Source organism: Dendropsophus ebraccatus, chromosome 5 (assembly GCF_027789765.1).
Source record: "Dendropsophus ebraccatus isolate aDenEbr1 chromosome 5, aDenEbr1.pat, whole genome shotgun sequence".
Classification (NCBI taxonomy): Eukaryota; Metazoa; Chordata; class Amphibia; order Anura; family Hylidae; genus Dendropsophus; species Dendropsophus ebraccatus.
The window spans coordinates 80552207-80624295 of record NC_091458.1 but is presented as its reverse complement, the minus strand read 5'-3'; positions in this window follow the sequence as shown (position 1 = coordinate 80624295).

Here is a 72089-nt window from a genome sequence, read left to right as displayed (position 1 = left end):
GTTGCACTGAGGATGATGGCTAGCGAGATGGAAGGATTCATTCAGTGCGCAGTCTGCCGCATGTACGCACAACTGGAGCAGGTGTTCCAGGGTGAGTACCGCTGTGACAGATGTGAGCATGTTGCCCATCTAGAAGCTCGAGTTAGAGATCTGGAGAAGCATATTGCAACACTGAGAGAACTTGGCCACCTTGAGAGGGAACTTTGGCTCACTGAGCAGGAAGTTAGTGGGTTAGAGATGGAGGGTGGTGATATAGATCAGGAGGCCCAAGTAAGTAGCTGGGTTAATGTAGTTAGAGGGACCAGTAAGGGATTCAAAAAAAGGAAGGCCACTTCTCCTACTATATGCCCAAGCAAAATTGCCAAGTTAGGTGATGATGCAAGGGCATCCGTGTCAGAAATGGCAGCTCTAGTGGAACCTGTTCTCCCTAACAGCCGGGGGAACAGTCCAACTAGTAGTGGGCGGGATGGTATTGTAGGTGGGCCTAGACAGTTAGTGGTTGTAGGGGATTCTATAATCAGGAAGACGGATAGAATAATTTGTCGCCAAGACCGCCTCAACCGAATGGTTTGCTGTCTCCCTGGTGCCAGGGTTCGGTATGTGGTGGAAAGGGTGGATAAATTAATTAGGGGGGCTGGGGATGACCCAGCTGTCGTGGTCCATGTGGGAACCAATGACAGGATACAAGGTAGGTGGAGGTCTATTAAAAATAATTTTAGAGAACTAGGTGCTAAGTTGAAGGGAAGGACCTCCAAGGTGGTATTCTCTGGAATACTGCCTGTGCCGTGCGCATCGCAGGAAAGACAGCGGGAGCTTAGGGAGTTAAATGCATGGCTCAAGTCATGGTGTAGAGGAGAAGGGTTTGGGTTTTTAGAGCACTGGGCTGACTTTTCATTGGGGTACAATCTGTTTTCCGCAGATAATTTGCACCTTAATGGAAGGGGGTCCACTGTGCTGGGGGAGAGAATCCTAGAAGGGGTGGAGGGGTTTTTAAACTAGGGATGTGGAGGGAGGACAATGTAGTATGTAATGTAGTGGCAGATAGGTTAGAGAGGGGACAGAACAATGAGGAGGGAGGAGAAGGGTCCTGTGGGAGGAGGATAAGAGCAGTGCATAGGGAGATCCATATGTTGCGGATGAACAGTGAGGATGATTGTAGCCACAGCACAGTAATAAATCCCATTTCTTATAATGAAGCGGTTAAACTCGATGGTAATATAAAGTGTATGGTTACTAATGCCAGAAGTCTAGCCAGCAAGATGGGGGAGCTAGAGGCCTTGGTTCTGGAGGAGTCCATTGATGTGGTTGGTGTGACTGAGACATGGCTGGACTCCTCACATGACTGGGCTGTCAATATTCAGGGATTTACGTTGTTCAGAAGGGGACCGGGTGGGCAGAAGGGGAGGAGGAGTATGTCTGTATGTCAGAAATGATATTAAAGTGAGTGTAAAAGATGCAATAGTGGGCGATGACTGTGATGATGTGGAAGCATTGTGGGTAGAACTACAGAAGGAGGAAAAGAGGGAAAAAATTATTCTTGGTGTAATCTATAGACCCCCCAACATTACTGAGGAGGTAGATGGCCAGTTGAATAGACAAATAGAGCGGGCTGCCCGGGAGGGAACAGTAGTGATAATGGGGGACCTCAACTACCCAGATATAGATTGGGGTCACGGTTCAACTAAAACCACAAAGGGGAGGGAATTTCTTAACCTACTGCAGGATAATTTTCTGGGCCAGTTTGTGGAGGAGCCAACTAGAAGTGATGCCTTGTTGGATCTGGTTATTTCTAACAACGCTGAGCTGGTTGGGGATGTCACTGTCCATGAACACCTGGGTAATAGTGACCACAATATAGTGACTTTTAGCTTAAAGTGTAGAAAAGAAAAACATGTTGGGAGGGCAAAAACTCTTAATTTTAAAAGGGCCAATTTTCCTGGGTTAAGGGCAGAACTTCAGGGCATAGACTGGGAGCGGCTGCTGTCACATACGGATACAGCTAATAAATGGGAAATCTTCAAATCCACATTAAATAACTGTACTGCCAAATATATTCCTATGGGTAACAAATATAAACGGTTAAAATCCAATCCCACATGGCTTACAACCGAGGTAAGAAGGGCTATAAATGAGAAAAAAGGGGCATTCAAAAAATATAAATCAGAGGGGTCAGATGTAGCATTTAAACATTACAAAGAAGTCAACAAAACCTGTAAAAATGTAATAAAAGCAGCAAAAATTCACAATGAAAGGCAGGTAGCTATAGAAAGCAAAAGAAACCCCCAAAAATTCTTCAAATATATTAATGCAAAAAAACCAAGGTCAGAGCATGTAGGACCCCTAAATAATGGTGAAGGGGAATTAATAACTGGGGATCAGGAGAAAGCTGAGTTACTTAATGGGTTCTTCAGTTCTGTATACACAAAAGAGGATGGAGCTGTGGTGGGTGGGGCCAGTACTGAGGTGGGTGGGGCCAGTGCTGCTAACACATGTAATGTACTGAACTGGTTTACTATAGATATGGTCCAAGATAAATTAAACAAACTCAATGTAACCAAAGCTCCAGGGCCTGATGGATTGCACCACAGAGTTCTTAGGGAACTCAGTTCTGTAATTTTTCTACCCTTGTATGAAATATTCCGTGATTCTTTGCTTACTGGTATTGTGCCGAGGGACTGGCGTAAGGCAAATGTAATGCCGATCTTCAAAAAGGGCTCTCGAACTTCCCCAGGTAACTATAGACCCGTAAGCTTAACGTCCATTGTGGGGAAACTATTTGAGGGGCTTATAAGGGACTACATCCAGGAATATGTAGTGGCTAATAGTATTATAAGTGATAACCAGCATGGTTTTACTAAGGACAGAAGCTGTCAAACCAACCTAATATGTTTCTATGAAGAGGTAAGTAGAAGCCTGGATGGCGGCGCGGCTGTGGATATCGTGTACCTGGATTTTGCAAAAGCGTTTGACACAGTTCCTCATGGACGTCTGATGGGTAAGTTAAAGTCTATCGGTTTGGAAAATTTAATGTGTAACTGGATTGAAAACTGGCTTAATAATCGTACCCAGAGAGTGGTGGTCAATGATTCCTACTCCGAATGGTCCCCGGTAATAAGTGGTGTACCCCAAGGGTCAGTACTGGGCCCTCTTCTGTTTAACTTGTTTATTAATGATATTGAGAATGGAATTAATAGAAATGTTTCTATCTTTGAAGATGACACCAAGCTTTGTAGTACAGTACAGTCTATAGAGGATGTGCAGATGTTACAGGATGACTTAGACACACTGAGTGTTTGGGCGTCCACTTGGCAAATGAGGTTCAATATGGATAAATGTAAAGTTATGCACCTGGGTACTAATAACCCGCATGCATCATATGCCCTGGGGGGAGTTACTCTGGGAGAGTCGCTGATAGAGAAGGATCTGGGTGTACTTGTAGATAATAGACTACAGAACAGCACACAATGTCAGTCAGCTGCTTCTAAGGCCTGCAGGATATTGTCATGCATTAAAACAGGCATGGACTCACGGGACAGGGATATAATATTACCGCTTTATAAAGCTTTGGTGCGGCCCCATCTGGAGTATGCCGTCCAGTTTTGGAACCCGATTCATAAAAAGGATGTTCTAGAGTTGGAGAGGGTACAAAGACGGGCAACTAAACTAATAAGGGGAATGGAGCATCTTAGTTATGAGGAGAGATTAAAAGAATTACATTTGTTTAGTCTGGAGAAGAGACGTTTAAGGGGAGATATGATTAACTTATTTAAATATATAAATGGCCCCTACAAGAGATATGGGGAAAAGATGTTCCAGGTAAAACCCCCTCAAAGGACAAGAGGGCACTGCCTCCGCCTGGAGAAAAAAAGGTTCAATCTCCGGAGGCGACAAGCCTTCTTTACCATGAGAACTGTGAATCTGTGGAACAGTCTACCACAGGATCTGGTCACAGCAAAAACAGTAGAGGGCTTCAAAACCGGCCTAGACAAGTTCTTAGAGCAAAATAATATAAATGCATATGTATAGAACCTATCACCCCTCCCCCTTCCCTGTATCCATCCCCTCCTTGGTTGAACTTGATGGACATGTGTCTTTTTTCAACCGTATTAACTATGTAACTATGTAACTATGTAACAAAGAAAATGTGTTTTATTAATTTTATATATTAACTATTAGAGGCATCGGCATTCGGCATCATTGCCGGCTATTTTTGAAGTACTCCGTATGGACCGCCTGTCAATCCACGGCCGCATTTCCAGCCGCAAACAATGGTCTTGTTCATTTTTTACGGGTCCGTTTAGGATAGGGCCGTAGATTCATACATAGTGTGCACTGTGCAGCCGTATATCGTATACTTTCCAGCGTACGCATGAACCACCAAAAATACCACCGCACAATTACAGCCGCAAATACAGCCGCACAGTTACATAGTGTGAACCTAGCCTAGCTAAGAGTGTATTTACTCATTGAGGGAATTTCTACACCTATCGGGGGAGGAACCAAGCCCACACGGCATGGAACGTCGGCAGCTGAAACACCAAGGGGTTTCGTACTTGGACTCACAACTGCCCCTAAAAGTTACATACCCTGTGTGGTTCTGGGCCAAAAAACTAGACATCTGGCTACAACTGGCAGAGTTTTTTCTGTCCGTGCTGTCATTGCCAGCAAGCAGAGTAGCATCCAAGAGGGTGTGTAGTGCAAAGGGGGCCATTTTAACACCACGAAGGACAAGGCTGTCATGTGGAGAGGCTGACATTCATCAAAATGAATCAAGCCTGGATAGCACTGGATTTTAACATGCCTGTGTCTGATGTAAATGACTAATTCACCACCCAGCAATCAGGCACATAACAGACAGTGTATATCCAAGTCCTCATTACCATATTCGGCAACCATAAGTAATCTTTTTTAAAGATTTAAAGTAATGTTCCCTCTTAGACCCCAAATAATCTAATAATAACGTAAAAAATTCCCAAAGTCGATTCAGAAACGTGTAAATCAACAACCCTAGCATCAAATAAATTTCCCATTGGTGTGGCCAAATTACACTATCTACAACACAGGCATATATATCCACATCAGCCGTGGGGTTCCATCACTGGTACTTGTGTCAAGGAATATTACCATTCATATCCAATTTTTCCGGACATGCATGGTGAGTGGCTGATAACTGTTCTTGGGCTTTTAAAGATATCGTGAGGGTAGTTAGAAGTCGCACAATGGTTGACAATAAGGTTATTGTTGTGTGAGGTTTTAACCTCTCTTGTTGTTTCTTGAGTGGTTTCACGATATAGGAAGTATTCTTGATATATGGGTATATATCACTAAGGATGCTGTCCTCTAAGGGTATGCCCACACTATGGAAATTAAGCAGATAACTTGCAGCAAATTCCTTTGTTTGTTCCCCCACGCTTTGCTCAAAGTTCTGTCAGTCCCATAGACTCCATTCTATGGTCAGGCGGATTCCACTGTCTGCCTGAAGAATGAACCTGTTCATTCTTTGGGTGGACAGCGGAATCTGCCTGACCATAGAATGGAATCTATGGGATGGGCAGAGAATGAAGCGGGAGCTTGGGGACGAGCAGCGGAATCTGTGGCAAGTTATATTTTCCTTTCTCCAACTCTGAATCTATTTAAACTGAGACAGGACAGCAGTGGACGAACTTCGAACTTCACGGTAAAGTTTGGTGGAGCAAATGAACCGAACTTTTCAAAAGTCCGCTTGTCTCAGAAACAACACAATAAAAATATTACTTTACTGAAAGAGTAATAAAAAAGGAAATGCTAAAAGGGCAGACTAGATGGACCATGTGGTCTTTTTCTGCCGACAGTCTTCTATGTTTTGTGTTTTAGAATGTGTATATGGTTAGAATTACACCTGTAGTAATGAAATATATATATATGTGAAATATATATATATATATATATATACTGTGTATATATATATATATATTCTATTAAATACTGACAAATCGGGCTGACAACTTCCCACTATCGCCACCTACCTGACCTGAACTAAAATACTCCTCAGTGCCTCTTACTGTACATATTTTTTTAACCTATGACAATGCCTTCATGTTTCCACATGGCAGGTATGCTGCAATATTTTGGACAAAGTAGGAAACGCCTGTCAAACTAAAGTATGACTTATCCAAGTCTGGAGCCATACACAAGAAACTTAAATGACATATTTTAATCCTGCTGGAGGCAAACATAACTGCACATTCTAAGCCAAATGTTCTAAATGTCCCGGAGATAAGTCACAAATGACAGTTCACATCATTTGAACAGAAATGTCAACATTTATACATTAGCAATGACGAAAACAGCACTATTTCTGATCATAACCGGTTCAGGTATACAAGTTAATCAAGTTTTAGGTAGCATGTATGGTCTATGGAAGGTGTGTCTGACTGTTCTCTGTTTTTACAGCTTTACTAGACAACGACAATGTATTTTGCCTAAGGTGAGTTTTGGTGGAATTATTGATAAGTCACATGTAAGATAGTATTAATGGTAATTCTGTTATGCAATTACTGTTTAATGCAAGTTTTTTCTAGTCCCACATCCTTTTCTTACATATATCCTCCATACAATCATTTTATGGGCTTTTTAGTGCCACTGAAACCATATTAAAGGAAACTTTAAATCTCACTTAGACAAACTAAGAAGCATGTAGAAAGCTTTAGAAAGCCTGGGCTTATAGCTGGATTATTCAGGGTCTCTTTGGTGCTACAGGTGATACACATTTGTTATATTCCCACAGCGGGATACTATTAAGATCTTCATTTTAAATAGGTAGAAACTATTTGACAGTTAGGCCTATGACAATAGACATTTAAAGTGAATTGTAACAAAAATAACCATGGGAGGTCTCAATGAAAGAGTTATGATGTCCCAGTCTTCACATAAAAAAAACACAGAGACTTATTCTGGATCTAGCCCAGGATAATAAAATCTGACATCAGTATTTTGTGCTCTGTGTGAATATATTTTTATGTAAGTTATTTTTAATTTATTACAATCACGGAATCTTCAGGAAAAGGATTATTGTATATTTTGGAAACATTGAATATTTACAGAAATGTTATCAGGTCTAAAGTTATGAACTAACATTTTTATTTTAGTAAAGGTAACCTAGTCTTCCAAAGCGAGAACTAATTCATGACAGTGGTTCTCAGGTGCTCTCACTAATGCAAGGGGGGGCCCACGTAAGTCGTGTACATATGGTCTATTAGGGTATGGAGACGCAAGTTTTCCAAAGGATTGTTAAGCTTTGTAGAACTGGGCTTAAAGTGTCACTAACATAAGTTATAGCTGCGGCATTATTGATCCACTCGTACAAATAGGGATAAAAAGTGAAAAGTTTATGAACTTCTCAAATTTAACAAATGCTTTCTAGCTATAACATCTGGCTACAAAAGATTCCACTGACAGCTGCAATTACTGTTTTAAATATTCTTTTGGGATTTTCAGTTTAAACTGCTGTAGACCTGGCTTAGACATGTTTTTGCTTATAAAAGAGATTGTTGTTTGCTACTATTTGCAAGACATAACATCTATTTCCCATAAGGAATTCAAGTAAAATATTACTGTCACCATTTATGCACTACTAACATTCTCGCAGTAAAATGAGTATGAAAAAAAAAATCTCTTGTACAGTTGAAAATAATGGCTTGCGAGTTTATAGCCTCAAAAGTAAGGGAATTGAGTGGGATCAGGGTATAAGACAGAAATGAATGTGGGTGATTATTTCTTGTTATTTATGTATTTATTTTATACATATACACTGTAGGAAATACTATACGAGTTCTGTGATCCATGTGTCTTCTGTGTTCAGTAGCATTAAAAAAAATTAAGGAAAGCAAATGTGCATTGGGACAGTGGCTACTAGGGCTCTACATAGTAGGTGCTGTAGCATCTTTTTTGGATATGTCAAAGGGTCTTATTGCTGAAACCCCCACGATCAAGAGAACAAGTGGGGAGAAGCGTATGGCAGTATATTTCTGTCTCGCAGGGATGTCCATCCAATGGTTCTATTGTAAGTCTATGAGGCCACTGGACGATGATGATTGACAGCAAGGAAATGAAGTCCACTTCTTCTTGCTCATTCTCAGCAGTAAGACTCTGACTGTTCAAAAGTGATGTACCCTATTTTACAGTGTACATTTGGAAAACAATTACACTTTTGAGAATGCATAAGACATAGTAGTGCTGTACTCAAATGGCCAGTTTCATGAATTTACTTTACTCTGGTGGAGCATAGTGCCACTGGCTCTCTGCTCAGCTATGGACTCTCATAGGCCATAGGCATTTAATGCCTGCACCTAGGAGACTTGACACAGTCAACACAATGCTCTGACGTCATTGCAGCTATGAAGTGGACTTTGAAGTGAACAGTACTGACGCTGGCTAGATAGGAATTTAAAAATGAGCAGCACCGTTTGTACACTTTGTGTATGTAGGAGGTACTATGGAGGCATTCTGTGCGCATGGGATCCACTATAGGGCAGGCATCATGCCACCTTCATAGAGCCATGTACAACATGAAGAGGACTTAGCTGCTTTTCTGAATGCAATGTGACTAAAAGTCACAAAGCTTTTTTTTTTGCACTTACACCGTTTACCATGCAAGATCAGGAATGCGATAATTTATAGTTCAGACGAATTTCCACGCAGTAATAGCAATTATGTTTATCTTTTGTTATATATTTATTTTAACAGTCTATGGTTGTATCCATTTGTAGTCCCTAGCGCTGCATATAACTTCTTTAGCCACCAGTATTCAAATGCCCAACGATTGCTCATCTCTAACTACAGTATCTGTACTTTTGTTGCTGTGATCATATGAGATACTAGCCAACATAGCTGGTATACTGATCAGGAGACACAGACTGAATGTCTCCACAATAAGCTATATATACCCCTTAGCAACCCATGACGTACCTGGTACGTCATGGCGCCACTAGAGGGTACATAGAGGACTCACTGCTAGCAGCCAGGGACCGCTGTCAAACTAAAAGTGGAATATAAATCCAGTTAAAAAGACCTCTTTTATAGTCTAACTGAGTTTTCAGCTAGTCATGATTAACTAGTCATGCGATTATGAGAAGCCAATACCTCATTCTTACTAGGCCGGGCCTCAGTACCATAATGACACTGGTCCTTGGCATTTGATAACTAGCAGTTTCAGCAGACCTTAGTAATCAAACAAAGATAATATTGATCAATGAAGCACATATGTACTGCATTTATCCCTATGAGCAATTATGATATTGCTCCTAAGAGTCCCCTAGGGGGGCTACAAATTACTGTGTAAAAAAATTATTAATAAAATATCCCATCCCATGATAAAAGTTTAAATCACCCCCTTTTCCCATTTTAAAAATAAAACTTTTTTTTGTGATCACGGCAAAATCGCCCAATATTCCTGATCTCGCAGGCTAAACGGTGTAAGCATAAAAACCTACCAAAAGTGAAAAAAATTTTGTGACATTACATCCAGAAAAAAATTGAATAAACAAGTAAGATACCAATAAAAAGTACAGATCATGACACAAAAATGCCCCATAGACCAAAAAGTAAAAAGCCTTATAAGGATCAGAATAGGGCAATTTTAAATAAATGTTTTTTTGTTTTTTTTTAAAGTTTACATTAAAAAAAAAAAGTCAAATAAGATAAAAGTTACATAAATTTCAAACTGATTGAAGGGGTTGCAGTGCTCATGTAAGTGCCTTCCTACCAGACACAGCTTTATACATTTGGTAGTGGATTTCCTGGGTATAGCAGCTATTCCATAGTACAGTATTGTAAGCTCCCCCCCCCCCTTCTTGTACGCATTATCAGAAAGTCTTGACAGATTACCGGACCCAAAGGCTTACATTAGTCATGGACACCCTTCAGGATTTTTGCTGAAGGGTGCCTGTTCCGGAAAATAGATCAGGATTTTATAGATCCTGTCCTATTTTTGTGGAAGTCTATGGGAGCGCCGGAATCCCAGACACTTTTCTGATGCACTTCAGGAAAGCGTTCAGAATTTTGGATTGGTTAACAGCCTTGTGCACCCATTACCACCAGCAGTAATACCTGCACACTCACCCCCTCCCCTCAGACATCATTGGACCTCAGCACCACCAACAACCATTACCCCCGCTCTGCAGAACCTCTGCCGTGCTGCCTGCCACACCACCTTAGACCCTGGCAGTACTGCCCAGCGCACCGCACGCCCTTATGCCCCTCACAGCCTCAGCTGTACTGGTCCCTGCATCTTCCTGCCCCAACCTCAGTGCAGCTGCCACCATGCCCCAAGCTTCCCCACAACCTTAGAAGTGCTGGCCGCAACCTACCTCATTTGAGTGGCTGTGTAAGACTTGTGACTCCACCAGAGGACTCATATCCTCCATTTATGACACCATCTCTCGACCACCTGACAGGGACTCGGCCAAGCTACCCTATATGGTTAAATGGGAGGAATACCTCGGTAGAGAGCTACCACCCGAAATCTGGCAGATAGTGTGGTCCCAGGCATCGAAGACTTCTACATGTGTTAACTACAAGGAAAACCAGTACAAAATAATGATGCACTGGTACCACACTCCTGCCTTATTACATAAGCTGTTCCCACAGGTCTCAGAACTATGTTGGCGATGTAACTCACGGGTGGGTACTATCCCCCACATCTTCTGGGACTGTGATAACTTGATACAATTCTGGAGGGAAGTGAAACTTCTGATACGCTCAGTGCTGGGAGTGGTGGTTCCATTAGATGCTTCCACGTACTTACTGAATATTCCCCCTAAGAATCTTCGCAAACATGGAGCGCGCCTCCTCCTACACATCCTCACAGCCGCTAAATGTACTATAGCAGCGGCATGGAAATCCACTGACACTCCTTCTAGTCAGGCGCTGATCAGCAAGCTTAGAGATATCAGGAGGATGGAGTACCTCTCTGCTTTGAATACCAATACGGTTGAAAAATTTGGCTTGGTCTGGGACCCCTGGGATGCCCGTTACCCGCCAGCCTTCCCCTCCTAATGTACTATCCCTTAGTCTCATGTCTGTTTTTGTCTTTCTGTTTTGGTCCATGTTATTTGTTATATGTAGTTTCTATGTTACACAGGAGTTTCCGTTGCTTTGCCTCAGGTTACTATTTCTTTTATTTTGTGTTTTGTTCCTGCTCCTTATACGGGATACTTCAGCTTAAGGTCGTACATTTTGACATCTATATTACTTCTTGGCCTGATAGATCTTATACATAGTATTCTTCCATCATGGGGTGACATTACACCCACGTGAAATTGCTTCTCCTGTATGACCACCACTGCTCAAAGCTAACTGTATCCTTGTAATGTTTGTTTTATAAAATGGAAATTTTGTAATAAATAAACAGTTTATTAAAAAAAAAGAAGTGCTGGCCGCTGTAATCTCCCCACACCAGATACCCCTGAACTCCGTAATGCTGCCCACCACAAGCACCCAACCTTCACCCCTATTCCCCTGGCTAGCAGCGCTGGCTGCTGCATGAGTTCCCTGACTCTCCCCTCCCTGGACACCCAAGGTGCTGCCGGCCACAACCCCCCTCCCAGACATCAGGGGTGCTGTCCACCGCACCCCAGGACCTGAATACTGCTGCCAGCCACAGGGACTTCCGCAGAGGAATGCATGCATCAGAGGACTGAGGAGGCCAGAGCAGGAGCCACGACAGGTGGGATTACCCCCATTGAGGCCCCCTTCACAGATCCTGTCAGTTTTTACTGTCAGGAAATCCTGATCAGGAGGCCACAAAAGGCTTCAGGAAAGCATCAGGAAAGTATTAGGATTTCCTGACAGTTATCAGTTTTTACCTCAAGGAAACCATCAGGAAAGCATCAAGAAATGCTTTCAGGATTTCCTGATCAGGAAAAAAGTTTTTCAATATGGCCAACATACATTCCATATACATCACATTTACCCACATAGCCCCTACTGTCCCGTGCCACCATTCCCCCCTAGTGTACCATGCCACCATCTTCCCCTTGTGTACAGTGCCACTGTTTCCCATCATGAACTGTCAGCAGGGCATGATGGGAGTTGTAGTTCTTTAACCTGGATGCCCACAGGCTGCAAAACAACAATTCCCATCTTGAACTGTAAGCAGGGCATGATAGGAGTCGTAGTTCTGCAACCTGGATGCCCACAGGCTGCAAAACTACAACTCCTACCATGAAATGTCAGCAGGGCATGATGGTAGTTGTAGTTCTAGGGGGTAATCTCACCTGTCCTGGCTCCTTCTCCAGCGGTTCTTGTCCACATTGTCCCTTCTCCTTTCTTCCAGGCAGCCATTGCTGGTGAGGTCCGGGGGTGTAGGGTGATGGTGGGGGTGCTGGTTTAGATGCCGGTGAGATGGAGGGGGGGTTGTTTAAGCTTTTTGCCGAGACCTGGGGGGTGAGGCAACAGGCCCTTCAGCGCCGATGAGGTCTGGGCAGGAGGGATTGAGTGCTGCCAAGGTGCAGACTTTAGTGCTGCCCAGGTCCCGGCGGTGGGGGGAGATGAACATATCAGACGACAGGCCAGGCAGCAGCGCTGAGGTCCCGGGGGTGGTGTAGGTAGCTTCAGTGCTGATTGGGGCGATAAGCGTAGCGTCGCATGCTGGGATGCCTGTCACTCTCAACCAATCTGGAATTCCAGACGCTTTCCTGATGTGCCTTTAGGAAAGCGTCCAGTTTTCCGGCACTCCTATAGAGTTCTATTGGGGGCGTCCGTGCCATAATTCCATGTGAAAATAGGAAAGGTTTTAAGAAATCCTGACCTATTTCCCGGAACGCACCCCCTTCAGGAGAAATCCGAAGTCTTGAAATCTGTCAGAATTTCCTGATGAGAAATCCGGCAGATTTTCCAGACGTGTGAAGAACTAATAAGAGCTACAGAATGAGGTACAATCATTACTGAATGTGTAGAGGTATTGGGTAACCATTTTAAAGAAAAGCCATCTACATAAAAATCCCTAAACCCCTTAAATTTTAGAACAGAACTTTTCAGTATAGATGAGAAAATATGTGAGAAAATGATGAGAGAGACACATTTGTAGGAAATTTTACCTTTACTTATCAGTAATAACTACGATATGTGACTGTGTGGGCACAAGCAGCTGGAAACACCTTAGAAACATAGTCATATGTTTTACATAGCATGATACGTGGGCAACACAAAATGTCAGAAGGGGATAATAAATTCATATATCGCTGGAAAGAGCTCCTGCACAACATGTTTTACTGCATCTGTGTTATTCCCTCTGGTCAACAATATCTGCATAGGTTGCTTGATCACATCTGTTTGTTCTCTGTTACAGTCCCACTGCTGTCGGAAACTTATCAAGTATTACAAAACATTACAGTTATAACCAAGTCACCTAAAAATGTCATTATTACAGTTCCACAACTTAATACAGAAAATATTAAGGGCTATAGTGAATTAAGGTTATATATTGGTTAGAAATAGTGATGAGAGAGTAGTGTTTGATCGAATAGCTATTCGATCGAATACTACACTATTTGAACTATTTGTTTTTTATTGAGTATTCGATTGAAAACACAGTAAAATACAATTGGCTTTAAGGTAAAGTTAGGTAGGAAGGGACCCCCAAAAACCCTTGTTAGGGCTAAAAGTATATAAAGCAGAGATTTAGAAGAAGGCAGAGCAGTGTGAGCAATAGGCTGTAGTGTATTTACTGTGGGGATAGGGTATACAGCTGTATACTGCCATAACAAAAAAACAAGTTTGGTACTACTGATTTGCGCCTTTTTCTGTTCAGTATTCAAAAAAAAATTATATATCTGGTATACGGCTGTATACTGTGAGTGTGCCATAAAAAGTACTGATTTGCGCACTGTGCAACCTCTAAAGAATTTGAACGCCTTTTTCTGTTTGCCATTCTAAAAAAAATGACATCACACACACACATACACAATGACAATTAGCAGTGGTTGTTGTTTAATTTCCCCCTTGCCTATGCCATCTGTGATTGTCATGGGCAATGGGATTTAAAGGGGTGCAAGATGCATTTGTTCCACCGAGCCAGCATCAGATCCCATCCACAGCTTGTGGTTCCAAAGGCAAAAGAAGGAGAGGTGCAGTGTCAGCTAGTCACCAGACTGTTGTTGTTCAGGATGGCACAGACTCTCGAGAGGATACCGCAAGGCACCGGTGGAGCTCAAGAAAAATCTAGCCTTCTACAAAGAAGAATGCCTCTGTAAGGGTATGTCTACACTACGTAATCCTGGCAGATCGTTAACCACAGATTCTGCCGTCTGCCTGAAGAATGAACCTGCTCATTCTTTGGGCGGACGGCGGAATCTGCTAAAACATAGAATGAAGCCTATGGGACCAGCGGAGCTGCGCGGGGGTTAGCTGCAGTGAGCTTCAGTGAGCTTCAGCGGATTGCCCTCCTATCTTCTCCTCCATTTTTAAAATAGGCGGTAATTCGCTTTGTAGAATGAATCGAATTTGCAATGCATTCTGATTTGCCGGATCCTTTTCACTCATCTCTATTTGTAAGAACAGAGAAAAGACTGCCAGAGACATATTGTACAATCAGACTCGCTAAGACTGCCAACTAGAAGCATTAAGACTATACGTGTTACAGTACATTTTATAGCTATTACACTCTAGGCCATGCCAATTTGACAAAGGGCTTCAAGTTTAAAAGTTGTTTTTTTTCAGGACAATTACTACAATACCTGCCAAACGGACCCCAGGACAGATCTTGGATTAAAAGCAGCTACAAGTGGTTGGGGGGGTTGGGTGGTTGGGGCAGATTGTGGGTAAAGAGTCGCTTTAAAAAAGGAAGATGAGGGCAGTAGTCCCTCAGGCAAAGGGGGTGCCTTGTAGAAACGTTTTGGGGCATCTGCACAATTGTAGAAAGTCGTTGACCCCAGCGTACACTTGGGTGAGATGTCTGGGGGTGGTGGCTGTGAGGGTCTGTGCAATACAGTCCAGACCCATACATAACTTGCAAATAGGGGTAAACTTGCTTTAGTCCACAGTACACAAAAGACTATATACTTCTTACAGCATAAGGTAAAAAAGTTTGTCAAAAGTAGTAAAATATATATATTTTTTTTCAAAGTGTAAGGGTGCATTTACACATACAAGATCTGCAGCAGATTTGCTTTCAATCTGCAACTTTCAATCTGCGCCATCAAATCTGCTGTGGATCCCTAAAAGTAAAAAAAAAGATATGTTTGGTATTAGCGCTCTGGAATTAAGAACACTTTATAAATAAATAATAATAAATCCTAATAATAATACAGTAATTGCCCTAACTGTATCTACAAAATGAAGTGAGTTTGTCACATATATAGCAAAGGTAGCACTAAAAAACAAAACCCTAAACATTGCAAAATTGCTGTTTAACAATATCACTATACAACTGACAATAATACCAGTAACCAAGGAATACACATTATCATCCCCTAGAGATTTGATAAAACAATCATATTGTTCCTGAATAATTCCACTGTACACAAACCAATCATCATTCTACAGAATCAGACAGAAAATCTTCTGAGGCTTAACATTCTTTCAACACCCATCCAAAATTTCGCTAACTGTAGCCTCCCAAATGGTATGTTCACTTCATTAGACAAGTAGACAAGTAGTTCCCTCATTAGACACATACTGTAGTTTCCCTATTAGCCAGGTATGTCTCTCTAGTAGGCAGGCAACCCCCCTTCCAAGGCAACTGGAAAGTAGTTCCCCCATTAGTAAGGTACTTCCCCTACTAAGCAGGTATGTCATTCATTAGGCAGGTAGTTCCTCCATTAGCCAGCCGCCCCCACCTAATTTCGCTACTGGATCTAGGACAGTGATCTTTATTTGCGCTCAGTTCCTGCAAAACAAATTGAACCCCCAATTCTTCCAATGGAGCACCTGAAGCAAAGCTTTGCCAGAAATGTGAACATAGTGTTAGGTTCATATAGTGCATAATTTAAAGAAAAAATTGTGGAAGGAAACATTTTTATTTTTTGTAGTGTTCTCTTTGCTGTATAAGGGTATGTGCACACTACGGAATCGCAATGGAAAACCCGTCGCAGATTCCGCAGCTCGCACCCGCTCGTGGACCCTGGCAGCCACATGTCTCCGCCCATGTCGTAGACTCCATTCTATGCACAGGTGGATTCCCACCTGTTCACCTCTGGACGGATGGCAGAATCCTCCTGTGCATAGATGCGCGTGGCCGCCAGGGTCTGCGAGTGGGTGCGAGCTGCGTAATCTACAATGGGTTTTCTGTAGCGATTCTGTAGTGTGCATGTACCCCGAGTGATGAACTCACCTCATTCTGTAGATACAGTTAGGGCAATACCAGACATACCTTTTTTATATATTTTTACAATTTTTTATTATTTTACTGCTTTAGAAATATCTTTTTTAAATATTTTTACAAATTTTTATTATTTTACTACTTTTTTACAATAAAAACATTTAAAAATTACAACTTATCACCCAAACTGCTGCAAGGCTGGCACATAAAGCCGCCTTCCACAAACCAAAACTGACATTCAACATTTGGATACAAAGCATGTACAAATATGTGCATATTAAAGATCAATAGTAGAGATGAGTGAATCACTTGGAAATTCCTTTCATGAAGTTCGCGAATATTTGTGAATCACATACAAAGGAATCTCATTAAAACAGGCAAACTAATGTATTGTATAGTAGCTACAATAGTGGGACTATTACAAAGTAGTGATTCTTTTCAACAGCTGTTGCTGTGACAGTGTAAAAAATTGGAAAATGACAAATTTTTTTAAATGTCAATCAGCCTGGCAATCAATCAATTTCCACCATAGACAGTAGCAGATGGTGGATCAGAGGCGTAATATGAGTTTTCTCCTAGGACAGCAGTGGTCATTGATAAATGAGCACCCAGGGAGTTATTAAGATGGACACTGTGTTCACTGTGACTTCCTATAATGCACACTTGGTATACTGGACAATGGTTTCACTGCTCCCACAGAAAACCTTGCTCTAACTGCCTGCTGCAACCTACTCTCCACTATACATGGCCGACTGCCTACATCACAGTGGGGTTTGCAGCTTATGGATAATCCCTTGCTCCTACCAAAAGACAGTACTGTTAGCTAACATGTGCAGCCGCCATATTCAGCGAATTTGTTTAACATATCACTGTGAATTTACTTTGCTGAACTTAGCGAAGTGACAGCACAATTTGCAGCAAATCTTGCCCTTGCCAGATCTTATCAATAATATATAAAAAAAATAATACAAATAGAATAAGCAATATATATAAATGATTAACAACATGCCTGCAATCATTGTTTTACCATAGTTTACCAATCACATGTTTTGCCATACAAGGAAAGAGTGGTCCAGGCACCTAACCCTGCTCTGCCTGTTCCATTAGCCGAATGCTAATTTCCTCAGGTGTACACTCCCGGAACAAATGGGACTGGTATAGGTTACTTATCATTGTTTTACTCCCATTGGGTATTTTTGTATACAGCATTATTTAAAATGTTTGAGTCCAATAAATGTTGATGCATTTTATGCAAAGATCATATAGGGATGTGAATTTTATTCAAAATCCCAGGCTTTTCTTGTCTTTATTTAGACACTGAGGTATGTGACAGGTGAGAGCAGTAGCGATAGATAGGCAGTGTCAGTAGATATCAGTAGGGGCAGTGAAAGGTAGATGGGTAGTAAGGACAATGAGGCAATGGCAAGAGGGGGCACTAAGGACAGTAAGACAGTGACAAGAGGAGGTGCAGTAAGACAGTGAAGCAGTGACAGGAGGGAGAAATAGGGACAGAAAAGCAGTGCCAGGAGGGATCAGTAGATACAGAGAGGCAGTGACAGGAGGGTTACTAGTAGTGAAAGTGGGGTAGGGGCAGGAGGGGGGTGTAGGAACAGTTAGACAGTAAAAGAAGGGGAGGCAGTAGGGGCAGTGAGGCAGTTACAGGGTGTGCAGGAAAAGTAAGGGTAGACAGGAAATGACAGAAGGGGCAGTAAAGACAGTGAGGCAGTGACAGAAGAGAGCAGCAGGGATATTGAGGCAGTGAAACAAATGGAGGAAGTAGGGTAAGTGAGTCAGTGACAGAAGGGTAGGCAGTTCAGACAGAGAGGCACTGGCAGGAGGGAGCAGTAAAGACAGTGAGGCAGTGTCAGGAGGGGGGCAGTAGGGGAAGTCAGGTATGTGACAAGAGGGGGCAGTACAACAGGGAAGGAGTAACAGGAGGGAGCAGTGAGGCAATGGCAGAGGGGGAGACAGTACAGACAGTGAGGCAATGACCTGGGGGGGAACAGTAAGAACAGTATGGCAGTGACAGGAGGGGGCAGTTGGAACAGTAAGGTATGTGATTTGAGGGGGATGGTAGGGACTGTGAAGCAGTGACTGGTGGATGCACTAGTAACGGTAAGGTTTGACAAGGAAAGGGCAGTAGGGACAATGGGACAGTGACAGGAGGGAACTGAGAGGCAGTGACAAGAGGGTGGTCAGTAGGGATAATGAGGCAATGACAGCAGGGAGCAGTAAGGAAAGTGAGGCAGTGACAGATGAAAGATGTGGTAGGGACAGTGAGGCAGTGACAGGATGGAGCAGTAAGGACAGTGTGGTAATGACAGAAGGGGGCAATATGAACAGTAAGGCATGGGACTAAGGAGGGGCAGTAGAGACAGTGAGGCAGTGACAGGACAGTAAGGTACAGGCAGCAGGGGGCAGTAGGGACAGCATGAGAGTGACAGGAGAGAACTGTCAGGTGGTGACAGAAGGGTGGGTAGTAGGGAAAATAAGGCAGTGACAGGAGAGAGCAGTAGAGACAGTAAACTCCCAATGACAGAAGATTGCTAAGTTCATAGGGGACCACTGTCAAGTTAGCTGTGCCATATGACATCACTATACAACTAGTAATCGCAGTTAGTCTACAACTAAAACATTCACCATTATCATTCCAATTGATGTTGATTGCCTTCAGTTTATTACTGACTGTCAACAATGCTTTGGTGTACTAAGGATGCAAAAGCTAAACCAATGTTTTAAAAAGTTAAGAAAAGTATTTACAGTTAAATAAATAAATAAAACAGCTTTTTTTTCTCCTGTTTTTACTTTGCTGTTTTGAAAGACACACATAAATAGCATAACCTCTATCATAACAACTTACACAGACATTACATAAATGCTCACATAAGTGTCTAAGACGATAACTCTTTAAAGCTATAATGTTATTGTGCATACTGTATATTGTAGCTAGCAAAAGCTCGAATTATACAGTAAATTCATAAAGTGTTCAGAGAGCCAAATGCGAGTGTGTACTTGCTACTGTGTATTATAGATTAAGCCCCCTTCCGGGTGAATATCACATTAGTGATGCAAATTGTATCAGGCAATGCTTGCTCACTATATATTTACTTGATATGATTTTCTCATGAGATTATATTTTCCTTAAAAAAGTTTCCTTTTTTTTTTGCAGTCTACCTTCATTTAAGCAAGCCCTGACTGATAATAGAAAGATTGGTATACAGTAATTATAAGATATATTGTTGCTTTCACACTAAAATGTAGGTCATGGGTAGATGTTCCATAGCACACTTTTCACAAATGTGTCAAATTCTCAGATATCATTTTATCACATTTCTTTCTGCCACCGAGGGTTCATCAAGAGATGACATACACTCGGCATCAATATATGGATGTAAGCACCATCAGATATGTAACCATAGCCAGAATGCAAGCATGGGATAATAAAGAAATGGTAATTTGGCTACATTTAGAGCCACTTACCGCACCCCATGTCCAGACAAAGAAGAAGGGCTATGTTCACACACAGTATGTTGTTTAGTCAAAACCAGGAGTGAAATTGACAGAGAAATACTTGGAAATATTTTTACACTTTGTGTAGTTTTGACCCAACCTAAACATGTTTATTAAATACAGTGCATTTTACAGATTTTTCACCTGTTCACACGTGGTTTTATTTTGCAGCACTAAACTTTTCTAAAATAATTAGATTCTCAATTAAATAGATAAGCCAAAGACAACTGGCTTATTGACAAGAAGACAGGAGTAGGGCTTATTTGAATAAAGCAAAGTAAAGAAAGTACTGTAATTTTTAGTAGAATAAATAATCACCTTATTTAAAGCGACTGTGTACCCATAATCTGCCCCCTCCTAATCGCTTGTACCTTCTTATAGCTGCTTTTAATCCAAGATCTGTCCTGGGGTCCGTTTGGCAGGTGATGCAGTTATTGTCCTAAAAAACAACTTTTAAACTTGCAGCCCTGTGTCACATTGACATGGCCTAGAGTATATGTGCATTAGGCTGGCACAACCTCACCATCCCTCCTCCCCCGCCCTCTTCATTATTAGGAATGCCCCATGGCAGTTTTTTTTCTATTCATCCTTTATCAGAACACTGCACGATCCAGCTCATGTGCAGTGTTCACACAGGTGATTAACAGTAAAAATGCTGCCAGGGGCATTCCTTATGGTGTGGGGAGGAGGGATGGAGAGGCAGTGCAAGTCTAATGTACAGATACTCTAGGCAAGTTTAAAAGTTGTTTTTTAAAGACAATAACTGCATCACCGGCCGATTGGACCCCAGCTCAGATCTTGGATTAAAAGCAGCTATAAGAAGGTACAAGCGATTTGTGGGGGTCAGAGTGTGGGTACAGAGTCACTTTGAGAGTTATGGTATACTGTATAATATGAACGAAAAAACTGTGTGTGAACCCTAATTGTACTTCATACTATCCTAGGCTCTCTTAATTGATTTATGCATTTATGTAATTTATATATTTGTACAAATATTTGGTTACAGCTTTCACAATATTGTATAAAAATAACATATAAATTGCATATACTGTACATTTTGTACATAATATGCTGACTAATTATGGCAGAAGATGGTAATGAGATAGGACTTGGAGGCTCTTTAATTTCCAGGATTAAGTGAACTATAAATGGTTGCTGAGCATTTCCTCTTCCTGTTTCTAGTCGAAGAGGAGTGTTTATTAATTTACTTTGCTATTCTGCAAAATAAATGACAAGGTCTAGGTGCAAATACATTGTTCACTCTCCCTCAAAGCATCATCTAATTGTGACTGCGTTAGTGACCTTTGTGAAATATGTAATTTTTCAAGATTTACTTCTTTTTATACATCAATTGCCATAAGAAATATGTTTGTAATAAAACCTGATTTACGGTATTCAAGATCTAAGATCTTTTTAATCCCACATTTTGATGTTTGTGTTGTCTGCTGAGTATTGTAATTCAGTTTACAGAATATAGCCTTAATATATCAGTAAAAAAAAAAAAAAAAACTGTAATTCCCATGATTCAGTCTTAGTAATTCCCATTATTCAGTGCTGCTTTCATTGTTATTAAGACCTTTGCAGGGACAGAGGTCTTTTATTTATCAAACCTCAAGGAACAAAACATCTGACCCTGTTTCAAACAGTATGCTAAATAATATTCCACTTACACATCAAAAGTTATCAGTATTCATCATGTTTTACAGAATAATACTTTGGTATCTTCCAAGAATACATTTGTTTATTTTCTAGCAATAAGTTCATTGAGTTAACTGAATATAGTACATAATGAAAACGTATGTGTTTCTAACTTTACCACAGGTCCCGGGGCGTTCACCGAGCCTGGGCCCCCCACCACACTGTAACCATGGCAGCACTAGCCTGGTGTTCAAAGTACGGGATTGATAATGTCATATTTACCAAGTACCTGTAAAGTTTTATGAAATATTATCAGGCAGCACTGTGCTCCGTTTTCATTTTCTAAATTACTTCCATTTTGAATTTGGTGCCTAAATACCTTGACAGAGGTGCCATTGTCTCCACTCCCTGCTGTCTGTACCTGTGAATTAGGAGGCAGAGTCTCCTAGTCCATCTCCAGCATGAGCTCCAGTGTAATGTTATTCTATGGCACAAGGCTGGAGATGGATGTCATCAAGGGGTTGACATATAAAATAATGTACTACCCCTCTCCTTCCCAATTCAATTCCCAACATTATCACAGCCCTCAACCAGACCCTTAAATACAAACACTGGACCGCAAAATTAATTCAGACCCAAAATTACACAAAAATACCCCCTTTCCTTACTGCACACTGCTCCCATGACCCTACTCTCTTGTGTCCCTACCCTCACCCTAGACTAGTCTCCCTGTGTCCTTCAGTCCCCACCTTAGACTGGTCACCCTATCTCCTCCTGTTGCCACCCCAGACTGGTCACCCCATATCCCCCTGCCCCAACCCCAGACTGGTCACCCCGTATCCCCCTGCCCCTACCTCAGACTAGTAATCCTTTATGCTCCTCTCTTCAATTATTGTCTTCTCTGTCCCTTTTCCACATACCTTTAGCTTTAGCTTTCCTCCTTCATAGTGCAGACTGTAAAGGAACTGTGGTGACATCATTGCCACTTGTTAAGGTCCTTCAGTATGTATCTAATGTTAACGAATTGTCCCCTGGCTGCTGTTTTGCCATAATTAATGCAAAATCACTGTAAAAATGCATAGTTTTTTTTGCAAATGATGACAAAGTCTTTTTGGGTGGCTCTGGGCCCCGGGCTACCACCTGAAACAGATTATATTATAATTAATTTATAATTATATTATAATCCAGTACTGAAGGTAAGATAACAAGCTCTACCAGGCTAGCTAAAAAGAAAAAACCCTATAAGTCCACTAGGAGGACATACACTACGAATAATAAGTTATAGTCACAATAACAAAGAGACATTGCAGAAAATATTTCCCTAATATGTGAAAATCCAAACATTTCTTTTCCTTTTCAGGGCACAATAAAAGAAATATAAAGACATACATTTTAACCAGATGTAGAACTGGAGAACACATATATGAAATAGAATGGTTAATTTCTCATTTAGTCCTCATAGCAGAACACAAATAGATCATTTAGACAGAGCAGCAAAAAGAAGTCATTAGTCGCTGTGTGTTTATTGCAAGACAGAACAGGGTATATAGCATCTGAACACCCCTACGTTCCCCTCATAGCCCCCCATTTTTTACATTTTTCACTAGTCCACTTTGGGGCCTGCATACAAAACCAGGGTAAAAATCAGAATTGATGCCACTACTCCTACCATAAATGAAAACCTTTTTGGTTTGCTTACTGACTGTGATATGAGTAAATGTAGTCACCTACAGTTCTGCATACTGATTTGTTTCTGTTGCTTATGTACAAAGGAAGCACAGCCTCAGGCCCCATCCCTAGATTACTAAGCTGGAAAAGAAGGAAGAAGCACGAAGTGGAGTTAGGGGAACTTGTGGAATGTTGTTTAATCAACAGGCAATCAACAGGAGAGTGGGTCCCCTTTGTCCTGGGCCATCTAAACAAAATAGTTTGCCTTTATGCCACGAATGAACATTTAACATGTTCCTATAGTCACGTGTTCTAGGAAATATACTTTAGTATATTTTAGTAAATAGGCTCAGTCAAAACCGTTCAGTTTGTCAGAGAGAGATCAAAAGTTTTTTATTGGTCAGAGTCTCCTGACTGATTAGAAGAACAAGCCGGGAGAAGGCTGAATGCAGCGCAATCACTCCCAACTTCCTGTCATGTAACCTATCAGACTTTCAATGGAAGTTTATGGCTGTGGTGGGACAGCTGCTGGGGCTGTCATCCCCAAAACAGGCCCGTCTCAGAAGTGGAGGCAGGACCGTCTCCAGGGAACACTGGACACCCGTAGGACAACACTGGGGGAGCATGGAGAGGTAAGCATAGCTTCTTTATTGTTTTCTATATCCTTGTAAATATACATATAGACCCAGATTTATCAAAGAGTGTAAAGTATACACTGATGTAAACTGACCACAGCGACCAATCACAGCTCCTTTTAAATTTTACCAGATCTAAAGGCTGTGCTGTGATTGGTTGCTGTGAGCAGTTTACACCAGTCTATATTTTACACCCTTTGATAAATTTTCCCCATAATGTTTCCCCTAGCCAAATAACCCTTTTAAGCTTTGACCTTTGACATGCAAATACTTGAATTGTTTTTGACTACTGTCCAAATTTACCTCTCTGTTGCTGGGCTTACCTTCCTGCTACTGAACTTCTTGCAAAAAGTCAGTTTGCTCCTATTTTACAAGTTTGCTTATCTGACTGCTGTTCTGAGTTGATATTAGCTGCCATTGCCAACCAAACTGACGTTGACAACCAATTCCATCCTCACCATCAACCACTTGATGATTGCTATTTTACCTGGATTCCTATCAATTTACTTGCTGCAGAGTTTCAACCTTATTGCACACATAAGCAATGACTATATCAGCATTTCTACATATTGGGGTTTTGAGGTGGGGTTTGATATTTTTCCTTATTTGCAGCAATAACTATTTTGGCATTTTTTTTATTAAACTGCAACTAGAGAGTGAATTTTTTTTCCTGCAACACATATGAAACACCGTAACCCACAAGGACACAATTCTGCATTTGAGGCCTTGTGCTGACTGTCACTATTTCTTTTTAAGGTTTTCCTACATCACTGTATATTCAGATACCCATTTTTTTTTTACAAATGTACCAGGCCATTTGGGGGTATAATATCAAACAATATTGTTATGAGATATCCTAGTCGGAAACTAGAAACTGCCAAATTTCATTTCTAAGCACAGTTATTCAGCGCATTTCAGAACACAGCTATTGAATGTTTGCAACATGAGCCTGTTCCCATTCTTTTACTATGAATGTACTGATTAATTTGTTTGTCAGCAAATAATATTACCAATTGCTTCTTTCATTCTTTAGATATCATGTTTCTGTATTTGAATTTTCAACTACATTAGCCCTTGGATGACAACATACATTACTGTCCTAACTAAACACTGCATGACTTCAGATTTGCATTTGTCTATAGGCATATGTCTGTTATATTTGGATACATGATGTGATTTTTTTTAGACCAGTTTTATCTTTGCTCAATTAAATTCTCATGGCGACTTGTGTCCTTATTAGGGGTCATTTAAGGTGTGTTCACACAGTCAGGTTTGTAATAGCAATTATTAAAGATTATTATATGAAGGACAGGTCATAAAGGAAAGACACTCCTGGCTTTGTTTTTATTAATTGTAGTTAAAAACCTAATTTGTTGACTATAGCACTACATAGGGCCATTTTTGGCCATTATTACTCCATCAGTTGACAAAGCAGCAGTAGCTCATCCGCCAGCTGATCGCGGGTATCCTGCTTATTGGAAAATCATTGTTAGTTGGCTGCACATGTTTCAATGAAATCAAGGGATTGTGGTGAACTATAGTGTAACTGAGGGACTGCACAAATGATCCAGAGATCATTTGTGTGACCCTGCCTACATGATAGTTCAGCCATATGAAGACTTTTTAAAGGGGCACCAATCCATTAGAGCTTTCAACAGCCAAATTTTGATCCAGAGCTGCAAGGTAAAATCTAATTCCTTGGGTGTCCTTTAAGTCCACAGAGAAACTCTGAATCACTTGTGCATTCTAGTTGTACTTTGTCTGTGAAGTGGAGAATACAGACTGCAGTGTAAAAGTCTGCTTAGCTTTAGCATCGGACTGTATATTCAAGAAATGCAAATAATGCTATTTGAGCCCAGGTATGTACTGTTGTGTTTTCATTGTTGTGCCTTTTTGAAAATCACTGTTATATTTCATAAATGTTTTCATATGTAATGTATACTATCGTAATCTGAATTGTAATTATTTGATTGCCTCATTCTTTTCATATTAGATTTTGGTTAAAGCTTACGTTCCATACCATTCTATGAAAACTAAGATGTACAAAGGTTTTTCAATGAACCTTAATGTCTAAAAGGTTAGATGGAAGCAATACAAATAAACAGAAAAGTGTACTTATGTTTTTATATCACTTGGAAGATTAAGGTGATGAAAGCAATTCTAAATTGGGATTTATACATAATCAGATCTAATTTAGGAACATATTCAACTGCCAGAGCCCAGCACAAAGCTTACTTCTAAGTCACAAAAATCTTTTGTTTCTGAAGGTTAAGCTGACGAAAGTTTAATTTCACTGAAGCATGTTTTGCTTTGGGTGTTATTATTTAGTTTGGCCTGTGCTGGTGGTGTTGCAGGGAAGTGCCTAGTGACTACTTTTTCTTGAATTTTCTTTCATTTTGCTATTAAAGCTAAATCTTAAAAACCTAAAAACCTATGAGTGGAGTTAAGTAGCTTTTAATTTTAGTTAATGCTGACCTGAAGCCAATGCCCTAAAATAGATTTTAATATCATTAAATAGCTTGAGGTGCCCTGATTAAACATCTTTTTACAGTTTCTTGATCTGCTCTTCTGTTCCCAAGATGTGGGTTTATAGTTTGTCTGACAATTCAGGAAAAGATCAGATGGGCATGGACTTATTTTAATAATGGGAGAAACTGTTAGATGATTATGGGGTGATTATACCAGTCAGGGGTAGAACTGTTTTACAATGAGGGGCATGCATGATCACACCCATTACCTGATATTCACTTCCCTTATCGAAATTAAAGGGAATCTGTCTGCTATGATTAACATTCCAAACTGATGACACTGTTAGGTCAGGTCAAGGAGACACATGGTACCTTTCATATATCCAGCTGTTCTTCTATAATGTAGAAAATGCTTTTATTACCGGGTACAAAGAGTCAAAGATGCTTTTCCAAGCCCCTGGATAGCTACAAGACGAAATGTCTCATCCCCCCCTCCTGCTTGATTGACTCCTGGAAGCTGAGTCCCAAGTAAGATCAGGTATGAAAGGGGGGAGTAAAGAGGTGTTACAGCTTTCTACACTTCACAAGCCTGGGAAAGCCTCTTTGACTCTTTGTACTTTAGAAGAAAAGCATATTCCAACATGGAACCACATAGCATATTCCAACATGGAACCACATAGCACATTCCAACATTAAACCACATAAGGATATATAAAAAGATACTATGTGTTTGACATATGAATTGCAGCTTTCTGATTTCCTTTAAGTTCATGCTCATCACACAGTAATCTGACCTGTCAAAGAAACTATGAACCCACTTATCTCGGCAACAAAAAGAAGCTTAAAACATAATGTAAATATAATTTAATAAAAAAAAACAGCAAGATCGTATCAAATTAGCCCTTCAGAATGATGATCAGGTGATGATGCCGTTAAAGAGACCCTGAGAGACCCCTCCATGGTGAAGACTGGCTGATGAATTATACAATCCACTACTATAAATGACATATAGAGGAGAAGGGGTTACTGATGGTCTGGGTTTTCAGTGCTTAGTGCTACATAAGCAGCATTAAAATAAACAACAGCAGTATTACATCCAGCACTGAACCCTAAGCACTGAGTAGACTCAGGGCCGTCTTAACAGCATTTTGGGCCCCTGGGCAGAGGTGCGAATTGGGCCCCCCCCCCCAACCGCCACCATTAAATCTCCCCCATCTTTGCATATAGTGCACCCCATAGTAGCCAATTCCCCCATATAGTGCCCCCCATAGTAGCCAGTACCCCCCATAGTAGCCAGTACCCCCCATAGTAGCCAGTGCCCCCCATAGTAGCCAGTGCCCCCCATAGTAGCCAGTACCCCTATAGTAGCCAGTAGCCAGTACCCCTATAGTACCCAGTGCCCCCCATAGTAGCCAGTACCCCCCATAGTAGCCAGTGCCCCCATAGTAGCCAGTGCCCCTATAGTAGCCAGTACCCCTATAGTACCCAGTGCCCCCCATAGTAGCCAGTGCCCCCCATAGTAGCCAGTACCCCCCATAGTAGCCAGTGCCCCCATAGTAGCCAGTGCCCCTATAGTAGCCAGTGCCCCCAGTAGTAGCCAGTACCCCTATAGTACCCAGTGCCCCCCATAGTAGCCAGTTCCCCCTATAGTACCCAGTGCCCCCATAGTAGCCAGTGCTCCCCATAGTAGCCAGTGCCCCCATAGTAGGCAGTGCCCCCCATAGTAGCCAGTACCCCTATAGTAGCCAGTGCTCCCCATAGTAGCCAGTGCTCCCCATAGTAGCCAGTGCCCCCATAGTAGCCAGTGCTTCCCATAGTAGCCAGTGCTCCCCATAGTAGCCAGTACCCCTATAGTAGCCAGTGCCCCCCATAGTAGCCAGTACCCCCCATAGTACCCAGTGCCCCCATAGTAGCCAGTGCCCCCCATAGTAGCCAGTACCCCTATAGTAGCCAGTGCCCCCATAGTAGCCAGTGCCCCCATAGTAGCCAGTACCCCTATAGTAGCCAGTACCCCCCATAGTAGCCAGTGCCCCCCATAGTAGCCAGTGCCCCCATAGTAGCCAGCACCCCTATAGTAGCCAGCACCCCTATAGTAGCCAGTGCCCCCCATAGTAGCCAGTGCCCCCCATAGTAGCCAGTGCCCCCATAGTAGCCAGTGCCCCCCATAGTAGCCAGTGCCCCCCATAGTAGCCAGTGCCCCCATAGTAGGCAGTGCCCCCCATAGTAGCCAGTACCCCTATAGTAGCCAGTGCTTCCCATAGTAGCCAGTGCTCCCCATAGTAGCCAGTGCCCCCATAGTAGCCAGTGCCCCCCATAGTAGCCAGTGACCCCCAAAACAACAAACCAGTTACTCACCCGTCCGCCGGCCCCAGCAGCTGATGTCTCCCGTCAGCGCGCCACTCCCGTCATCCTCCAGGCACAGGCAGCAGGGTGCAGAGAGACTGCCTGTGCCGGAAGTGTCCGGCTGCACGACACATGCAGGACACAGGCAGCGTCTCTGTACCCCGCTGCCTGTGCCTGGAGGATGACAGGAGTGCGCTGACGGGAGACATCAGCTGCTGGGGCCGGCGGACGGGTGAGTTCCTGGACTGCCTGCCCCTTCTATCGCCACTTAGCTGAGCCGATCAGAAGCCCAGGAAAGTGCTGCTCATTGCACTTTCCTGGGCTTCTGATCGGCTCAGCTGAGAAGCGATAGAAGGGGCGGGCGGAGGGGGTCGCTCAGGGCCGCTCACTATGCATATGCTTAGTGAGCGGCAATACAGGGGGCGGGCAGGACGGCTTCCTTGCGGTGCTCAGCACTGCTTGGAAGCCGTCTTCGCTTTATAAGACGCACTTAGTTTTATAAGTGCGTCTTATAAAGCAAAAATTACAGGTCACAGAGGGCAGGGGGCCCCCTCGGATGCAAGGGCCCCCGGGCAGCCGCCTACCCTGCCCAATGGGTAAGACGGCCCTGAGTAGACTGCACTGATTAATACAGTACACTGCTATAAATAGCATATGAAGGGTAAGAGTTTACTGATGGATTAAATAGGTGGTAGTCCCAAAAATCAAACCCCACCGTAAAAGCTCTCCAAGTGATATATAAGTAAATCTGTAATCTGCATTTCACATTCCAAACTGCCGACACTGAAAGCTGTTAGGTGTTTGGTTCCAAAACATAGAAAAATATTTTCTTCTCTGGTGCGAAGTGTCAAAGAGGCTTTCCCAAAGCCCTAAAAATGCTCAGGGCTGGAACTCCTCCCCGCTCCACCTCTTATCCCTAGCCTTGCTTTACTGACAGTCAGCGTGCAATTTGTATGCATAGCATAAGAACGGGATTTAGAAGCAGGGCTCAAATGTGACTGTTAATCAAACAGGAACGGGAATCGGAGGGGGAGCAAGGAAACATTACAGCCTTCAGCACCTCAGGCTGCATGTTTGACACTTAGCGTCAAAGAAGCATTTTTCTTTGTTATGGAAGCATAGTCAGATGTATGAAAGGTACCATGTGTCTTCTTGACCACAGAGAGTGGCTGATAAAAAGTTATGGTAAGGTAATATGAACTTGACGGCCTCCAACTAATGATTTGTTTTTTTCATGTAATACTTTCCTTTTATTAGTAGCAGCAAATAAGGCATGGCCAAACAGAACATGGACATGGTCATATTTTAAGCTCTCCAGAAAATCACGTTCAGCAAGTTCAGTGGAGACAACTTGCATGCCTCAGCTAATAAAACATGCTAAAGGCAAAAAGGGAAAGACAAACTAGGTAGCCTGTCACTCTGTTCTGCATGTGAAATATCAATAAGAAATGTTCTATTTGGTTACTAGCAGTCCCAACACGATTGTTCCAGACCTCAAACAAATGATACAGTGGCTGCAGATGGTGCTGGTATAGAGCAAATAGATGATGCAATGATATCTTCTTTCAGTAAACTGCATTGTTTTGGTAGTTTCATCATATTTGATTATACTATGCTAGAAACTGTCATGCACTTAGTTAGATTTTGGTAGCTTTGATCTTGGCACGTATACAACATATATAATAGGATTTTATGCTTACTGTATTTTCTTAGACCTAAGTCATATAAAACAAGTTACAGCAATCTCTGTTGGAATAAGACTAGCATCCAATATTCCCACCAGGGAAGATACTGTTACTGGTGACAGTTGTCTATGACAGTGATGGTGCGCCGTGGTGCGTGGTGCGCCGTGGCGGGCTGTGATGCACGCATCCAATCAACGTGTGCGCTACGGCCTGCCGCAGCGCACCACTCTCCCAGTCTCTGCTGATTGGAGGAGCACGTCCGGGCCCTACGGGCGGTCAGTAGGTGAGGCAGAGAGCAGCGGCGACCATGTGGGAGGAGGTGAGGAGGAAGGGGGGGAGAGAAACCTGGGGATGGGGGAGAGAAACAGGAGAAAACAATGGGGGAGAGAAACCTGGGGATGGGGGAGAGAAGCATGGGGGAGAAACAGGGGGGGAGAGACAGGGAGAGAAGGATGGGGGAGAGAAACATGGGGATGGGGGAAAAACAGGGGAGAGAAGCAGGGGGGGAGAGAAACATGGGGATGGGGGAGAGAAGCAGGGGGGAGAGAAGCAGGGGGGAGAGAAGTATGGTGGAGAGAAGCATGGGGGAGACAAGCACATGAGAGAAGCAGGGAGGAGAAGTATGGTGGAGAGAAGCACAGGAGAGAAGTAGGGGGGAGAAGTATGGTGGAGAGAAGCAGGGGGGAGAGAAGTATAGTGGGGAGAAGCACAGGAGAGAAGCAGGGGGGAGAAGTATGGTGGAGAGAAGCACAGGAGAGAAGTAGGGGGGAGAAGTATGGTGGAGAGAAGCACAGGAGAGAAGCACAGGGGGGAGAAGAAAACAGGCCCAGGTTTCACACTGAGTGAGTATAAATACATTTAGAATCTATATTATTAACTATATGTATAATATGTACTGTTTTAGTGTCATTTTGTGCCATTTTGGTTGGTGGTGTGCCCCGGGATTATTTAAGTATAAAAAGTGTGCCGCAGGTCAAAAAAGGTTGAAAATCACTGGTCTATGAGATACATACATAAACATTGTACACTGTCAGTCAGATGTACAATTATGTTCCCTTACCTCGATATTAAGAGATTTAAGAGGCACTCCAGGTTTTTGTTTTACCCATATCATGCACACTCACCATCACTAGTCCTACAGCTCTGTGTCATTCCAGCACAACTACATCCATATTTTCATTACTGTAACTGCATCATGTGATATCCAGTCTGACCCACAATAAACTAAAGTGATAAATGTGTCAGAGAAAGACCCCCCTCCCCCATTCCCCACTTCATGTGAAATATAATCAGCATGAGAAAATCACTTTAGTGGCAAATACGAACAAAAATGGTTGAGTTATTTTGTCTGCATTGGCTAAACCGATAAACACAAGGCATACACATAACCCTCTACATTATTCTCCAATAATAGTCTGTGCTGCTTTATAAGCAAAAGAAAAAAATCACTGCGCTTATTTAAAATTTTCTACTAGTTTAGTTTAGGTTTGTGTTTTTTAGATTTGGCTCAGAAATCATCCTTGTTGGCCTCCAGGCATGGACTGGCAATATGACAACTGTATTTGCCTAAAGGACTTCTTATTTTTCTGATGCCTGAACAAAACATGAGCAGCTTTGATTTGGTTGCCAGGTTTATTTTGTAATGAATGACTGATATAAGTTACCTCATCATTAACTTTATAGCTATGAATGCTGATGTTGTTTGCACCATTTTGTCTTGGTGATGTCATCAGGAGAGCCCCAATACTTTTGCAGTAGACACATTGCTTTAATGTTGTCATATAACATATCTATATGTTTAACTACATCCAAATATCTTCTGTTTGCCTTTTTATTCTAAGTTCACACTGCCACCTTGGTAACAACTTGGTTTATGTGGTCAAAGATCACCATGTGGATGATGCTACATCGCAACTAATGTAAGTGAATGGTGTCATGTTGCAACCAGCAAGTGGCTGTGACGGCAACCTGGCAGTCACTAGAAATCCACCCAGGATGGATTTCTGGTTGTAGTCACAGATACTTGCAAGTCACAGTGCAATACATTTGTTTACATTAGTTGTGATGTGGCATGATCTTAGTGTGTGGTAATAAGATCTCATGGCCAAAGTCGCTGTGTAGCATTAACCTTATACACACTGGTGGTCACATGTCACTTTGAAGCTTGCTCTATGGCAGCTAAACTCATGTATCATGGTATACCAATCAGACAAATCAGGGTAGGGCAAAGCCAGCACATATGTAACTGTATCGTAACTATGGGAATAGGGTAACAGTGTTTATTCAAGGCTAGATCAATTCTATTGAATGAAGCCTGTTTAGATATAGACAAGATTGCAAATAAAAACCACCACATAAAGGGACAAGACAACTTGTGCATTCATTGTGTACCATCCAGGAAAATAAGTATAGGCAAAAAGCTGTTACATAGGGGTTTACGGTAAAGTGCAAGAGCCTCTGGGAGAACTCTTTGCTTCTGGAAGCTAGTTGGATATTGACTCCTTTCTGTCAGTATGTATGTTGTTTGTTCTTTAATATTACGATTAAGAGAGTTTCCTGAGAAAGCGTTACCAGCGAAACATATGTTGTGATGTGGGAGCTCCGTGCACTATTATGGGTGAGCAGGGGCGGATTAACTTTACCATAGGCTCCGGGCTGTTCACCAGGCCTGGGCCCCCCACCCCACTGTAACTATGGCAGCACTAGCATGGTGATCATTGTACAGGAAAAATAATGTCATGATGCCCTGATTTGTCCAAAATTGCGGTAAAAAAGCAGTGATTATTTGTAAATCATGGCAGAAATGTAGCAAGTAGACAATACACCACTGAAAGTATAAGTCTTTTTGGGTGGTCATTGGCTCCCCAGGAGCTCAGGGCCCCGGGCTACCGCCCGAAAGGGACCTATTATAATCCACTACTGTGGGTGAGCTTATTTTATCATACCTTTATGTTACTGCTACTTAAGGCTTTTATGTATGATATTGCAAAAACAGTAGGGAGAGAGCTGAGGAGCTGTTATTGCATTTCACTTCTGAGTTTAGGCTGATACCATTATATTTGTGCACAGATGCTATGACTTGTTTTTTATTTGTAGTCATTTTTTTTACATTTCTGTGGTTATTTTTTTTATTGTATTTTATTATGTCTATTAATAAAATAGTACTATTTTTAATAAACTATGCCCATAGTTTCCTCTTTTTATTCATTTATTGTTAAGATAAATTCATGCAACACTTTTGTGGCTGCAGGCAGCATTATGCCTCCAGCCACAGGAGACAGCTTCCTCCCCCAGCTCCCTGAATCACACGCTAACTACCAGGAGGGATTACCTGTGGGGAGATGACAAAATTAGGGGATACTATCTACTGGAGTGCCACATATGGAGGAATAGCCTTTTTGAGGGATAATATTTACTGGGGCGGGGCAACTGCAATGGGGAATACCTACAAGGAGACTACCTACATTGTGGATATTATTTACCGGGGGGGGGGGCTATAACAACTACAACAGGGGCCGATGCCTATATGGTGGGGGGGTACCAACAGGAAGATTACTTTAATGGTGGCTACACTTTACTGGAGGGGGGCTAACTGTCGGGGCATACTACCTACTGGAGGACTAACTACTGGAATAGAGGTTGCTACATAGGGAATACCATCTACTGGGGGCCTCCTGCACAGAGAGGGCTAACTTCTATATGGAAGCATAGAGAGGACCTTACTACTACATGGTTGCATAGAAGGGACCTAACAACTATATTGAAACACAGAGGAAGCCTATTATATGGGTGTACATAGGGGATTACCTACTTAATAGGAGTGCAGAGGGCACCTAACTACTAAATGGGGGCACAGAGGAGGCCTTACTACTATAAGGGGGCACAGAGCATCTTAACTACTATATGGGAGCACAAAGGGGGCCTAACTACTGTGTGAGGACACAGATGGGGCTTTATATGAAAAACACAAAGGGGCTTAACTACTATTTAAGTGCTCAGAAGGGGCCCTTATACTATATACTAAATAATGTGATGTTTACCCTACCAACAAAGGTTCTGTTACTGTCTCCCTCGGCAGTTACTTTAGTTATTCTTACAATCACAGTGACTGACTTCTAAAGAAGGAAGATTGTGATGATAATGGCCATGGGAAACTTACAACAGTGGCAAGAGCTGGCAGGACAGACAAAACACTAAAGGGGGAGATTTCTAAAACTGTTGTAAAGTAGAATTGTCTTAGTTGCCCCTAGCAACCAATTAGATTCCACTTTTTATTACTTACAGATTCTTTGAAAAGACAAAGGTGGAATCTGATTGGTTGCTAGGTGCAACTGAGCCAATTCTACTTTAAACCAGTTTGATAAATCTCCCCCAAAGAGTTTTGGGAGGTTATAAGTGGGGGCATAACAATATTACTATGAGTCAAAATCAGAGTTTAAAAGAAAAAAACAAGAAATGTATATCTGACACAGTCCACAGCATTTGTAGCCCAGATGCACAAAAATATTGTGTCATGTAACTGAGTCTAAAAATTATACTGCAGACTCATATGTGTCTGCTATATTTATGAGAAAAGTATTTCCCCTGCCTTCACCTTGCCTTGCTCACCATTGACTGACAGGCTGCCTTACATACATGGAGATACGGAAGTCAGTCTGTGGTGAGAGGAGAGGGATGCGACACTTGTGAATACAGTAGACTCAGAACCTTGAGTCAGCTGTACTCTTTGTTAGGGCTTATTAACTAAACAATATTTTTGTATCATTTGAGCTAATAGTTTAGTGAATATGTGCCCTTACTATTATTTCCTTTGATAGGATAGTATAATTAATAAACAGATTGATATCTAAACAACTCCCTCAATCACAAAAGGAATGAAAACTTTCTAGTATAGTAAAGGCTGCAAAGACTATGTAAATTTACAGACTCCGTAATCACTTAGATTTTTCATTTTCTTGTAGAAACTAGAAGAGCAAATTAAAATAATGTTATGCAGATTTATTTGAAATAATATTGTGAACCACTTTTGCTTGCTCTAGGCATCGATGCCAAGATTACCTGTACAAGAAGCTACCTGTTAATGTATATTCCCCTTGGGCAACTGCTTCTCACGCACAAAGCTGGCTTTTTTTCTCTTGGCTGTAGATCAAGTTGTTGCTACATCAAGGTTAGAGCTATGTACTAATTTAATGTTACACAAGTTATCATTAAATGTTACATTATGCCAAACCAAAACATCAGTATTCATACTGTCATTAATGTCCAGGATCAGACTACCTCCTGCGTCAAGATTTTTACAAGTTTGCAATAATTAGTTAAATATGCAGCATGTAAATGACTCTTCATTTCTTAACCCATTTAAATAAAACATGCAAAATGAAGGGTTTGGGTTTTTTTCCCAATAATTCCTTTACAACAATAAAAGTATACTTGCTATTTGTTAGAAAGTTAGGGGGCATTCACACATTCTGCGATTACGTTCCATGTACTGAAGATGTGCTACAGATCGCAATCACAGAACTCATCATGATTCATTACGATGCTGGGAGCTCTAAATTAATTTAAATCTTTGAGCTACAGTACTGACACCGTGGCTGTGTCAGTACAGTAGCACCAAGATTTAAACTAATTTGGAGCTTACGGATGATGATGCCGAGAGCTCCATATTCTGTTCCGTAGCACATCATCCATATACATTGACCATACATGGAAGATTGAGATTGAAATTGGTGGGGTCCAAGTGGTCAGACCTTGCTAATCATGACAAAAAAGGAAGAAATTATCCTCTGAATGAATGGAGAGCATTAAAGGGGAACTATCAGCAAGTTAGACAAATCTAACCTGCTGATAGTCCCCTATAGCATCTGGGATGCTGAGGTATGTGTCTTACCTTCCTCCTTGGCGCTGTTAGTGGGTGTAATCTTCGTCCAGAAGTACTGTTATGAGCACTGCTCCACCCCCACAGCATCATCCGGCCTGTCCGCTCTATTGATTAACATGCCATTACCCCTGATCCCAAATAATTTGTATATATGACAGCATAACTCTGTATAATACTCTGCAAATCTTACACATACTAGCAGCACCATTCAAGGGCCAAATAATTCCTCCTCACCATGACCACAATTACTTTATGTACTGCCAAGACCCACATATTACTACCCACACACAGTGGTAGATACTAGAGTTATATAAGCTCGAAGTCATTACAGTTACATTCAGTGACTAACAGGTGGCATCTTCTCTGATTGTAGTTGTTTATTTTCCATCTGCTCAGACTGCCATGATGATGTCTCCTAAACAAAACTTTAGTAATGATGTCATAATAAAAAAAAAGGCCCCAACTGTGCTCCCCACTCACGAATAATGCTGGTGTCTTGGAGAAAAAGGATTTTTTTATATCTTGAGTGGAGATTCAGTGTGGCATGGCCTGGAGCAACCATGCCCTAGGCATGCAGCGCCTCTCTTTATTTTCAGCACTCCACTGGGCTGAATGGAGGTAGAGAGAAAGGCGCTACAGGCCTAGGACACAGATGCTCTAGACCACGCCACATTGACTCCCCACCTCGCCATGCCGCAGAAATAAAACTACTTTTTCTCCAAGATACTGGCAACAGAAGAAAACCGGGGATGGCATGAGGACCTGTACAAATTGCTATTGGCAGTTTGAGGGGTTGCTACATGCGGGTACAGATTCACTTTAACCTCTTAAGGACGGAGCCCAAAATGGCCTTAAGGACCGGACCAAATTTCAGGAAAATGACCAGTGTCACTTTATCCATTAATAACTTCAGGATGCTTTTATCTATCCGGCTGATTCTGAGATTGTTTTCTCGTGACATATTGTACTTTATATTTCTGGTAAATTTGAGTCGATACTTGTAGCCTATCTTTATGAAAAAACCCAAAATAACGTGAAAAATTGTGAAAAATTGCATTTTTCTAACTTAGAAATTTTATGCTTGCAAGGAAAATAGTTATGCCACATAAATGAGATATGAAATAGCATTAGCAACATGTCTACTTTATGTTGGAAGCATTTACTAAACTTGCCTTCAATTTTTTAAGACAATAGAAAGCTTCAAAGTTTAGCAGCATTTTTCCAGATTTTCGCAAGAATTTCAAAATCTGATTTTGCAAGGGACCAGTTCACGTTTGAAGTGGATTTGAGGGGACTTTATGTTATGAAGCCCCACAAAGCACCCCATTTCAGAAACTGCACCCCCACACTGTTCAAAATCAATTCCAGAAAGTTTTTTAACCCTTTAGGTGAGTCACAGAAATAAAAGCTAAGTGTGTAAGAAAATTGAAAATTTCAATTTTCTTTGCAGAAATTATATTGTGATCCAATATCTTTCATAATAGAAAACCTATTTCCAGAGAAATGCACCACAATTCTTATTGCCCCGTTTCTGCAGTTTATAGAAACATATGATATGTGGCCTTATTGCGCTATTTGACGCATTCACAAGCCTCAGATGTAAAGGAGCGCCTAGTGAATTTTGAAGCCTCCATTACAATTGGCCAATTTTCAAGGTACCACTTCTGGTTGGCAGAGGCTCTGGGGTGCCAAAACCTAACAAACACCCCTAAAGTGACACCATTTAGGAAACTACACCCCTCAAGGAATGTAACAAGGGGTATAGTGAGAATATGGACCCCACTGGTGACTGACACAAATGTGGAACAATGTGACGTGAAAATAAAAAATTACATTTTTTACACTAAAACGTTGGTGTAACTTTGAATTTTTCATGTTCACAAGGGGTTAAAAGAAAAAATGAACCCCCTAATCATGTAGAGCAATTTCCCCCGATTACAGGAGTACCCCACATGTTGACACAAAGTACACAGCGGGTGCACGGAAAGCCTCCAAGGGGAAGGAGCGCAATTTGGATTTTAGAAGCTGGATTTGGCCAGAATGGAGGACGAAGGCCATGTTGAGTTCCCAGAGCCCCTGTGCTGCCAAAACATTGGAAACCCCCCACAAGTGACCCCATTATGGAAACTACACCCCTCAAGGAATGTAACAAGGGGTATAGTGAGCACATGGACCCCACTAGTAACAGGCACAATGTGCCGTGAAAATTAAAAATTGAATTTTTTTTACACTAAAACTTGGTCTAGCCTCAAATTTTTCAGGTTCACAAGGGGTTAAAAGAAAAATAAAACATAAAACTTGTAGAGCAATTTCCCCCGAGTACAAAAATACCCCACATAGGTGCATATTCTACCATGACGGCGCAGGACTCTCCTCCAAAAGGAGGGTGTGCCATTTGTCTTTTGGAACCTGGATTTTGCCAGAAAGGAGGACGGAGGTCATGTTGGGTTTACAAAGCCTCTGTGCTGCCAAAACTATTGAAACCCCTCACAAGTGACCCCATTAGGGAAACTACACCCCTTGAGGAATGTAACAAGGTGTATAGTGGGCATATGGACCCCACTGGTGACTAGCACAATGTGCCGTTAAAATGAAAAATTAAATTTTTTACACTAAAACGTTGGTGTAACTTTAAATTTTTCATGTTCACAAGGGGTTAAAAGAAAAAAATGAACCCCTAATCATGTAGAGCAATTTCCCCCGATTACAGCAGTACCCCACATGTGGACACAAAGTGCCAAGGGGGTGCAGGGAAAGCCTCCAAACTGAAGGAGCGCAATTTGGATTTTGGAAGCTGGATTTGGCCAGAATGGAGGGCGAAGGGTTCGCAGAGCCCCTGTTCTGCCAAAACAGAGTAAACCCCCCACAAGTGACCCCAAGGAACTCAGGAATCTGTGGCTCGTACGTGTCAGGGACTGGGGTCCAGGTGGGGTCACTTGAGGGGGCTTCCTGGTGCCTAGTCCTGGGGCGGCGCCTTGGGGGCTTATCATCACTAAATGATGATGACGATGAGGAAGTAGAGGAAGAAAAGGGATCTTCCTCTTCTCCCTCATTGGTTGTTTTTCTTTAGGGTGCCTTCACACACACCGGATCCGCACCGGATTTCACACTGCGGATCCAGCGTCAGTGCATCCCTATGAGAATACATACACGCAGCGGGAATGACATCCCACTGCATGTATGTAAGTTAACCCCCTGGCGGACGGAGCATACATCACCTCCTCCCCATTCCAGTTTGCTTCGGGGCTCCCGGCATCTGCTCATCCCACGCAGCCAGTGTGCTGCCCCACCGCAGCCACTGATTGGCTGAGCGGGTCGTCCTGCCGAGAACCCCTGAAGCAAGCCGGAGCGGGGAGGAGGTGATGTATGCTCCGGCCGCCAGGGGGTTAACTTACATACATGCAGTGGGATGTCATTCCCGCTGCGTGTATGTATTCTCATAGGGATGCACTGACGCTGGATCCGCAGCAGATTTCGGGGCAAATCCACTGCGGATCCGGTGTGTGAAGGCACCCTTAGAGGGGGGGTGTAAGTGTAAGTGTTATGCTTTCACACGTGTAAGTGTTAGTGTGTGTGTTTTATGTACTGTTTTTACATTTTATTTGTGTGTGTTTTTTACTTTGATTTTTTACTAAAAAAAAAAAAAAAAAACTGAAGGAAATTTACACTGAAAAAGAAAAAAAGAACAGCAGAGGCCAGGGGACACTATATCAACACTGATCAAGGGGAGAGGGTGGCAGCGGAGAGAGGAGAGGGTGGCAGCGGAGAGAGGTGAAAGTGTGTCGACAGGAGAGGGTGGCAGCAGGGAGAGGGTGGCAGGAGAGTGGAAAGGGTAAGAGAAGAGAGGATGGCAGAGGTGAGCGTGGCAGGAAAAAGGAAAGAGTGGCAGGAGAGGGTAAGAGGAGAGGGTGGCAGGAGGGAGGGTGTCAGCAGGAAGGGTGACAGAGGGAGGGTGTCAGCAGGAAGGGTGACAGAGGGAGGGTGTCAGCAGGGAGGGTGACAGAGGGAGTGTGACAGAGGGAGGGTGTCAGCAGGAAGGGTGACAGAGGGAGGGTGTCAGCAGGGAGGGTGACAGAGGGAGGGTGTCAGCAGGGAGGGTGACAGAGGGAGGGTGTCAGCAGGAAGGGTGACAGAGGGAGGGTGTCAGCAGGGAGGGTGACAGAGGGAGGGTGTCAGCAGGGAGGGTGACAGAGGGAGGGTGTCAGCAGGGAGGGTGACAGAGGGAGGGTGTCAGCAGGAAGGGTGACAGAGGGAGGGTGTCAGCAGGGAGGGTGACAGAGGGAGGGTGTCAGCAGGGAGGGTGACAGAGGTAGGGTGTCAGCAGGAAGGGTGTCAGCAGGGAGGGTGCCAGCAGGGAGGGTGTCAGCAGGGAGGGTGTCAGGAGGGAGGGTGTCAGGAGGGAGGGTGACAGAGGGAGGGTGACAGCAGGAGGGAGACAGCAAGGAGGGTGAAAGGGTGGTAGCAGAGAGTGAGGAGATGGCGGCAGCACGGGCCGAGGAGGCGGCAGCGGCATCAGCAGCATCACGAGCGGAGGCGGCAGCGGCATCACTGGAGCACCGGCTGACGAGGAGGCGGCGGCAGCAGCACGGGCAGAGGAAGAGGAGGCGGCGGCAGCACCAGCTGAGGGGAAGGCCGCGAATCGCAAGGGGGAGGTGGAGGCACCGGCAGAGCGGAAGGGGAAGGAGGAGCCCTCGGTAACGGAGGGGTGAGCACTGCAGGCGGGGGACTTCATGGGGGGGATGCTGGCAGCGGCGGCACGCGATCCTTCTCTGCTCGCCGATTCTCGGCGAGCAGAGAAGGAGATCCGCCCGTGATGGGCCGGCTGGTGGCTACCGGCAAATCACGGGCAATCGCGGGCACGGAGTCTCTGGTACGTGACCCCCAGACACTGCGGTGATTGGTGCTGTCTCGGACAGCACCAATCACCGCTCAATTCTGGTATACCCGCCCGGTATACCAGAATATTGCTGTGATTGGCCGTTCAGAATTGAACGGCCAATCACAGCGATCGCTGTCACGGGGGGGCGTGAGGATGCCCACTACGTGACACAAGAAGATGGCTGCAATAGTAAACTGCAGCCATCTTCCTGTGATCACGACCTGGCGGCCCGCGGCAGTCCCTTAAAGGAGCGGCGTACCGGTACGTCATGGGTCCTTAAGTGACAGTGATCCATGACGTGCCGGTACGTCATGGGTCCTTAAGGGGTTAAAGTGTCACTGTTGTGAATTTTTTGTTGCAGAAATCAATAGTCCAGGCGATTGTAAAAAAAATTTGTAATTAGGTTTATTAGCCAAAAAATGCATTTTTATCATGAAAAAGCAGTTTGAAGCTCTCCCCCCTGTCTTCATTGTTCTCCTATGGAGAGAGCTAAAGAAAAGACCAAAACAGGACAACAAAGAGTTTATCTACAAATACCTCACCGTTATCTCCTGGGACAGTCACCACTGACCTGTCTGAGCTCAGATTACAGCTGTCACCCAGCTCCCTGCCTGTAATCCTCTGTTATCTGCTTTCTGCTGCCGGCTAACTCCCTCCTTCCTCCTCCCTCCTCCCCTCTCCCTAGAGCAGACAGGGTACGTCTCCTGCAACAAGTCACAATTTTCAGATTTTTTGCAGTGGATGGAAAAGAGGAAGCAGGGGGGGGGGGGGGACCTGGGAAAAGGCTTTTTACATGCAGATAATGGCAGATTTGGCTAATAAACCCAATTACAAAGTTTCTTAAAATCGCCTGGACTATTGATTTCTGCAAAAAAAAAAAAAATACAACAGTGGCTCTTTAAGTTTCTAAAACTGTTCCATTCATCTGAATAGAAATTGCAGAATGTCCTGCACCTGCTGCAGAAATCACCCTACTCATATGTATGGAATGTGTTTTCAATTGAAGAAATTTCTGCATCACGCCTGTCATGTGTGAATATTCCCTTATACTGGCAGGTCTACTATTCAAGGAACACCAATGTTTTTCATACAACATATCATGTTAAACCATTGATATGTATACCTTACATATATTTACAGTACAATGTTAAATCAAATATATAACAGCTGTATGCCTGCTGTAGATCCTACTAAGTCTTAGTGAGAGAGGGATTGTTATTTTTTTTTTCTTATCTCTAGTGAAAACATGATTTAAATAATCTTGAAGTAGCTCTTGACCTTCCCACCCATATTAAAAACATCCAGAGACTGTATCCCGGAGTAGATTTTGGAATCATAAAGACCCCTTGATGTGTGTAATATTCTCTTTTGTAATCTCTCTATTGTGACAAAATGAAGAAAAACAATTAACTTCAATAACAGATTTTTTTGCGACATGTGTGGCTTATGACTAACAAATATTCTCTTTGAAATAAATCCATATAATTATTTCTGGAAGTGGTGCAATATCAGTCAGAGCAATCTATAATAAGAACTTTACTATGCCATGAGCCTATGTTTAAGTTAATGACATCATTATTAGACAACGTTACATTTGATTTTAAGTACATAGAAATGGAACCAACTAGAAACGAAACCAGCTGGTTCCATTTTATTGACTGAACCAACAAACTCAAACAACAAATTTGTAGGTCAGGATGTTTATCTCTGATAGGGACACCAATTTTTAATAAGGTAAACAGCTTACAGCTGAAGCAATGAACATATAACATATTACAATAAAAAACTGCCTGCTCAGCTAATCAGTGGCCATAGTAGGGTCTCTCACCTTGGAAAGAACAGTAGTGGCAGTGAGAGAGAGAAAGGAAAGTATAAGTCTTACCACCAGGCTGAGCACATTTAAAGAGAAAACGTCAGAATACCTCTTTAAGCCGTTACTCTAAAATACAAAAAGTCGGTGCAGCTCACTATCCACTCAATCCATTACCCCAATCACAAAAGTCTCAATAGGAAAGATTCATACAAAAAGTGCCTAGACCTCAAGGCAGAAAGACTTGTGGATAAATGTGCAAAAAAAATGTGCAAGTTGTGTTAGATCAGTATATACAGTAAAATACGGATTCATATAAATAAATACTGCATTGTTAACCCCTAGACGACTAAGGATGTACCGGTACGCCCTGGAAGTATGTGCCCAGACGACCCTGGGCATACCGGTACGTCCTGACCTATGAAGCACGCTTTGGGGCGGAGCGTGCTTCATAGCAGGTGGAGGCCGACTGCAGTGTGAAGCCCGGCCCTCACCGTTAATGACACGCTGCAGTGATTGTGCCCCTTAAACGCCACAATCACAACCGCGGGGGCGGCGCGACCGCAGCGTCTGAGTGTAAGTGACAGGGGGAGTCCACTGTCACTTAATGATCGGGACCCCCGCAATGTGACTGCGGGGGTCCCGATTGTTGTAACGGACTGCAGGAGGTCTCTCACCTGCCTCCGTGCAGTCCGATTGGTGATCTGCTCACTGAGCCTGCACAAGTAGGCTCAATGAGCAGATCGCCTATCACACTGATGGCATAGCAATGATCAGTGTGTGTTATGTAATAAATGTATGTAAAATCCCCCCAAAGGGACTTAAAATGTGTAAATAAAAAAAGTAAAAATCATTATTACACTACCCCAAAGCCCCTCCCCAATAAAAGCTTAAATCACCCCCCTTTCCCATTATATAAATAAAACATATATAAATAAATAAACATATAATATATCGTAGAGTGCGTAATTGTCCAATCTATTAAAATATAACAAGCGTCATCACTAACGGCGAACGGCATAGACAAAGAGAGGGAAAAATGCTCAGATTACCGATTTTTTTTTTTCATATATATATTACGAGCATAATTCGTTCCGGGACCATGCTTGTAATCCAAATCCACTCTTTAATCGAAGCTAATTTTCCCATAGGAAATCATAGAAATGCAGACAATTGGTTCCACATCCCAAAAATAATAATTCATTATTCTGAATAACATGTAAGACAAAAGAAACAAACATCTAGAAACAGCAGAATATGTGATATTATAAGTAACTGTACAGTAATGGAGAGGATGTGAAACACAAGGGCTGACAGAGACTGCAGGGAGCATGAAGGAATGAGCAGGGCAGAGGTGGGCATATACATGCAGCACTCTCTGTCCGGGGAGAGAGGGGTTACAACTACCAAGAGATTACCTCCACAGTCCTGTCCCCTGATGTAAGCCCCAGCCTGAAGTGGATCTACCATGATTTGAAAGCTGAGGGAGACTTCCTGGGTCAGAGTACAGGGCTGTAGACCACACTATGCAGACCCTGTCCCTCCCCCACTCCACCTCCAACCACGTACTGGGAGCTCTTAAACCAAAGCAATGCTCTTAAACCAAGTCACAATTTTGAAAAACTGTGAGCTCTTAAACCAAAATGCTCTTAAACCAAGTTACTCTTAAACCAAGGTATGACTGTATATTTAATTATTTAATATACATTATATATTTTAAAAAAATAAAATAAAAAGTGATCAAAACGTCCGATGTAAACAATCTGGTATTAATAAAACTTCGAGATCATGGCAGAAAAAATGACACCCCATACAGCCTAGTAGGTGAAAAAATAAAACCGTTATAAGCGTTACAATAGGCCCATTTTATTAATAATGAATTGCAAAAAAAAGGATTTCATTTAAAAAAAATAAATAAATAACATTAGAGAATCTGTGTAAACCTGCATGTTGTTGTGTTCGAGCTGACCTATAGAATAATGGTATCATGTCACTTTTACCGTATAGTGCATTACGTAAACACAGGAACCCCCCAAAAGTTACCATATTGCATTCTTTTTTTACGATTTCACCAATTTATATCTTCATGAATAATAATTTTGGAATTCCATCATACTGTACATGTTATGGTAGAATGAAAGATGCAATTACAAAGTACAACTACTCCTGTAAAAAGCATGCCCCCACATGGCCCTGTAGATAGAAAAATGAAAGTGCTTGAGCTCTTAGAAGGGGAGGAGGAAAAACGAAAACGCAAAAATTTAAATTTGCATGGTATACTGGTTCATTTTGGGCCTGGTCCTCAAAGGGTTAAATCTAATTAAACACCATAGGACTCTTATGGTATGTGCAAAATAGTATCAATATTGTAGTACCACCAGCAAGTCTCAGTTGGATGAGGGACTTCTGGTTCTAGCATCTGGTTAGTTTAAAGCAGTACTGGCGCACTACAGGTCTCAGCCAGTCTATCGCAATAGTGCAGGGCCAAAATGCAATTGGGAGCGTAGTCAGTGATAGTTTATATTAGAGTTAGATTCCGCTGCTCATTTGGCCAGGGGAAATGTGAACATACAGACACAAAAGGGTAGATTTGTGAAAGGGTGTAAATATTCACCAGGTGTAAATTGCCCACAGCAACCAATAACAGCTCCTTTTTTATTCTACCAAAGCTGAAAGCTGAGCTGTGATTGGTTGATGTGGGCAGTTTTCACCAGGTCTTTATTTACACCCTTTCATAAATCTCCCAAAAGTGTTGCCCTCCGGCACCTCTCACTGCTCTTTTCTGCTGGGGCACCACTTTGCGTCTGTATGTTTACATCTCTTCTAGCCAAACGAGCAGCAGATTTTAACTCTATTATAATCTATCACTGACTACACTGCTGATTCCATTGTTTCCCTGCACTATTGCGATAGACTGGCTGATACCTGTAGTGCGCCAGTAGTGCTTTAAACTAACCAGATGCTACAAGAATTAGCCTCATCCAACTGAAACTTGCTTGTGGTACTACAATATCGATACTAGTTTGCACATAAGAGCCCTATGAGATTTGTTGCGATTTCTATTACAGTTAATAATCATGTATTTTTTATTTTGTTTTATTACATGAATATATATACTGATCTTACACAACTTACACATTTTCTTTGTACATTTATCCACAAGTCATTCTGCCTTGAGGTCAAGACAGCGTTAAAGAAACTATAACTACACAGAGTGGAAGAATTTCCTAGGGCACCCCACGGTGAAATATAGTGAGGCGCAGGGAGCGTATTTGATTGAGTGAACTCCCGCTGCGTCAGCTGTTATGATGGTGTGGTAGCTGAGTGGGTCGAGGGTCACTTGGGCACTTGTCATGGTAGCCTGGAGTGGTATGGACCCAGGTAGAGACCTGGTGCTTTTAGTGAGAAGGTGCTTCCCAGTAGAGGGAGACTGGAGGAGAAGAGTGGCCAGAGGGGCCCTGCCCAATGTAGAAATTTACTCTGCCGGAACAGTACAGGTGTGTAGAAGAAGAGATAAAGAATAATCTTCTCAACGATGACTTTCTATTCTTACCTGCTTTATGTCCTCTAGTTGTGAGCAACCCATCCTAGGTGGGTAATCTGAGCCCCAGGCCTTGTTATCTGGGTTGAGCAGACTCGCAAGTCTTCCAAGTTGTCCTGTGCTGGGCAGTGGAATATGAAGACTTTTCCTAGTACCTTTGTTCCACTGGGGTCAGTTTCTGTTACTCTGAAGGTAACTGCCTTGCACTTTTCAGGCTTCCCTTGTAGAAAGCTTAGCACTGCATAGTGGTTTTAGTACTCATAGCAGAAATAACTAATTTATTTGTGTCCCTGTTAGAGGACCTGGCCAAAGCCAGGCCCTGGCTTAGCTTCTCCAGAGACTTGTCTACTGTGCTCTTCCTCCCACTGAAACTATACGGGAACTAACTCCTCCCACCAGGAACTAAGTTCAAACCTCAGGGATCTATCTAACCCTGGCTGTGATTGGTGTGCAGAGAAGAGACCGAAGGAGATAGTTTAGAAAAAAGAGAGAAAGCACCTGCACCTGTGGGTGGCCAGAATGACAACATATGACACATAAAAGTTAAAACCTGGAAGATTTCAGCTGTGTAAAAGACAGGCTACACAGAAGCACAGTAGTGACACCTAGTTGGAAAATGCTGAGTACAGCAGACGCATCATCCCACATGTGTAAGAACTTAGCGGCCCATACCGGGTCACTACACACCCCACATACTATAAGGCCATACAGCTTACATGGTGTGCCCTGGGAGTTCTCCGACAACTCTTGCTTTGCTTTGTCGACCCACAGTGCATGGGGCAACAGTATGGAAGCCCACCTGCCAGGAGTACAGATCTCAGCCACAAGTGTTCTCTCTTGCTGTAACATCTGCACTTCCTTGCTCTCTCTGTGCTTAAATACATTAATAACTTCAGCCAATAATAGAGATGGACAGCATGGTGGCTCAGTGGTTAGCACTGGAGCCTTGCAGCGCTGGGGTCCTGGGTTCAATTCAACATCTGCAAAGAGTTTGTGGGTTTACTCCGGGTACTCTGGTTTCCTCCCACACCCAAAACATACAGATAGGTGGACTTGTGAGATTGTGAGCCCTATTGGGGACAGGGAGCAATAATTGGCGACACTATGTAAAGTGCTGTGGAATCTGTGTGCGCTATATAAATAAAAGCATTATAAAAGTATTTTTAAGCAAAGCAGCCGGAAATTAGTTTCATCTTTTTTCTGTCATTGAATTGAATCTTAATGAATTTTATTAAAACAGCCAAAAGTATAGCAGCTTCAATACTGGGAATATTACAGATGGCGAATTTGTTAAAGCATGTTGTTGTAAAAGTGTCAAAAATCAGAAAATCACAATTAAAAAAGTCAATCAGTTAATCATCCAATTTCCGCCATTCCTCTCTTTTCTCTTCCTATGACACTTTCTTAGTCTCAGCCTGCTCTGCTCTAACTACCTGCTGTGATCCTGTTCTCTCCTCCACACACAGCCGACTGGCCACCTCAGTTAATGAACTGCCTTATATACAAGGTGAGGGTGAGGTGCTGACATCACCCACAATCCGCCCTCCTATCCTATTCTCTCCTCTCTGTCCCTAAATTGCTCTGTTAGTCTCTCCCTGCTCTGCTCTAACTGCCTGCTGGGATTCTGCGCTCTCCTCCAAACACAGCCAACTTTTTTATTTTTAACAAATACGAGGGAATTCGCTTTGCAGCAAATCTTGATTCACCAGATTCACTTCGCTCATCTCTAGCCAATAACTGAAGTGAACAGTTCATTCCAAAATGTTATCTGTTTCTGTTTTATAAAACCAAAAAGTTATGAATTAAGCAAAATTAGCAGTTTTGTAGTTACTAAAATGTTCTTGAATTAAGAGAACTTTACAAAAAAAAAAAAAGGCAGATGGTTAAGGCTTAGAATGAAATAACCTGTGATTTGTTGGTGTCTCCCATTCCTAGTTGCAGGTTATCAGTGTATATTAACAACTTTTTAAAGTAACACTGCCAGTGAAAACACACAATTCTTGGGTTGAATTTATATAACTCATGGCTCAATTACTCAAATAAAAGGTAACAGAAACAGGGGATCAAACATGTACCACTAAGCAATTATTTAATTGCAAAAATTTCACATACATATATCTCATAAGACTCCTAGATTGAGTGAGACTTGCTTAAGAGGTGCATATCCTTTCTTCCCCGAATTTCTTATTTAGTAATAGGCAAGTCCAAATGAATTCAATCTCTAGGTGATAGATTCCAAATTCAATACAGAATCCTTTTTAATAGTTTTTTTTATTTGGTCTTAAATAAATTAATTCCTACATTTCAAGTTCACGTTCACATCTAGGTTTATTTATGCCATTACATCCAGAATTGTCTCAAAATTTTAAGTAACACCCTCAAAAAAGATTTTCTAAGCAAATTGGAGAACAATATGTATTTTTGCTAACTACAAAGTATTTGAAATGTTATATATTTTGGTTTGGGCAATGTACCAGTGATAGAAATGACCGCTGCAATGACAGCTTTGTAATGTTACAGTATGGGATTCGTACAAGAAATTTCATGTAATGCTTTTCTTGGGAAATATAATTTACTGTGTTTAGCTCAAATCTCATGGTGTGTCTGAAAACATTAGTGAACTGCATTATTTGAATATTAATGAAAAACAGATATCTCATTTATGGTTTCCCTAAATGGTATTAAATGGCCAGGACATCTAAATTGCTTCCTGCTGAAAACCACATGTTTCTTTACTTAAGAACTGATGGTTAAAATATGTTTGTCTATCTTTTGTCCCTAACCCTGATATGAAAAGTTTCCTTTGTACTTCTTTCTGCTTGATTGTTGTAGAAAAAACCTACCACAGAACACGACTATAATGAGAATGGGCTTACTTATCCATGAGCAATCCAATAATCTCATAACATTTTATTTGCTTTCGATGTCTTTTATATTTATTGGACTTAAAGGGAACCAGTCATCCCAATTATATTTCTAAATTAACTTGCTATAGATTTACCCAAATCTACAAGATACTGTTTCTACCAGTTAATAAAAAAATGTCCTATTATTATGGGATGGTGAAATTTGGTTGTGTTCACACCACCATCAGAAGCTCCTTTCAGAGCACCTGTGGCAATTTTGTCACATTTGACAGGACAAATGACACTGCAATGCAGCACTAGTCTTGCCATTAAGATCATAGGAATCATGATGAAACTCTGGTGGACCTCATCTTAAAGGAGTTATCTGGCACTTTTTTTTATGCTGCTGTTCTTACATAAAACATAGCAAACATCTTATGCTTACCTCACTACACTCCCCAGTGACCTCCTGAGTCCCCGCTGACACCAACTGACAGGACTTCCTTAGGCAAACTCATCTCAGCAGTGAAAACCTTCTCAGCCAATCACAGAGACCTGGGACACTGACATGGGACAGTGCCTAGACAGTGACTGGCTAATTGGGCTGTCAATGCCAAGACTAGTTTGATTGCATACGCGGTTGCTGAGATCAATGGGGAACCCGGAGACACCACAGTAGAACACCAGAGGAGCATAGTAAGACAAGAATAATATGTTTGTTATGTTTAATATAATATTGTTTAATATATATAATGTTTTTAAGTGCCAGATAATCTCTTTAACCCTTTGAGGACCAAGCCTAAAATGGCCCAGTGGACGTGCCAATTTTTATTTTTGCATTTTCATTTTTCCCTCCTCCCCTTCTAAGAGCTCTAGCACTTTCATTTTTCTATCTACAGGGCCTTGTTTTTTACAGGAATAGGTGTACTGTGTAATGGCGTCTTTCATTCTTCCATAACATGTATGATGGAACCCCAAAAATATTATTTAGGAAAATATAAATTGGTGAAATTGGAAAAAAGAATGCAGTATGGTAATGTTTGGGGGGTTCCTGTGTCTACGTAATGCACTATATGGTAAAAGTGACATGATAATATTATTCTATAGGTCAGCCCGAACACAACCACATGCAGGTTTACACAGATTTTCTAATGTTATATACTTTTTAAAATGAAATCCTTTTTTTCCAATTTAATATTAATAAAATGGGCCGATTATGACGCTTATAACGGTTTTATTTTTTCATCTATGGGGCTGTATGGGGTGTCTTTTTTTGCACAATGATTAGTTTTTATTAATACCATATTTGTGTAGATCGGACGTTTTGATCACTTTTAATAATTTTTTTAATGTATAATGTAAAAAAAAAACAATTCGGTAAACCTGGCACTTTCCCCCCTCTTTTCGTTTATGCCGTTCACAATACAGGATGACGATTGTTATATTTTAATTGAACAGACAAGTACACTACACTACAGTATATAATATGTTCACTCATTTATTTTTATATGTTTTATTTATATAATGGGACAGGGGGTGATTTAAATTTTTATTGGGCGAGTGGCTTTTTTTTTTGACACATTTTAAGTCCCTCTGGGGGACTTTTACATGCAATATTTAGATTGCATACACTGATCATTGCTATGCCTTAGGCATGGCATTGATCAGTGTTATCAGCGTTCTGCTCATTGAGCCTGCCTGTGACTGCATGGATGAAGGTAAGAGACCTCCGGCGGTCTGTGAAATCACGTGGGCAAGCACAATCGGTAAAAGACAGGAGCTGCTTCTGTCACTTACACTTAAACTCGCCGTGATCGGGGCGTTTAGGGGTTAATGATAGGCTGCAGCGCTATCAGTGCAGCTTGTCATTAACGGTGAGAGCCTGGCTGCTGACTGCAGCCGGCCCCCACCTGCTATGAAACGGGCTCCACTCCGGAGCGGTCCTTATAGCTCCTTAGAGACCCAGGACGTCCAGGGTCGTCTAGGAATTAAAGGGGTATTCCCTACGCTTTTGTTAGGTTATAGGGATTGCAAAAGAAAGCAATTTTGCTAATGCTTTAATGCATTCTTTTGAAGTTTGGCCTCTTCATTTTCTGACAAAAGAGAATGAGGAAGAAGGACTATTGTGGTGAGCTCAGAGTATTGTGGAAAAGCGACTTTATTAGATATTCATAAAGTGCATATTACATAAGGAGTGCAATTGTTCCATAAATGTACAATAGGGGTATGAACAGGTTGTTGGAAAGCTAGGGTACTAATGGGGAAGGTGGCTATATTATACCCTGCCTATCCTAGTAAAGGGACCGCTGGGTCAGGCGTCCCATCGCCAGACGGTTTCTGGCCCTGCACTTGACAGTCATAGAGTGTCTACAGGCTGTTGGATACAGGATCAATAGCTTGCATAAAGTAATGGGCACTGATCTATGTGCAGTAATAAGAGGGGGCCCGAGACTAAGGTATTGTCTCAGGTTAGTATACGGCAATGATAATCCAGTGTATAGCAGGTTTCCACTTCTTCCAATTACTCCAATTATACCTTTCCCCTCCCTTTCTCTCTTCATTTCCTGTAATTTTGTTGCCTAGATTCCTGTATAGTATAGTTTATTCCCCTCCACAGTCTCCCACTGAGTTTTCACACATCCCTGGAATCTCAGGAAGTAAACAGGAATGCACCGATGACAAGATGAATTTCACGGCAGATGGAACAACCCCTTTAATTCAATTGTGTTGGTAAGAGCCATTAGTATGCACCATATCCAGCATTGTCAATTTATTTTCTCATTACATCACAAATATGGAATTAGATATACTTTCACACTTGATAGGTATAGTGCAATAAAGGCTAGGTTCACACTACGTTTTTTGCAACCACATTGCAACCACATTTTTGTGTACACTAAAAATAGGATGGTTTTTTGTAACCTTTTTTGTTTTAAATGGAAGTCATTGGAAAAATGGTTTAAAACAGATGGTCACATATGTATCAGTTTTTTCACCTGCTTTTTGTATAAAACACCCCAGCCTTAGCCTATTATTTTGTAGGCTGTGCACCTGCATCTGTGTATCTCACAATAGTTTATACACTCTGTGTGAGGTTGTGTATCCTCTACTGTTTGCTTTTTTTTCACAAACCCTACTACCAGGTTTGGGCTGGTGGAGGCCCCCTAGTGGTGGAGGCCCCTGGGCACGTGCCCCTGGTGCCCTCCCTTTAATCCGGCCCTGGCTCTAGCACTTTCAGTTTTTTATCTACAGGGCCATGCAAGGGCTTGTTTTTTTACAGGAATAGTTGTACTTTGTAATGGCGTCTTTCATTCTACCATAACATGTATGATGGAATCCCAAATATACTATTTATGAAGATATAAATTGGTGAAATCGTAAAAAAGAATGCAATATGGTAACTTTTGGGGGGTTCCTGTGTCTACATAATGCACTATATGGTAAAAGCGACATGATACAATTATTCTATAGGTCAGTCTGAACACAACCACATGCAGGTTTACACTCTAATACTCTAATGTTATATATATATTTTTTTATGAAATCCTTTTTTTTGGGCAATTAATTATTAATAAAATGGGCCTATTGTGATGCTTATAACGGTTTTATTTTTACACCTATGGGGCTGTATGGGGTGTCATTTTTTTCCGCCATGATCTCTAGTTTTTATTAATACCATATTTATGAAGATCGGACATTTTGATCACTTTTTATTGATTTTTTTATATATATAATGTAACATAAAATCGGTAATCGTCGCACTTTTTCCCTCTTTTCGCTTACGCCGTTCGCAATGACGCTTATATTTTTATATTGTTATATTTTAATAGATCGTACAATTATGCACGCTACGGTATATTATATGTTTATTTAGTTATTTTTATATGTTTTATTTATATAATGGGAAAGGGGGGTGATTTCAACTTTTATTGGGGGATGGGCTTTGGGGTAGTGTATTAGTGATTTTAACTTTTTTTTTTTTTACACATTTGAAGTCTCTTTGATTTTTACGCTGATCATTGCTATGCCATAGGCATAGCATTGATCAGTGTTATCGGTGCTCTGCTCATTGAGCCTGCCTGTGCAGGCTCAGTGACCAGAGCGCTGATCGGACCACACGGAGGCAGGTAAGAGACCTCCGGCGGTTCGTTTTAACGATCGGGACCCCCGCAGTCACACTGCGGGGTCCCGATCGATAAGTGACAGAGGACTCTCCCTTCACCTACATTTAAATGCCGCGGCGGCTCCGCAATCACGCCGTTTAAGGAGTTAATGTCACGTTGCAGCGTGTCATTAACGGTGAGGTGCCGGCTGCTGATTGTAGCTGGCCCCCACCTGCTATGAAGCGTGCTCCGCTCCGAAGCGCGCTTCATAGCTCAGAATGTACCGGTACGTCTTTGGTCGTCTGGGCACAGACTTCCAGGACGTACCGTTACGTCCTAAGTCGTCTAGGGGTTAAAAAAAAAAATTTCGATACGTTTTTTTAAAAGTTGAACGGATGACACACAATGAAAAACTGGATGACACAATTGCATTCGTTTTTTGCATCCGGTTTTTCAATAAAACATACACTAGAAACGGACTGCAAAAAAGCAGGGTGAACCCAGCCTAAGAAACAAATTTAGAATGGACAGTAAAAAGAAATCATTATTACTTTGTACATAATATGTAAGAAAATATAATTGTTTTCTTCAGGTGTCATCTTTGTATATTATTAGAATGGCTCCTGGCAAAAGTTCTAGCATCATCATTTTGGCCAATATAGATTGGTGATTGATTCCTGAATATGACTTTCATCCAATCATCCATTCTCTATGATCTCTTCTATTTACCCTTGTATTAAGGTTCTTGCTAGTTTTTGTTTAGCTTTTCTGTATGTAAATCTCATGTTATCCATCCACTTTATTACAGTTCTGTCACAACCACTTACTTCTTTTTCCAACCACTTGTTTTTCATTTATTGTCTAAGTTTTTATTTCTGACCTGTTCCTTGGTCTCATCAAACAGGGTGTGCCACTAATGTTCTCTTGATGTCCAAAGCTTTTATCATTCTATGTTATGCAAGTATAATAAATGAATTTTAAAGTGCTCAGATATTTCTGGTGTTTGGTTTGCAACTACTTGATTATGAATAAATGGTAAAAGGAATGCCAGAGCAATTGGCAAGAATACTGGGTAAAAACCATGAAGAGAATGGGCATACACCATATGAAACATACAGGAAGAAAGTAAACTAAATGGACACTTCTGGGACATGTAAGTCTTGATTTTAAAGGAATTTATCTATCTGAAACACTTATGGAATACCTACAGGATGTTGTTTGTTTTTTTAAATTGGTTATACGGCCTCATTAAATATTTAGCTGGTGTCTGGTTTTTGGTCTCACCAAGTATCCAACTTCCGATTTAAATATCTGAGTACTGTAAATAAAGGAGAACATATGGTTAATAAGGAAAGTGCTGATAATCTGTAAGAAAAAAAAATTCTATGTAATTTATCTATTTAATTTGTCACAAACACTGAAATCTATCCAATATTTTTTCAAAAAGCAGCACTATTCCGAAGCTAGAACAGTCACAGGTGTAACCTGATGTAACAGGATACACAGGCATATTGCTGATTTCTTATCTTTACTCTTGCCATATCTAGTTTTCCGTTGCCAAATACAGCTCATAAAGTGTCAAGGTTGCTATTGTAAATGAGTAAATATGACATACCATTTACAAGGGTTTTCATGGGGACAAGGTTGGTAATGATTGCTCCCTCTTTGTAAAACGTATTTAATTGTCTTTAGACTATATTCACATGTACATAAAATCCTGCAGATATAATGCTGCAAATGTAACTAGATCATTGAGCACAGCATGAAATCTGCTGCAGATCCTGTAAGTGTGAATAAAGATGTAAGATGTCCTAAAGCTTTCTATGTGCAAACAGTAGACAGTTTTCAAATGTGTGAAATGTATCGATGTCTAAAGACTGTCTACTCTATTATTACTAGTTTGCTTAACCCCTTTCCGCACGAAGGCGTAACTGTACTTCCTCGCGCCGGTGGGGGCGTTCAGAGCGGGGCCACGCGGCGACCCCGCTCTGAACCACTGCGGTCCCGGGTGCCACATGCAGCCCAGGGCTGTGGCTATTAGCGGGCACGGTCCGATCGCCGTGCCCGCTAATCAAGTCTTCAGATGCAGCTGTCAAAGTTGACAGCTGCATCTGAAGACTTCAGAGAAGCTTTTCCCTGGTGTCTAGTGGGCAGATCGTGATCTCTGTGACTGGTGCCGGACGGGGTCTGTGGCGTAATGGCGCTGATTCCAGCTCGGCATTCGATTGCTTCCGGCTTTAGCAGCCGGAAGCAATGGAGTGCCTATCTCATCGATCTATGCTGAATAGATCTGCATGAGAGATCAGTGTGCTTATACTAGAGTCCCCTATAAGGGCTTCTAGTATTAGTTTAAAAAAAAAAAATAAAAATGTCATTATTAATAAAAAGCCCCCTCCCCTAATAAAAGTCAGAATCACCCCCGTTTTCCCATGTTATAAATAAAAATAAATGAATAAATAAACATGTTTGGTATCACCGAGTGCGTAATCGACCAAAATATTAATTTATCACATTCCTGATCTCGCACGGTAAACGTCGTAAGCGCAAAAAAATACCAAAGTGCAAAATTGCACATTTTTTGTTGCATCAAATGCAGAAAAATTGTAATAAAAAGCGATCAAAAAGTCACATGTGCAATCAAGGTACCGATAGAAAGAACATATCATGGTGCAAAAAATGACACCTAACTCAGCCCCATAGACCAAAGGATAAAAGCGTTATAAGCCTGGGAATAGAGCGATTTTAAGGAACATGTATTTGTTAACAATGGTTTGAATTTTTTACAAGCCATCACATAATATAAAAGTTATACATATTACATATCGTTGTAATCGTAACAACTTGAGAAACATATATAACATGTCAGTTTTTCCATTTTTTTCTGGTTTCGCAGCATATTTTATGCAAAAAATCAGCCTGTCATTGTAAAGTACAATCAGTGACGCAAAAAATAAGGGCTCATGTGGGTCTATAGGTGTAAAAATGCAACTGCTATGGCCTTTTAAGTACAAGAAGGAAAAAACGAAAATGCAAAAACGAAAATTAGCCTGGTCCTGAAGGGGTTAAAGTGTACCAGAATTTCAAGCCAGATTCTGGTTTATTTTTGGTGCGCAGTCTTGCACCTGAGGGCAATCAACTTTTAAAATTAAGACCACCCTCTTTTTGGGCCCTCTTAAAAAGTGTATTTAACCCCTAGATGCTCCATGACATACCTGAGTGTAAGCCCTTCTAGTACCATGCCACTGTTGGCTGCTATAACTAAATGGCATTAAAACGCTTAAATTGCAGTCTGGTGAGGGGATTGACTTCCTGTGATGCTCATAGAGATGAACGCAGTACCTATGTACTGCATTGATTGATGCTCTCAGGATGTTATTCCAGGAAGCCAATCTGGTATACTTAAAGCTCAAGGTCTCTTCTGCTCTTAGGATCCTGTCTTGGCTCGGGGATTGCTAGAGGCTGCCCTCACAAGCCAGCAGCAATTGATTGCAGAGAACATCGCAGGTACTGCATTCATCTCTATAAGAAATGATGGCACTGCTCATAGAAGTTCACTGGGGGAACTACAAATAAGTGTATATATATATATAATTTAAAAAAAAAAAATTCCATCAGATAATAAAAATTTTATTCAAACTAATAAATGAGAATAGAGCAATTAAAAACACATTTATAAATGTTTAAAAAGTTAAAAAGTAGTAAAATAAAATAAAAACCATATAAATGTATTGTTGTAATTGTACTGACATAGATAACATGTCAGTTTTACCACATTGTGAATGGCATGAAAACAATGCCTTCACTCCACCCCCACCCCCAAAATATAAAAAATAGCTTTTTTCAATTTTACTGCACAAATAATCTTTTCACAAAAACAAAGACCTCATGTGCGTCTCTAGATCAAAAAAATGAAAGCAGTTTGGCCTTTTGAACACAAGGAGGAAAAAAACTAAAGTGAGAAAATGAAAATTGGTCTGATCATCAAGGGGTTAACATGTCTGAAACAAATTTTTTTTTAAAAAAAGTCTCGTTTTTGGACTGGTTTTACATTATGCACAAGTACATTGGTGCCTAAATGTTCAGATTAAGCTGTTGTATTTTGTAAACAACTCTTCTAAAAAAAAAGTATCCATTATCTTCCTTTTTTTACAGTGTTTTGATGAAAATATATGCAGCTAAATGTTCATCTTCCAATTTCAAGCCATCTGCGTTATGCAAATAATACGTGTATACGTTTGGAGGAGCTTTAAAATAGTAAGTATGTGTCATGGCATATTTTAATAGAATTACTAGACACAAGCAATGCTCCGCAGCTGTTTCCATTGGAGATGAAAAACATTCTGTATCTAGTCCTCTTAGTAGAGGCCTACAGCACATCTGTACAGTTAACTATATAAAATAAAGGGCAGCATCAGTGACACTAACCATCTGCTTCTATTTTTACAGTACCTTAATCTATTCATGAATTTTTAAATGCACTTTCAGAGAGCTTCCTGATTTGACTTTTAATCACTAATGCCTCATAGTTACTTGTTACTGTATTTTTAGCAATAAATTTAAAACACGCTTTCAGATCACATGTCCAGAAATATTTGAAGTATCTGCAGCTGCTTTCATTGCAAGAGTTCTTAACTACATTCCTAACGTGATTCATACATCTCAGATACAGCCACAAACTCAACAAGAAAACTAGGGAACGAGTAAAATCTCATGCAATCCAGATTGTCATTAGAAGTAATGTCCTGTAATCCTCTATATCATTCATTCATATGTTTACATTCTGAAAATCAAAAATGCATCATATTTATGTATGCTAGCGGTGATTCTGCAAAACAGATCCCTGCTAATACTCTCCTGCGCTGTATATAAAATATTTTATTATTTTCTGATTGGCAGAGCATAACTGAATGATTTTTGCCCCATGTAAATAGCACAGTGTTTAACCAATAAACAGGCAAACATTCATTGGCTGACTGCTGAAATCATGGAGGCCTATAAGACTACAATAGTTGGCAGCATATCTAACATAAATAGGGATGTCCTGTCGGCAGTGAAGGGAGCGAATTATAATGACTGTGTCCGTCTATAGAATATTGCGTGATCTCTTTAGAGTTAATATAAATGAGATGCTTGTTGACATATACTCAAATAGAAGTGGTTGCTTTAGGCTCCGTTCAAACAGCTAGAATTCATTAGGTTAGATTAGTTGAGGTCATGTAAAGAAATTGAAGGGAGTTTAACAAGTGAAGATGTGGTCCACTTGGATTTCATACATTAGTCCATCCCAAACAACTTATTACTGTCCCTATGAACCTTTTTCTCTGTTTAAGGGCCAACCTTCCCTAAAGCCCCTATTACACGGGGTGATCAGCAGGTCAGGTCAGTGTTCGCTTGCTCCTTGTTCCCCCCTCACTGCCAGCGCTACTGTTGCAAAGAGCGGTGGCTGCAGATCATTGCTATCTGGATCATTGCTCTTTCAACATGTTAAATGCCTTTTATTACACAAAGCGATTATAATTGGCCAAATACGGCCAATAATCGCTTTGTGTAATAGGGCTTTAACCTTTTTATACCACAAAGAACCTATCTTGTCCATACATCCCCCATTCCCCACCCTTAACTTTAATGTGTCAAAATGACCACATCATTTAATGGTTTTAAAAATTCCTTTTTGTTTATTTTAAAATAAAAAAGTTGGGTTACAACTTACATACAAAAAATGGAGAGAGTTTTTCAAGGTTTACATGCCAGTAATTAAACATAAAATAAAGTTACACGTTTTCTGTTTTGTGCATAGATTTTCAAGCATTGCACAAACATTTGTGAGTGTTCTTACACCAGTTTTCTAGTGTAACCATTAATCAATTCTCTCTGTTGAATTTATTTAGATGAAGCACTAGACTGTAATTTTAAGTTTAAACTCATTTAAAAGATCCAATTAAGACATTTATTTAGATAATATGGCTCTACCTGGTGTTCAAAGTATATAGCAATTTGCACATCTATCTAACCCCTTCATGACCAAAGGTCATTAATATACAGATGTCAAGGTCACAACGAAGCAGCGCTCCTGCTCTCCTACGTAACGCTTTGATTTTTTTTAACCATGGGGATGGTTAGGTGCTCATTTTTTAGGCCATGATCTATAGTTTTTATTGGTTTCATATTGGTGTAAATGGGAGGGAGTTGTTTTTTTTTTTTTTTTTTGTAAATCCCCCTAGGGGACCTATATAAGCAATAATTAGGTTGCTTATACTGATCAATGCTATGCCATTACAAAGTACAATATGGTACCTCATATGGGTCTGTAGGTCCAAAAATGAAAGTGCAATGGCTTTATGGGGTCCCGATCAGTCAGTGGCAGATAATTTCTCAGTCACTAAAACCCTTAAATGCTGAAAATTCTATAGATTGTAGCATTTAGGGGGTTAATTGCTGCTGTGCATTATTATGCCCAGCTCCTGGCACATTGGGGGCTGCATACATTCCTACAGCATAAGGAAATTTTCAGTATATATTGCCATATAGCTGAAGGGAAAGGGTTAATGAACTGATCACTGGTGCATAGCCACTCTTCCCACCACCAGTGTTCTGTGTAGTGATCCTCTGTTTAGAGAGAAATAAGGTAGCGTTCTGCTTGTCAGGGCAGTAACAGAGCTTGCAGTAACACTATAAATGAGAAGCCTCCTTCTTGTCAGACTGTAAGGACTTTAAAGTTGGTTCACTAAGTAAAAAAAGGACAAGATTGTCAGTTATAAGAGGGGGAGGTGAATGCTTTCTGGAGCCAACCCTTCGTAGCACAGTAGCACATCAAGTGGGCAAAAGAGGATGCAGAAGGTATTTTTAATTCCAGAAAAAAACATAGAAAAAAATTCATGGTAAAGCCACTTTAATGAAGAGCCATGAAGAGCCATCAACAAATGATTATTTTCATCTTTCTGTTTCCCTTCAGATATACAAAGTGGTCAGAATTAGTTCATTTCTATACAGTAGGAAATTATGAATTGTGCAACTTATAGGCTTCTTGGTTTGTAGAAACCCTAAAATGGAATTGTTACGTTTGAACATGTTTAAACTGTACATTACGGCTAGATTCACACACATTTTTTATTTTTTTGGCCATTTGACGGTTGTCTTTTTGAATGTTCAGCATTTTCAGCCTGAAAATTTGTTTTAATGACATCTGTGATTTCAAAATAACGACTGTTATTAAACCTCAAAATGATGGACATCTATAAAGACGTCCATCAAACAGCCCCAAAAATACAGTGTGTGACCCTAGCCTACCATTGTATTAATTTAAATAGGAAAAAGCAAACTTAGATCATCAGCAAAAGGGACATATGAGCCCCCCCTTCTTCTGATATGTCTTCATAGATGTCTTAATAGATAGGTTGACAAAAGATCTTGCAAGATTCTTCAGCAATGCCAAAATTATTGAATAGTTTATTATTTACAGGTTCATGGTTGTCCAAACCACCCACATCACCATACAATATGAAGTAGCATTGCAGTGCAGCCCATCACTCCGGGTCCCACAAGAGGATCCTTCAGCAGGCTCCTAAGTGATGTGCTGCACTGCAGGGGGGTCCAGGTTGAGTGGACAGTCGGGGCCTAGGGTACATTTAATCCGCCCCTGCTAACATATACCATAAATGTCTGAAGGGTGAGGGTCCTACTTATTAGACTATACCTATAGTCACTATAAAACACTATCCCCTCTCCCATTAAGCAGCAGATACAGGCAGTGAATGAATGAAGAATTGGCCACATAGATATAAAAATAATAAAAAAAACATCTAAGTAAGCTAGCAGAGACCCTGGCATACACGTCTAACATGGGAAATTCTCTTAAATTTGTATTATAAATGTTTGTAATATGTATTCCCAGAAAACAGCAGTATCAGGAGCATACAGTCGCGTTTACAACATGATTAATTGCTTTACACTAAAGCCGATTGTCTTTGAAATACTTTGATGAAATATGAAGCACTTGCTTTTTGTCCACATATAATAGATCTCTTTATCTACAACAACAGAGATTTTGTTTTCTTACATATCTTGCTGCAAGCGTTACACTTTTCCCTGCAGTTTTAAATGTGAACCTTCCTCCATCTAAATTAAAACCAGAAAGGAAGATGTCAGGACAGTTACAGAGACAAGTATATATTTTTCTTTAGAAAAATAAACACTGAAGAGTAAAGATAACATAGGCATAATGTAGAAACATCATCAGATTTGTTTGATTTATGGATGTAACACGGCAGATAAAAGCATACTCATACAGCGTGCAATATGCTGTTTGGTATTGCAACCAGTGATTACTTTGACTTTTCCATTCCCATCCATGTTGTTCCTCTCCATAACATGCTGTATGTTTCTACAATAACATACAAATGGGGCCCAATCACAGTTTATTTGAACTCGTAAAAACACCAAATGTGAAGGTTGAAAAGCAGTGCAGTATAATAGGTTATATAACAACGGATGGGGATATTTTAATTAGTATTTGATTTATAAGGTATGTAAAACATGGCCTCGATGTATGAGATTAAAGCCATTCATTTACAGCTTATAGACATAAAAATATTTGTATATGCCCAGAGGTGTATGGTGCTATAAAAGTGTACCCACATCTACAGGCACTTTTGCATTTCCATATGGCTCTGGTCTAATACAGAGCTACTAAGAGATTTTCTTCTTGTTCTATACAAATCTGGTAAAAATATCTTGACATAAACTATCACATATCTACAACAGGTGTTTTTGCCTAGAAGCATCATGTGAAAGGAGAATATGTCAGTCATGTGGCACTTCTGGAGCACAATACAATGGCACACAGAGTAAGAAAGCAGAGTTGTCCTGCTGTATGTAAAGAGTAGCTTTAAATGATGTCTTGCAAATATTAACCCTTTGAGGACCAAGCCCACAATGACCCAGTGGACCGCACCAATTTTCATTTTTGAGTTTTTGTTTTTTTCTCCTCCCTTTCTAAGAGCTCTAGCACTTTCAGTTTTCTATCTGCAGGGCTCTGTGAGGGCTTGTTTTTTTTCAGGAATATGTGTACTTTGTAATGGCATCTTTCATTCTACCATAACATGTATGATGGAACCCCAAATATATTATTTATGAAAATGTAAATTGGTGAAATCGTAAAAAAGAATGCAATATGGTAACTTTTGGGGGGTTCCTGTGTCTACATAATGCACTATACAGTAAAAGTGACATGATACCATTATTCTATAGGGCAGTTCCAACACAACATATGCAGATTTACAAAGATTATCTTATGTAATATTTTTTTCTTTGCAATTAATTATTAATAAAATGGTCCTATTGTGACTCTTATTACGATTTTAGTTTTTCACCTACGGGACTTTGTGGGATGTTATTTTTTGCGCCATGATCTCTAGTTTTTATTAATACCATACCATATTTGTGTAGATCAGAGGTTTTGATCACTTTTTATAATTTTTTTATATATATATAATGTAACAAAAAAATCTGCAATCCTGGCACTTTTTATCCTTTTTTGTTTACGTCGTTCACTGTACAGGATGGCGATTGTTATACTTTAACCCCTAGCTGCACCAGGACGTTGCTGAATGTCCTGGTACCACTAGGGGAGTTCAGAGGGGGGTTGCGTGGTGACCTCCTTCTAAACTGCCGCGATCTTGGGTGCTATCGCAGTGCCAGCTAATTCAGTATTCAGATGCAGCTGTCAAAGTTGACAGCTGCATCCAAATACTTGATGTCCGCCTTCCATGGTGGTCTAGTGGGCAAATGCCCCCCCCCCCCCGCGCATGCGACGCAATCGCAGAGGGGAGATCCCCATATCATTACCCGGCCAGGGTCTGCGTCGTAATGGGGCTGATCCCGGCTTGGCACTCTATTGCTTTTGGCTGCAGCAGCCAAAAGCAATAGAGCACAGATCTCATGGATCTATGCAGTATATCTATACTGCATAGATCTCTATGAGAGATCAGTGTAGTAATACTAGAAGTTTCCCATGGGGGCTTCTAGTATATGTAAAAAAAAAAAAAAAAAAGTTTTCTTATTAATACAAAATCCCCTCCACTAATAAAAGTCAGAATCACCCCCCTTTCCCCATTTTATAAATAAAAATAAATAAATAAACATATTTAGTATCGCTGCCTGAATAATCTTCTGAACTATTAAATTATGACATTCCCGATCTCGCACGGTAAACGGCGTAAGCATAAAAAATTCCAAAGTGCAAAATTGCGCATTTTTGGTTGCATAAAATCTTGAAAAATTGTAATAAAACGCGAACAAAAAGTCGCATATGCGCCATCAAAACACATCATGGCGCAAAAAATGACACCTCACACAGCCCCATAGACCAAAGGATAAAAGCGTTATAAGCATGGTATCAGAGCAATTTTAGGGAACATATATATTTTTTAAAGGTTTTAGTTTTTTAAAAGCCATCTAATAAAATAAAATATACAACTTACATATCCCCCCCCCCTCCAAATAAAAACAATTGTGTTATTTATTTATTTATTTATTTCAATTTCACCACACATGTAATTTTTTTCTGGTTTCACAGCATATTTTAGGCAAATATTACATTTGCCATTGCAAAGATCAATTAGTGGCGCAAAAAATAAGGGCTCATCTGGGTCTCTAGGTGGAAAAATGCAACTAGTATGGCCTTATTTACACAATGGGCTGTGTCCCCTAAGGGTTAATAAACCGGACAATTACGGATGCTACGGTGTATATTATGTTTATTTATTTAATTATTTTTATATTTTTTATTTATATAATGGGATAGCAGGGAAAATTCTATCTTTATTGGGGGAGGGGCTTTGGTGTATTTTTTTATGGTTTTTTTTTGTTTGTTTGTTTTCACACATTTTAGGTCCCTCTGGGGGACATTTACATGCAATCATCAGATTACATACACTAATCATTGCTATGCCATAGGCACAACATTGATCAGTGTTATAGGCACTCTGCTGATTGAGCCTGCTTGTGGCAGACTCAATTAGCAGAGCGCCGATGGGACCACACGGAGGAAGGTAAGAGACCTCTGGCGGTCCGTGAAAGCGATTGGGACCACCGCTGTGTCGATAGGGAAGTGATAGGAGCTGCTCCTGTCACTTACACCTAAACGCCACGTTTGGGGCATTTAAGGGGTTAATAACAGGCCGCAGTGCGATCGTGCAGCCTGTCATTAACGGTGAGGGCCCGGCTGCTGAAGGCCTGACTTTTCATAGCATCTTAAAGACCCAAGACATACAGTTACGTCATGGGTCGTCTGATGACAGACATCCATGACAAAACTGTACGTCCAGGGTCGTCTAGGGGTTAAGGGTCCATGTACCAATTGCTGTAATACACCAAAATAGAAGTGCTAATCACAATGGTCACAATGCACTATTTAGTAAGTTTGACAAACCAATGGGTACAATTTTAAGAAAAGTAAAGAACCCCGATATTTACTGCTAATACAAGGTAATGTAGTGTAATATGTAATGTAATATGTCAAAAAATAAAATCTAATTAAAGTAATAACACATACATTTTTTATTTTTCATGTCAGTTATTCAACACATTGAGTAAAAATTCATAGTGCAGGAAGGAAATGTAAGTGAACCCTTGAATTTAATAACCTGTAGAACCCCCGTTTAACAGCAATAACCTCCACCAAACCCTCTCCAGGTTGAGGAGGAATTTTGGACCATTCCTCCCAGAAAATGTGTTTCAGTTCATCAATATTTCTGGATGGACTTACATGCACAGCTCTCTTTGGGTCATGGCTCAGCATCTTGATATGGTTAAGGCAAGGACTTTAACTTGGCCTTTCCAAATCTTTTTTTTTTTTTTTTTTTAGGCGTTCTGTAGTTAATTTAATGTTGTACTTTGGGTCTTGTTGTCTCACCCAGAGTCTATTCAGCTTGAAGGAATGCTGTCATTACATTCTCCTGTAAAATATTTTGATGTAAGGCATCCGGACCCTGAGACAAAACACTCCAGTGTCCAGCAAGCTTTTGTCTTTAAAAAATGTTACTTCTTTATTGCATCCATATTTGAAAGGTTATCCACACTGACTTCTCAGCATACTTGTAATTTTCCAACATGTTTCAAGTACAACTTGACGTTCTTATAGTCCTACTACACGGAACGATTTTCTGTCGAATCAAGCAGATTTGGGCATATATTCCAAGTTATAATCTCAACATTCAGTTGAAAAGCCAATCATTTGCTGATCTTTGTCTTTCAACATTTTTAAAAATCAATGAACGCCAATCACGCATTGCCACCTCTAATAGTGGATAATAAAGATTATACCTACCTGTCTAGGCTCTGCAAGTGTCCTGCTGCCTCTCCCCTGCTCACTACAGCAGCTATGGCTTCTGAAGCCGTCTCTGAATTGACAGGCCGCTCAGCCAATCATTGGCCACAGCACTGTCCCATCTTGGCCAGTGATTGGTTGAGCAGCCTGTCACTTCAGAAACGGACTCAGCAGCAGCTGCAATCAGCAGGGAAAAGGCAGAAGGACACTGGGGAGCTTGGAATAAGTAACATATTTATTATTTTCTACATAAAACAAGGGATGCACTGACATAATTTAGTATGTCCGTGCAGCCCTTCTCGCATGATAATAAAGCCATGTCATAGGCTCAGAAAACGACCACTGATCTATTCGATTGGTGTTGCTTACACTGTGCATCGGGCCATCCAATATGGCCCTTAGTAATAAAACTCTTCACATACAACATAGTAAAAGCAGTTGACTTGATTTCCTCTAGCTAAAATTGCAAAAAGTTTATGAAGTCTTTCACATTTTAAGGCAATAAAACTATTAATACTGGATCCTTGGGCACTGGGTCAAGAAAAGACTATTGGCCCACATTTTTCAAAATTTGTAAAATAGAAACTGGTGTAAACTGTCCAAAGAAACTGATCACGGCTCAGCACTTACCAGAACCTAAAGCTGAGCTGTGATTGGTTGCTGACAGCAGTTTACACAAGTGTATATTTTACACACCTAGATAAATCTGGAGTATTGGGTGTAAACACGACTGGTATTAATTTACATGACTACTATAGAAACGAATAGAGGAGCTTACAACTATAAATGGGAGACATAAGGCTTCTAAAAAAAACCCAATAAGAATCACAGTTTGTAAACACAAGTCTTTAGTAGCTTGCTGTGTCATCCAGACATTCAGGGTAAGGCTAGAAAACTGATATTTGGCTTTATTCATATTCAGCTAATATGAAATAGGGAAATAAATACAGCTGCTATAATAATATTATTAGGCATTTGGATTTCTTTTTATGGTATAAAATGAACAGTGTTTTCCAGGATTTTGATTCAAAATCAATTAATAAATGCTTAGACACTTTGCTGTAAAATAATCTTGTGAGTTTAATGAAACTTTTGATTGCTTTTTATTACATTTTAGCTGATATACTGTATAAGGCCATGTTCTCACTTTGTAAGACAGGTCACGGAACGGCCGGTGTCAGAGAAGATCATCCCGGACGGTACTGCAGTAATGGTTGGATAATCTTCACTGCCGCTGAATTCAGATGCATAAGTGTGCGCCCGCATCCGAATTCCCCACTGCGTACAATGGAGCGTGTGGCCGAACCTGCACGCTCCATTGTGTGCACTAACAGGTTCTCTGTGGGCAATTTCAATTAATAGCGCCGGCAGAAAATTGACATGTCAGTTTTTTGCTGCTCCGCTAGGGATCCCAGCCAGAGTGTATACAATGTGTATACACTCCGGCCGGGATTCCCTCAGCTGTAGCACAATGTAAGTTCTGTCTGTAATCACGGCCGTTGTTGCCGATTTTCAACAACGGCCGTGATTACTAAGGAACTTACGTTGTGTAAACATAGCCTAATGTGATATAAAATCAGCAATTCTAGTTTTTTTATGCTGTTAACTGTGCAGGAGCCATAACATTATATTTCAATAGTTTATACATTTCCACACATGTTGATACCAATTTTTATGTCTTTTAGTTTTAAAAAATGAGGAAAGAGGATTAAAATTTATATTGCAGGAGGTTATATTTAAAAAAAAAAAAAAAGTTTCATGTTTTATATTTTGATTTTGTCCCAAATGCTGTTGCATAACAGTAATCAGTTAGGTTAGTGATCTACTAGTACAACCTATGGGCCTATATTTTGATTTTGTTGCCACTTCGATTGGACTGCAGATCTGATAACCTACATTGCTACATGGTTATCTGTCCATGATTTCGGTAGGTCCTGCAGCAAGGAAACAGCCTTAAAGGGGTTATCCGTGTAACAAAAACAATATTTTAAACAATCCTCCTTCCCAATAGCACCCTCCCTCTAATATACATGTATAACCTATCCTGCACAACATGCTGCTTCCTTTTCCCCCCTCTAACTCCACTTTAGCCCCCTCCCCCTTCGTAGACACAGGACTCGTGATCTCCCCTCTGGGGGCTGGGTTAACTGTCTACTGACTTGGTAACCTGGCCCCCATGTGGAGGAGGTGGCAGCTTAGAGAATACCGGGATGGAGAGAAGACTGGATAAGAAGGCTTTGCTGTAACCCCAAATTGAAGGTGTTCATACGTGTGCTGAAACAGACTGTGGTGATACGGGGGAAAGAGGGTCGGGGTGAGCTGGAGCTGTAATTCTGTAACGGACTGTGCTGATGTGAGGTTGCATGTGCTAGGCTGTGGTGATGGCTGCGGCTCTGTTACATCATCAGCTCTGCTACATCATGTGCTTATTAACTCTGCTACATCATGCACACATCAGCTCAGCTACATCATGCGCGCATCAGCTTTGCTACATCATGCATGCATCAGATCTGCTGCTTCATGTGACCATGTGCGGATCAGCTCTGCTACATCATTAGCTAGTATACATACTGGGATGATGTGATGCAAAATCTGTGACAAAAACTGTCCTGTGTTTGTTGTGAAATAGTAATGATCAGAGTGGGCAGGAAAGAAAGCTAAGGGGGTGGTATGCAAAGTGACCAATCAGGGAGAAACACTGCATGATGGGAAATGTAGTTTCCTTGCTGGTGTCATCTTGGACATAGACCGGCTTTTAGAAAAATGTGTACATCAGGAACAGCAGCAGCAGTTAAAAAAGACAGGAGACAGCTCAAAATACTCAGGAGGACTAGCTAGGTTTGGGAGCATTTCATTTTTTAGCTCTTAGGTGGATAACCCCTTCAAACACAGAGTTTGTTAAATAATATTTGATTGACATGTTATGAATACGGCATCGAATGGAACCATTACAAAATGTAAACACAGTTTAGGGCTCATGTACAGTACTGGTTCAGTTCCATTCAAAATACTTGTTATACTGTACCTATACAAGTCTATGGTGCCCAACTCTTTGAAACACCTTAGTTATTTAATTGCAGCTTCAGTGCAATTCTCAAAACTGTGCCTAGATCCAACTGTGAGCATATCAGAGATATCTTTTCCTAGAAGCTTTGTTTATAGTAGAGAACATCTCTGTACTATTGTACTGTCTGGAAGCACACAGAGAGCAAATACTCAAATAGTGTCATGTGAACCTTTTTATGACCACTAATATTACTGAATCTACATTTTTGTACTACTACTATATACATTTTAATGGTACGGATGATAATGACTCATCATATAGTCACTGATAACTTTAGCATGTGTAGATCTCAATGATTTACTATTGAGTTTAGCATTTAGTAAGTAAAGCTCTGCACTTGGCAATGTTTAGGAGGCATCCAGAGAATGAATGGAACGTTGGCTGCTTATGCATGCTGCTGCTCAACTCATTTGTCCTCCTTTCTCTGGATCATCAGGTATCCCAGCAGTTGGACCCCCACTAGGGGCTAACTTTCCATAATATAATCGCCCTTTAATCTTTGGTTTAGTGTTAAGTTAATCTATTTTGTCATTCCACTTAAAAAAAATTACTAGTATGATGCATGAACACAAAGCAATGGTCATTAAGAGTGGGTCTCTAGACTGTCTCCGAGTTGCATCATGTATTTGGTCTGCCAGGAGCACAGGTGTATACGCACTGCCTGAAGCCATCTGACTCATCAACCAATGTCGTATTAATCTAGAGGAAATTCATTGTTGGTAAGATCTGACAAAAGGTCTGAGAAGATAACTTTATGGTATTACTGTGGACAAAGTGATTCTTGGGTGTGTTAAGAATTCACAGATTTATGTACTCACCTTTGTCTGCAGTTATAAATGTCATCCTCAATATGTATTCCTCACCACTTTGACAGTTTTGACCACTCCTTTTAAGCAAACAGTTTTCTTTACCATGTGTGCAACATTAAAAATCGGATCAAGTCTCCTGATATACATTATTTGTACGTTGTCACTCACTGTTCACTCACTGTCTAACCGAATGACTTCTGTAGGTTTAGAAAAGCTTAGTAAGAAATGTAAAGATTTAAATAAAAAAACTCAATGACCCATCAATCCCATTGCTCCTCAATACATGGTGCCTGTTTTCTCTCTTTAACGGAGGGGGAAAAAAAATTACAGTAAGGCTGGGTTCACACACTTTTTTTCCAAAAACGGATGAAAAAAAATAGATGCATTTGTGTCCATCCGTTTTGATCGGTTTTTCTATCAAAAAAAAAAATCGGATCCTTTTTTTTAACGTACACAAAAACATAGTCTACCTCATTTTTGTGTCTGTGGATCTGTATTGATACGTTTTTTTTTTTACAATGTAAGTTAATGGAAAAACCACTCAAAACGGATGCACACAAATGCATCTGTTTTTTTCATGTTTTTTTGAGAAACAAAAAACTGATGAAAAAAAAACAGATTGCAAAAACGTAGTGTGAACACAGCCTAAGCCAATTGTTCTGTCTTTAGTAACATGCTGGCACACCAAGCATTGATGAAATCATCTGGAAATTACACAATCCCACTTTGGCTTCTTGCAGTCACACTAAGAGGTTATACAGCTCACAATCTGTCTTCAGTAAGCTCTGATGCTCCCTCTAATGGGGACTACAGGCAGCCTGAACTGTATTGCTAAACTCCATGGCTTTGCAGGTAAAACTTGGATGTATGCTTTTCGAATTTATAAATCGGATTATTAAATCAGGACAAAATATTTGACTTCTCGAAATAATAAACCATAGATGCACTTTAATCCTTGACAAGCACAGTTTTTGAAAATTAAAATTAACTGAGACTTCTCTCATCCAATGCAGTAATGTGAATAAATCCTTATATTAGATGCTATATTATATGTGCTTCATACCTATAAGCAATGGATTGGGCGGAAGACATGATGCTTCTAAAGATGTGGGTGTGCAGCATTTGTAACTTTACATTAGCTCATGCTCAGTGAACTAATATGAACACCCTGAACTGTCTATTGAACTTGCCTCTTTACTTTTACTTTTCCATCACATAACTGTATAACTTAAAATCTCTATTCATTTGACCCATTTCAAATTCCTGAACTCAAATTTTCCTACAATTGTACCAAAACAACAAAAACTATTTAATCCTTATGTTTTCCCTATTGTTTTATTTTTCCAGCAGGTGTCAAAAACATAACTAAAAAACATCCCTAACATTAAAGTAAATGCATTCAATGGGAGCCAAATTGTAGCCGTGCATGAAGCCCACTATCACACATTCTCACAGTTCTTGATGTACAATTTTGTGGGTGGTCTAAAATGATTTGGAAAATAATGCTTTAACAGCAATTTGCTGCTCGAAGAGTCAGATATCCAGATGTGTCAATAATCATTGAAAATTACAAACAGATGGAAGGCCTTGTTGTTGATGAAATGAAACTGATTTCTTCACTGTCTTGTTCTCCCGCACAGACAAGTCATGCTTTATGTATTTCCCTCGGAGTATTAAGGTCTTCACTTAAGTTCAGCCAAATAGGAGAGAATTTTTTTTCATGTACCCATCCTTAATTTACTCTGTTTGCTCCTGTTTTTGTCCTAAGTACAGATGTAAGGTATTCAGTGATAACAGAAACATGTTTTGTGAACATTGTTAAACAGAATTCCAAAAGCATAAAATATGCAAAACATATATACTTAATTAGTAATACAATAGATTCATTCTTCTGGAGCAAATCTACTAGGACCATGAAGTAGGTGGAACTATGTACTCCCAAGCAAACAGTCCTGGCAAGGAGGAGTGTGGAATTACATATTGTCCTAATTATATTCTTCTCTTCCAGCTCATACAGTATTTAGACACTCTGTAGGTGGATTATTTATTTATGTTAGAAATACATACATTTGTTTCTGAGTTCATTTAAGAGAGACTCTGATGTCTGTCCACATTTTAGTGCTCTTAATTTATTTTATTATAAAAAATCTGCTGTTGGTATGTTTTGTACAAAATATAGAAAATGGACATAATTAAACATATTTACAGTATTGAAAACATATAGAATTGCAAAGTGAAAAGCACTATCTACATGGTGGGGAGGACACAGAACAAAATGAATTTACATGGGTCCTTTTACCTATTACATTGTTAGCTTTTTAGATCAATAGATTAGCTAAATGTAATGTAATATATGTAAATGTATGCAAATACTGCTTTACCTCTGACAGGAAGTTGAAAGCTACATAATGTGGTATTGTCTCCACCTCCCAGACCTCTCCCTCTGTTTAGAGGCAACACATTTTCTGCTGTCTTGTGTGTATTTATCTATATATATATCTATATATATATATATATATATATATATATATATATACACACCTTTATTTAGGGAGAATATATGTGTTTACAGTATGCTGAAGAA